Below are 72,089 nucleotides of genomic sequence, written 5' to 3' on the forward strand. Positions count from 1 at the left end.
CGGGACACCGTCGGGACGGGCATTTGTCAAACCCTCCGCTAAGTAAATGAGATACTACACCACCAGCTGACTACAAGTCAGCGCATCTCCTCGCGCTACAATATGTATATTTTGGTTTCTGTGCGCGAGACCCAATATAAACATATATATATATATATATATATATATATATATATATATATATATATCTGTATCTGTATATATATATATATATATATATATATAAACATTCTGACGTTTTCCCGCCACGTGCCGGTCCATATATCCACTCATTAAAAAACGGCTTGCTGACAGGACCAGCACAAGTATGTTACGTTGGTTAAAGGTTACGATGGAGCCTGGAGAGGGCACTTCAGCTGCCGCATCATTGTCTAATGTTACAAACCCCGACTCTGAGCTAAGGACACATTTCTTTAGTTTTTTTAATGTCATTCATTCAAGTTACGTTAGAGTAAGAAACTGATCATAACCTCGATAAGTAACACGAACTTAAGCCAGCCAGAGGCTGTGATTAAAGTTGTATTAGATCAAGCATAATGTTATTAAGTCCATTTCAATGTTACATTGTTGTGGTCTCTTTTAGTTATTCGTGTTATTTGGGGGTCTTAAACGTAAAATGTGACGAGATGTAAAATAAACGGGCACTTTGAACTATTTCTCAGCAGGGAGAAAAGAGCGCACGAGCTGCTCTTGTATTGCTGTAATAAGCAATCAGGCTGCCACTGAACAAAAAGAGAGAGGTTATACAGAATGTAGATTTTCAAGAGATTGAAGGAGAGGTATTTGTTTTGTTTTATTTGCTCAGTTGCACAGGACCTCTGTATGATGGGGCCGATCATACAGAGGTCCTGTGGTTTAGCCGCAGAGCAGCGCTATGACGCGTCCTCAAATGACTCTGTCCACGGAGCTCGCACAGATTCATGGCGCATAAAAAGTCAGTGACAGTTTTAGATTATCATTGTAAGGACATGTAGAAGAACAGACTACAAGGCTCAGAATGAAAACCCTTTTACTGAGTTGAGGTCTGTTAGTAAAAGAAGGTGACGCAGCAGCGCTGAAGGAAAAGTTCACATCTGTTGGTTTGGGCACATTTGATCATGTTCTAATGCCCGGCCCAAAAATACCTTCAGATGACTTTGAATCAAGAAACTCAAAGTGTTTATGACAACATGTGAGCAGGTCTCTCTCTCTCTCTCTCTCTCTCTCTCTCTCTCTCTACCTCCGTGCATGTCAATGATCAAATTGACCTGTATCCATATTATATCAGAAAATGTAAGGGTCTATTACAAAATAAAACTTCAAGCAGTTAAAATGGATTACTTTAAAATGAATCCTCATCTTTTAGTGTGAATTTGTATTTTCTAAGTTCATATATGTGAATAATAAAGATTGTTGTCAAATCTTTCCACGTATGCAACGTTTTGACCAAATATGTATTTTCCACTTCTCCTCAGAAACAAAGCAGCTCTGACTATGAAGCCAAACGAAAAAGAAAATTTCTCCCTGACTGGAAAAAGAGCGTTTCATTTATTGAATATGATGAAACTGCACAACTAATGTAGTGCAAAACATGCAGGAGCTGTCCAGCTCAGGCCATGGGGAACAGCCTGTTCCACGGGGTGACAGGAGAGAAGGTCAGAATCAGGAGCATCAAAGAGCATGCAGACACAACTTTACACAAGTCAGCTGAAGATGCCCTAAAAGTTCGACTAAACCCAGAAAGAGGAGCACTAGTGTCAGCTTTAGACAGAATGGATGTAGCAATAAAGAAAAGATGATAAAACTCTTCAACATTGCCTACTTTGTTGCCAAAGAAGAAGCCGCCTTCACCATGTTTCCGAAGCTGGTGAATCTGCATCAAACAAACGGTCTAGATCTCAGCACCACTTATAGCAATGACCAGGCATGCCGCATGTTTATCGAAGCCATTGGTTTGTGCTTCATCGAGGACCTTCAAGAAAAGTTGCGATCAGCCAAGTTCTTTTCAATCATGTCTGACTCTTCAGTTGACCGATCTGTGAAAGACCAGGAGCTAATCTATTGCACCGACCTCGAGAATGGCAAACCAGTGAACAAGCTCATCCAGTTAACTGCCCTGGACCACGCTCATAGCCAGGGCATTTTGGATGCCATTCTGGCAGGGCTGTTGAAGGTTGGGGTGAGTGAAGACACAGGGATCGAACCCCCAACCTCCCTGTAAAGAGACGACTGACTACCACTGAGCCACAGCCGCCCCTGTATGTACAGCTTATGTAAAAATGTCATTTGAAGTCGTCCCCATGAATCTGTGTTTTTATTTAATTTTTTATTGCTCTGTCTTTCTGCTCCATGTGTCTGTGAATTCCCCCCGAGGTCAATAAAGTTTTTTGATTTGAATTTGAATGAGATTGAAATGATTTGAAATGAATAAATGAGTGGATCCATGTTGTTCAGAATAAACCTGTGCTTGGCTTGGCTTCAATCAACTTCAGATGTGAGTCAAGGCAGGCGAGCCGATACTTTGTACTATTGATTGCATGTTATAAAGTTGATGTGACTTTAAATGGAGGTGTGCAGCTCATAAACTCACCTGTCATTCTATTTGATCTGTTTCTAAGGAAGCAGCTGTTCAGACTGACAATCATTAATCCACATCAGACAGTGACACACTTTATCTGCCTCCTTATCTCCTCCCTCCTCTCTCTGAATGAGCTGTGCTGGTTCCTGCTGGGTGAGGAGATGAACGTGTGCAGCACTCTCTGATCTCCATGTGACAGCATGCTGCAGAAACAGGCTTTAAAGGAAGCCAACAGATCCACTGAGACAGATTCATGTGAACAGGAAACCCTGAACAGAAGAGCAGACTGGCCTTTACTTTCATTATTACTCCCACTATTCACCCTGCACACACACACTTCCTCTTTGTCTCCTCCAACAACTCCACAGGGTCAGGAGTAGGCGGAGCTAAATGCTCCAGGAATGTTGAACTATGAACTCTGAGTCATCTAATTCTTGTTTAATATACTCCCTAAATAATGCTGGCTCATTTACATGACCCAGTTGCTGGGTCCTGAGCTGCTGGCTCATTTCACTGGGTTGATTTTGGCCACGGCGGGAATATTGACCCAATATTAGGTGATTGAGAGAGGCTGAAGTGATCCAACGGCTGAGCTGGCCTTGTCACAACCCCGCGCGGGGTCAGAAGCCCCGCCCACTTCTCTCCTCGCGACTGACAAACGGTCGGCTGTGTTTTAACGTTGGACTTCGCTAAGTACCTAAAATACATTTTTTAAACATCATTTTCACTCTAAACAATATCAATACACGAGTACTATTAATTATAACAAAACCATTATGGCAAAGTCATTACTTTTTACTTGTTGACTGGCGTAACATGACGTTTTTCAGCTAGTTAACTTACTTTGAGTTATAGCAAATATAACGGTAACCTAGCATCATTTAGTTTGTTAGTTCGTTGGTTAACATTAATTTAGACTTTCAGTCTTTTATTTTCTGTTTTCCAATATGACCAATCATAATGTTAGATGGCTGCTCATATCCTACTAACATTAATGTTGGTTAAGTGAATCACTTTTCAACGTTGACGTTACTCTACATCATCTTGTCACATAAGGCTGAATATCCTTTTAATGCACCTTAACATTGACTTTGGTTCATATCGCCCTAACGTTAAACGCTGTCATTCATCAGACGGGGGACTTTTTACTGACGTTAACATTAGTCCATGTCCCAAGGCCATCACACAAATATTAACGTTATAGTGATGGCGTGGATTTACATGTTCACTTTGAGCTTTGTTCTGGTTGCGAGCAGTTTAAATGGATAGTTGTTGTAAAGTGTCGAGTCATCCCAGGCTGCTGAAGACGCTAATGTTAGCCTGTAGCGATAACAGCAGGTGGCAGCTTTATGATTAAAAGAGATGTAAGTAAGTAAAGGCCGGTTCACACGGCAGGATTTTAAAATTGTCGGCCGATTTCCCAAACTGTAGAGAGCACACACATGGCGATAAATAATCGGAGGTTTTACAGTTTCGGTCGTACAGTGTGTGGTGTGCAGCCACACGGCAACATCAACACACCACACACGAACCGATTTCACTCGCGAACATCCCCCGATCAGACAGGAAATCTCGCAAAACCTCACGAGATTAAACGTGATTCCAGAGTAAACAAACATGACGGGCGAAGAGGATGCGGTTTTGATCGTTTGTGCTGTGTTTTTATGCGACAAAACACGTTTTAAAAAGAAAAGGCGTTGGTCAAAGGAGTGGAGACAACGGGAGCGTGGACTGTACGTGCTCCATGATGATATGGCGGTGAGTAGTTGTTTTTTTCTCATAGAAATGTCGTTACGTACAACCCTGATTGTTTACCATTGAAATAAACGTTCATAAACGTTTTTACATTCATAAGATACATAATACACTGGTGGACTGCAGCTGTGGATGTTTATGCCGATCATTTATATTTTCATATTTCACAGGTCTCTGACAGAGAAGGGGTCAGGGAGTTACTGCGAATGAATATGAAGGAGCTTGAGTTTGTCCTCAATAAAGTAGCCCCATTGATCACAAAGCAGGACACAAACATGAGGCTGTCCATTTCTGCGAAGGAGAGACTGGTGTTAACGCTAAGATTCTTGGCAACAGGTTTGTTTGCAAAAGTCTGCTTTGTTTATCGTGTTTACTTTTACTTAATCGGGTGAATGAAACTCATGTTGTTTCTTTATCTTGTAGGAGACTCCTTTTCATCATTAAACTTCCAGTTTAGAGTTGGAAAGTCAACCATTTCCAAGATTGTCACCGAAACATGTGAAGCCCTGTACCAAGCATTTGCTAAGGATTATCTCAAGGTAAGTCTAATTAAATGTTTTTTTGAAATACACACACAAATTAAACACATACTGCATGTGATCTCTTTTTATATATCAGTATGTATTTGATTTTAACAGTAAACATTTTTAAAATGTATTTCTTTAAAATATGTTCTCAGTATTATTTATATGTGAAATACAGAAAGCCAAGGAAAAAGATATATACACAATGGAAGTTGAACTATTTGAGGTCTTTTCCCATATGCATAATTCTGTCATTTCAGACACCAACTACAGAGGAGGAATGGCTGGAGATTGCGCAAGATTTTCATCAGAAGTGGCAGTTCCCCCATTGTCTTGGTGCCCTAGATGGCAAACATATCAGCATTTTGCCCCCTGCTCATAGTGGAAGTGTCTTCCGTAATTACAAGGGGCATTTCTCTGTATTAATGATGGCTCTTGTTGATGCAAAGTATCAGTTTCTTTATGTTAGTGTGGGGGCACAGGGAAGAGCGTCAGATGCAGGTGTGTTTAATGAATCGGATTTCAAGAAAGCGCTGGACCAGGGCCTTCTAAATATCCCTGCAGCAAAACCACTTCCACAGTCAGACATAGAAGCACCCTTTGTGATCCTGGGTGATGATGCTTATCCTTTGCGCACGGACCTCATGAAGCCGTACTCCTTTCGTCAAATGGACTATGAGCAGAGAGTCTTTAACTACAGGCTTTCTCGAGCACGCAGAGTGGTCGAAAATGGATTTGGAATACTTGCCAACAGGTGGAGAGTTTTCCGCACCACCATAATGCTCGACGCAGACAAGGTACAGAAGGTTGCCTTAGCATGTGTTTGTCTCCACAATTATTTATGTGGGATTAGGTCTGCCACATATGCACCTCCAGCCCTGATGGACTCAGACGACTGTTACCACAGAATTGTTGAGGGTACCTGGAGACAAAATGGTCTGGCACCCATGCTCCCTCTTCAACCAGGAAAACCCTGCAATAGCTCCATTGCTGCCAAACAAAACAGAGACAAGCTGAAGAGCTACTTTGTTTCCTCTGCAGGCAAGATTCCCTGGCAGGACAACTACATATAGGCTTTGGCATGTTAAAGCCTCTTAAAGCTGACGTAACGTTTTTTTTTATAGCATTTAATATGTTGTTTACACATTCAATACATTTCTGGAAATTAAAAAATAATTAGAAATTGAAATGTAATGGATAAACTTTTAATATTCCAAGATTTAGAATATTTTATATACACACCTTTTGTTTGTGCTTCTTTGTTTATTTTAGTGTTCAAATTTATATAGTATTTATATTTTGATATTTGATTTACCTGAAATTCCCTGTGCAAAAAATTAAACTTTCTCCATGTCCAAATGCTCTTGCATCTTCATATTTGAATGAAATACTTGTGTTGCTTTTTCTACTTGTATTATTTTTATGAAATTCCATATTTCAATCCTGAAGCCATCTATCCAGTTGGATAGAGGTCAACTTTGAAAACATGAAAAACAGTCTGTGGGATCAAATAAATAACTTTATTATTCACTTCAGGATACAAGCAATCTTTACTCCTATATATAACAAGAGTTCAATTAAAACGAAGACATCAAAAAAGAATGCAACTGAAGATGCACTTGAAAATAACCACAAAACAGGTAGTTGAGTCTGACAATCTCCCCCTGTATGTATTCACTCGTCTTCTAACATTCTCCTGTAGTTATGTATGTAGTGATATGGCTCTTGTTGAATTGTGTGTGTGAGTAGAGGGGTTGGTTGTGTGTTTGGCATATGTACAGAGGAGGGTACAGGGTAAATAGGTGGCACCTGTGCATCATTCTCCTGAGCCTCATATAAATCGTTCATGATTTTTCTCTTTATTCTTGTCTTTAGCACAGCGTTTTTAATTGACCTCAACTCCTCAGCTACTTGTTGTCCAAAGTGGCTGTCACTATCTTTGCTTCTTCCAGCGTTAAAAGCTGTTGACATCTGCTGTAAAATTTTCTGTTTTTCGATTTCAATTACATCATTAGATTGGCTTTTCTTAAGCTTTTTCGCAGGTGGTACATGAGCTACAGGAGGGGAAGGGTCGTCATCATTTTGTAGAAAAAATTTATCCTCAGCAGATGTTTCCTCAGAGGCCGGAGAGAGGTCATCATCTACATCACTCAGGAGGTCCCTCTCAGCAGCCAGAGCATCTTTAATTGTTTGAGGCAGCTATAAAAGTTATAAAAAATATTAATGGATATTTAGACAACACTTAAATATTGATAAGAAGTCTACAATCAGGATACATACACTGCTTTCAGTTGGACGTTGGGTGGCATGCTTCTTCAGAAACATCAATGTCTTCATGAGCCACCTTTGTTTGCTTGTTAGTGGCTTTTGCAAACTCCCACTGGGTTTACTTTTCAGAAGCTTGCTGTACTGGGTCCTCAAAGTTGTGGCCCGTGTCTTTACTTCTTCCACTGTCATTAACAATAACAAGACATTTACATGAATGACCGTTATCATCAAGTTAACGGTTGGTAGTGTAGAAGAAAAGTTACCGTTTATCTCAAGTGCAGCAGCAATTTCTGTCCAACTCCTCTCCTTGTCCTGTCGGTTATGATACTCTTTGCATGAAACATTGTATAAACATTCATGATGTTGCCATAGGTTGACGAGTTGGTCCTCCATCTCCGATGTCCACCGGACTTTCTGTTGCGCCATCATGACAGCTGTTTTTTTTTATGCTCCCGGAGTTTCCTCGCCTCTACGTCACCTCGCTTTCTGATTGGCTACACATCAACCGTCAACAGGCTCGTGCTCGTTTTCTCCTCGGGGGACACCACACATGATGAGAGATCGGGCCAAAACAATCCAACATGTTGAATATCCCCGATTTGAGATCGGAGCGGTCCCGACGTTCTTCCGACCAGACGAGAGCGGTCTGAACACACCACACACGGCAGGATGATCTTATAAGATTATTTTATGATGATCGGGCGTCCTTAAGATTATCGGAAGGAGAGAATCGGAGCCGAAATCGGCGTGATTATCCTGCCGTGTGAACCAGGCTTTAGTAAGTAAATTTTATTTATATAGCACTTTTCGCAGGCAGGGGCCACAAAGTGCTTCACAAACAGGGTTAAAACATCACAAGTAATATACAGACAGCACAAAGATCATGGCAGCCCTAAAAGAGGCTCATTAAAAGCCTGGACAAATAAAAACGTCTTCAGTTGACTCTTGAAAGTGACAACTGAATCAATTGAGCGCAAGGATGATGGAAGTTCATTCCAGAGGCTCGGAGCAATGACCTGGAACGACCGGTCACCTCTAGTGCGAAAATGAGCTCGAGGGACCTTCATCAGGTTCTGATCCATAGACCTCAGCGCTCGCATAGGGGCGTAAGGCTGGATCAGCTCACTAAGGTAAGAGGGAGCCGGACCATGTAGGGCTCTGAAGGCCAGAACCAGGATTTTAAACCTGAACCTAAAGGACACTGGCAGCCAGTGAAGGTCTTTCAGAACAGGGGATATGTGGGTCCTCCTATTTGTGCGGGTCAGAATTCTTGCTGCAGAATTTTGAACTAATTGCAGTCTAGAGAGCTCTTTCTTGTTAAGACAAGAAAACAAACCATTGCAATAGTCTAAACGTGAAGACACAAAGGCGTGGATAATGAGCTCCAAATCATTCTGTGAAACCATGTTTCTAAGTTTGGAGATCTTCCTTAGTTGAAAGAAGCAGTTCCTTGACAGCTGTTTACAGTGCTGGACTAAAGACATGTCTTTGTCGAAGATAACGCCCAGGTTTCTAAGACTAGGCTTCACAGACTGGCCTAGGTCCCCCAAGAACTGCTTAATCCCTGGAATTGAGTCATCAGGGGGGAGAATCAATGTTTCTGTTTTCTCTGCATTGAGCTGCAGAGAATTTTCGCTGAGCCATTGTTTGATTTCCATCAGACAAAGACGTAGGGAGCTCAGCTTCTGGATCTCGGACGGCTTAAAAGAGCAGTACAGCTGGATATCGTCAGCAAATAGGTGGAAAGAAACATCATCGAACCTTCGTATGATCTTTCCTAGAGGGATCAAATACAGCAAAAACAAGACAGGACCCAAGACAGAACCTTGAGGCACTCCACACAGCAGGTCCGCAGACTCCGACCTTATTTGGTTGGCTGCTACACTGAAGCTTCGTCCAGCTAGATAAGAAGAGAACCATTTTAGAACTGAACCCGACAGTCCAACTTGATCCCTCAGTCTTCTCAGCAGAATCTGATGGTCTACAGTGTCGAAGGCTGCGGACAGGTCCAAGAGAACCAGGACCGTGGACTTTCCAGAGTCAGCAGCCATCATAATGTCGCTGGACACTTTCAGTAAGGCCGTTTCCGTGGAGTGTTGCTTACGGAAACTGGACTGAAGCGGTTCATGGATGTTGCTTTGATCCAGGAGAAGGGTCAACTGATTACAGACCACCTTCTCAAGGATCTTTGATATGAAAGGGAGCTTAGAAATAGGCCTAAAGCTATTAAGATCTGTTTGGTCTAGGCCTGCTTTTTTTAGTAATGGCTCCACTATGGCATGTTTGAATGCAGTAGGAAACACACCAGTGGACAAAGACAGGTTAACCATTTTGGTCACACACGGGCCGATTTCCCCAAACACTTTTTTAAAAAGCCTACAGGGAAGGACGTCAGATGAGCAAGAGGAGGGCTTCATCTTAGACACCACTGCTGAAATATCAGCAACCGTCACGGTCCTAAACAAGGACCACAAGCTGGAGACAGGCTCAGAAACAGCAGGGGTAACACGAAGAGGGGGCGGGATGTTGTCCTTGATCATCTTTATCTTGTTTGTGAAGAATCTCAAAAAGGCATTGCTGTCAGCTTCACAAAACACGGGGGCAACTGGGGCAGCAGGACATACAAGTGAGTTTATCGTTTCAAACAACACTTTGGGGTTTTTCTTATTTAGTGCTACCAGTTGATGGATATACTCAGATCTGGCATTTTCGACCATCACATTGTATGAGGACACAAGGTCCCTGAGGTAGAGCCTGTGCACCTCAAGGTTAGTGGATTTCCACAGGCGTTCAGTCTTTCGACATAGTCTCTTTAGATTTAGGATGTCTTCATTAGTCCACGGGCGAGCTTTTTCCCTGGTAGAGGAGTTTGTTTTAACAGGAGCCACCTGGTTCAGAATTTCTACACAGTGATTGTTAAAACAGTGAGTGAGATCATCCACATCGAGACAGTTCATGACCAAGACAGGATCAAATAAATGAGAGAAACTATCTGCAGTATTAGCAGTGATAACACGCCTCTGAGACCTGACTGTTGAAGGCTTGGGCTCAGGACAAAAGTGCAGATCAAACAGAACAAGACTATGATCACTCAAATGAACATCATTTACAGACAGGTTTAAAATGTCTAGGCCAAGCGTAAAAACTAAGTCTAAAATATGGCCTTTTTGGTGAGTGGGCTCAGAAACATGCTGCTCAAAATTAAAAGTTTCAGTCAATGTTAGAAGTTCCATTGCAGGGGAAGATGAGCTGTCATCAACATGAAGGTTAAAATCCCCAAGGATTAAAACAGAGTCCAGCTTTATAATAGAGGACAAGAAGTCACTAAAATCCTTTAAGAAGACAGCGGCAGGGCCAGGAGGACGGTAGATCAACACACAGTAAAAAGGGGATGAGGAACCCATCTTAACCATCTGTGATTCAAACGAAGAGAAATCTTGGGACTGGATCAGTTTGCATTTTTGGACCTCCCTGTGCACAATGGCCAGGCCACCACCACGGCGACAGGGGCGGGGCTTCCCGACAGCAGAGCAGCCAGGTGGACAGAGATCATTTAAATGAATGAACTCTTCCTCTCTCTGCCATGTCTCTGAAAGACACATAATATCCAGATTTTCTCTTGTAAAAAGATCGTTTAGTGAATGAGACTTGTTCGCAATTGAACGAGCATTCAATAGGCCGACGTGGATTGACGTCTCGGAGGTAGTGTCCGTGTTGCGGAGCGGGATTGGACGAAGGCACATCCAGCGGTCACGTGAGCTCCAGCTGGTCCATGCTGGAAAAGCCGGCATAAACACGGAAGTAGGCGATGGCGATGAAAACCCCTGACCATGGCTCCAGCACTGCGAAGGGTCCAGGACAGTTGTTGAAGTGCGGGCAGGCGGCAGCGAGGACACGCTGACGCACACATCGAGGAGAGGAATCTGGCGCAGGAACCGAGCGTGGTCCCGGCAGCCGAAGACGACGGAGCCCCCGTGCGCCGCAGCACGTCTTCGCTTTACTTGGATACCGGACCGAGAGCCCCCTCCTCTGGATCTCCTGCGGGTCTTACCCGGCACCCGATACAGCATCAAGTAGTCCGGTGAGTCGGGATCGATTTCAAACGGAGGCGGAAATGCCTGTTTGTACCGGTCCCAGGTATGAAACATGTCCTCCAATGACTCTTTGATACGAAATAAAGAGTCCCGATCATAGGTTAGTAAAGCCAGGACACTTCCATTTGTCATCTGGGCTGCTAAAATCACATATAGTGAAACAATAATCATCAATAATCTACAAAACAGAGAGCGAGCCGTGGCACTGCCAGTCACAGGCGCCAGTACGGTTTGAACTTAAGAACGCTTCAGTGAGATTTTAAAACTCAGCATTAACTGTTGATACAACTAAGAGGATTATAAAGTTGAGCTGTTACAGAGTTGATTTATTTTCTGAGTAATGGCGTCTTTAACGATTTCAAAGATTTCACTTTTTTCACAAATTTTCAAAAAAATTTTCCCCATTGAAATGAATGGGATTTTTTTCCACTGTTTCACCTTCTTCTCAGCCTTATAACTTTTGCTGTGCTGAGACTTCATTTTTACTTTAAAACGTTCACACGTGTCTCCACTACTTTTACTACATTTACATTGTTTTGCTATCTTTTATACTTTTTAAACTATACCTCCAACTGTTTTGTGATGTTTTTTGCTGTCTTCCCCGTTTTTGAATGGGTGTCTATGTGGTGAGATGTTCAGAGCTAGAGTGAGTGACATCATCGCTAGAGTGTGGCTGAGTTGGGAGATGGGTTCAAAATCTCCCGAACAAATTGCTCTAGCGACCACAATTTTCACACCACATGACTAAATTTACCCTCAAAACGTAGGAAAACTTGTCCTCTCGCTCACATTAGGATTTCAGGACAAACGGAGCTACGGTTTGGACACTGTGACCTTCAAAGCGGCAGGTGGTCCAAAAAACTCTCCATCTGCGATAATGTTGAGATTCACCGATTCATTTGGAAACTGATCTCTCTTGACAAAGTTTTCACATCGCTGCGGTTCCCACATTTCTTGGATCCCAGACATAAAAATTACATCAACACGTTCAGCTACCTCTCCTCTTGCTCATAAAATCATCATTCAGCCACCAACTCTTCATTTTACCCCTTAAAATAAGCACTGAATAGGGAGATGTTTCCCCCGTTTTCTCAGTCTAAGCTGCCAGCTGACTGCAGTTACTCTTGATTGCACTTACACACACAAACACCCACCCCATCACGCACACACGCATTGAACTTCATACTGTAAATGCTTTGCTTTCTCATTTACTCTCTTGATTCTTCTGCTTTATCTAGATTTTCTGCTTCCACTTCTGCTTTTACAACATGTTCTCCTTCTATCACTATTTCTTGTTCTCCTACAGATACTTTTACTTTCTTCTACTTCTTGTTCTACTTTTACTACTGTTTTTTCTGCTATTTCCTCTTCTTCTACTTCTTGTTCTTCTGCTTTTACTTATTTTTTTCTGCTTACACCTCTTCTTTTACTACATTTTCTCTTTCTATCTTGTTCTTGTACAGATACTTTCACTTTCTTCTACTTCTTGTTCTCCTTTTACGACTGTTTTTCTTCTTCCACTTTTCTCCTGCTATTTTCTCTTCTACTTTACTACTGTTTGTCTACTTCTACTTTTCTTCTGCTATTTCCTCTTCTACTTCTGCTAGTTCTTCTTCATTCAGCAGTGTTTCTGCAAAATTTCAGCAGGAAGCATTCACACACATTTTCCGCAGGGAAATGCAAATTGTCTAGTTATATCCTCAAATTTTGGCGTGCTACTCCTCCCACAGCGTTTGTGCCACACACACAAAAAAGGTATCAAAACAAGCGGCTCGGTCATGACATGGGTGCTTTTACTTTGTGGAAACTTCCGGTACATGGTGTGGACACAAATCGAGTTTAAGCGACAAAAATCGCCCTCCTGAAGCCATTGTTGCTCGCATATACAAACAAAATATATCAAAATAAAGCTCTGAGTGTCCTCTCACTCGTGAAGCAAAAAGTAAAAAAATAAAATGTTCCAGTCTCCCAGGGGAGACATTTGTTTGACAGTCACGCACCACATACACACACATTGGGCTCTCACTCTAACTGACCTCCAGAATTTCACAGTTTTCACTCGTGTTTTAAAATCGCCACTGTGATCTCAGTCTGAATGCTAAATGAAAATAAAATACATCAGCACGTGCGCCTATTTGTGCTGTGGCTCACAGTCCAAACGGATCGGTGATATCATGTTTAGTTTTTAAGATATTTGAGGTTTTGCAAGCAGTGGTAAGCCCATTCAAATACATTGATGGAATGTTCTGGCAGTTTGGCAGATCAAAGCTGAATGTCAACCAATCAGTGAGCAGCAGGTGTTCAGAGTTAGAGTGATGACATTATCATTTGAGTGGGACCATAGACTGGTGTAGTTTTGAGTCCTAAAACCAGGAAGTGAGTTAGCATTTTAGCACCGTGGTTCTGACCTCTAAAAGTCTAAATGTGGATTTTGAATGTGTTTGTGTTTAGACGCCTGAAATAAGGTCTGTGGTTAACACAAGCTGAAGAGATGTTGATGTTTGTTAGACGAGATAAACTACGTGCGCTAAGACCCCACTTGTGAATTTTAAAGTTTTTACGCGAACTTTCAAGGGCGTAGCTAACTGAAACTACAGTGGTTGTTGCAGACATTAAACGTCATCACGCCGGGAACTCTCTCCCTAATCCTCCTTACAGCCTCTAGTCATGTTTTTCAGTGCTCTTGTAAATATTAGGTTAATAAACAACTTATTAAGCTAACGTTTAGCTAGCTTGTCAAATCCGCTGATTAGATCGATGAAGCATAACGGTCGTGGCGTCATTATAAATCGACCGCAGTGTCGTTCGCTAGCGCACAATGTTAGCTTTTTACTTCTCTCAGCTGCATTAACTCTTCAAACTTAATATACCGTAAATTCCGGACTACAAGCCGCTACTTTTTTGTCACGTTTTGAACACAGGTGCACTCAATAGTCCGGAATTTACGGTAAATGATGTTCATCTGTAAAGATTATCCCGCTGAACAAAACAGCAACGCATCAGAAACGTGTGTTTGACACACAGATTATTTTCTGCAATGATCCAAAATCCAATGCAAAAATCCCATAGGCGAATTTTCGTAGGAACCACTGGCGCCATTTTTTCGGGTTGGCCTACAAAAATGTGTCATTACTATAGCAGTAGGACAGCTATCTGTTAGCTGACTACAGTTAAACAGTCTTACTGCAGTATAACTCAGAAACGCATACACAGACACACACACAGCAACCACCCTCACAATTTCTGCTGGAATTGTCTAGTATTACATATTATTTTGTCTCTGGTTCCAGGTTGTTGCATAGATTTCCAAACTGTCCTCTGAGACCAGGGTGCAGCAATGTCTCGTTCTGAACTCCTTAATGTCCTGGAGAAGCTGGGGGAAAAGGAGTACAAAAAGTTCAAGTGGTTCCTGGAGGATTCTGATGAATTAGATGGCTTCCCTGCGATCCCGAAGAGTGAGCTGGAGAAGGCGGTGGAATGTTATGAAACAGTGGATCTGATGGTGCAGACTCATGGCCTCTCTGATGCTCTGAAAGCAACAGCAGAGCTCCTGAAGAAGATCCCCAGGCATGATTTAGTCGAGCGTTTATCCAACAGTGAGTCCTCCAGATATTCTTGAGCAGTTGTGAAATTATCTATAAGAATAGTTGACTCCTCTGATTGCGATTAAAGTTCATAAAATGAATCAAAAACAACAGTCACATGCTTTGATTTTGTAACTCCTTTTTAGGTTAATACATCTGTTAACTGATTTGATTTGTTATTAATAAAGCTGGGCTAGTATCGGAAAATCTAGGTACGACTATGGAGCCTGAAGTATTAAAATGTCAGCAGAGAACAGACAACACAAAACAGGTAAGTTTGGAAAAAATATATCATACAAAACAAAAGACAGTTATGTACATTCCCTGCCTACCTAAGCCGGCTTTCTGAGTGCACAGGCAAACGCAATAAAGAACCTCAAACCAAACAAAAAGGGTCCATGGAAATTCTTGGTGTGTGTGTGTGTTCTTTTCACTACCCGGGTAGGTTTATGAGTGTTCTTATCTGTATGAATGATACGAAGACGTAGGATGACGATGGTTCCAAAGATGCTTCACCAGGCTCTCGGTCCGTTCACTGACTTCTGTGTTTGGCTCGCCACTGACCGCCAGGGTCAGATTCAGATGATCTATCCCTCTCTATAAAAACAACCTATGCATACAGTACACGATGCATTAGTTACTATTGTCTCACTTCACTTCAAATCTTTTGAACTTGTCTTCATTCAAATGTCATATCAAATATACCCAATTGTTAAGGATATAAATACTATAATCATTATGTAAATTAATAGTTACACATCACACCACATAAGTCAGTTCCAATCATGTACTTCCATCTCACAGCATAAAATGAAATCAGGAGATCTCTGAAACCAGATGTTTTGACTTTTTAAATCTATTTATACATCTTAAAAACGTCTTAAACATAACATTTTAATATATTCAATCTTTTAAACAGTTCTCCTGTTACTCATAACCATATCAAACATGTATATGGACAATTAAATGAATTCAATCACCCTTATCTTACATGATAAGCAAGAGGATAAACACTCCCTGAATCCAATGACTTCTGAGTCAGTAACACATAATATAAAGGAACATTTAACGGTGTGAATATTATCAGAGAGCAGAGTGAATTTCAATCCTTTGGATGATATTCTCATACTGATGCTTCTTCTCCACCGAGTAAAGTGTTTTTTTTCCTATAAAGTTCCCGGGCTGTACGCGCCACTCTGGGTTTTTTTTTACATGTTTTTAACAGTTAGTTAGCACCGTGGCTCGGAGACAAAGATTATTTTTGATTTGCTGTGTGTCCAACACATGTTGAAAAATTGACAATAAAGATGACTTTGACTTTGACTGGACAGTTGATTTGGCTGCAAAGCTGTGATGGTCGTTTTTAAAGATGGTCACAATGACGCTGCACCCGTAGCTCTTGGGTTCAAATATTTCAATGTATATGAGCAGCGTTTTGGACGAGTTGAGTTTTTAGAGATTTACCACAGAGCTCTGATAAAAGAGAATTACAGTAATCCAACATGGAGGTAACAAATGCATGAAGTCGTTTTAATGCATGGTTCAAGACAGGAGATATCTGCTCAGGGCTTTATTCCTTTTCCACCTCATGGCTCTGTTGTTAAGTATACGACGAGGAGAAGCTGCTGATGTGACCAAAGTCAGGTCAGAAGAAAAAGCTTCAGGTTTCTTTAACAACTTGGTCATGTGACTTCAGATAAATCAGCATCAGACAAAACGCAATATAAGGAAGTCTACGTGTCTGAGGATTTCAAGAGACGTGATGCTTCTGCGTCTGACACCTGACCCCGTAGACATCATAGACCCCGAAGACCCCATAGACCCCGTAGACATCATAGACCCTGAAGACCCCATAGACCCAGAAGACCCCATAGACCCCGTAGACCCCTTAGACCCCATAATGTGTCACTTCCACAAATGCAATTACAGATACAAGCTAACGTGAATTATAATTGGAAAAGAAAAACACACTGATTGATTATAAGAATGGCCTACGGTAAAAAAAACTAACCCAAATGCTGGGTTAGTGCTGCTGGGTTATAGGTTGGGTTGATTTGACCCAATATTGAGTTAAAAAAAATTGACTCAACGCAATGGTTTGGAGATACCAGCCAAAAGTCTCTTCATTTTATGGCACTTCAAATCAATTCCTCCCTGTCAGAAAATATTTCTACCTATATGGCTATTTTGATAGAACATCTTTCAATTATAGTTATCAAAGTATATAGATAAACAATGTTAAGACTTTTATAATTACTGTCAGGTACACCTACCAAGCTCTTGATCGAAAATATTAGGGGGAAAAAATCCATCTTGTGCGGATGGATATGATAAACACCTGTGGAGTTATTTGTAAATCGCCTTCTGTTAGTTTGTGACTTAATGGCACTAAAATAACTCCATAAACACCTTGTCTCAACGGACCCTAAGCGCACAAACAGACAGAAGAGATGAGTAGGACTACGAGAGGCAGACAACCCATCAGCAGGTAAATGGAAACAGAATATGGTGACACAGTTTCAAATGATTCATTTTACTGTTAACTAAAAAAATAATGTTAGCTGGATTAATTATCAACATAAGTTGACTGTTAGTACCGTCAAGCTAGCACAAGCTAACTGATGCTAATGGTATAGCTCGCGCTATGTAACTCCGTTAGCTAGCTATCGCTAACAGTTGACTTGTTAGTAAGTAAGCTTCACACCGCAGGATCAATTTTAAAGCTAGGTCAGATATAAACCTACTGGTATCTAATGAAATTACATTATCTACTGCATCAATTGCTACCAAACATGACATGCTAAAGTTAAGATAGTTTTAGCGAGGGGAAAACTGACCATTTTCATAAGTGATACCTTACCTAAAGTTATCTGAATTCAGTGGGTAGCCTCCCTATTAGTCTCTCCATTAGAGACATGCCCACTTAATATCTGCATGAAGTAAGTTATAAATGTGTTATTCTGAAATGTTGTAATGTAGTACGAGTACAATTACTGCTTTGTTTTATACCCCATGTTGTTTTGTGTCAGTTATGTTAGTAATTTGGTTGTTATGGTAACTTGTGTTGCTACCGGAACTACGTAAGCACGTTTTCTGCGGAAGTAGAGAGTTCTGTTTTTGGTACATGTCGTATGTCGCTCGCTGGCTCTGGTGTGGACTTAAAAAGTCGTCTGCACCGGAGTTAGAGCGACCACAGAACTGTACACCTGCTGTTCTTAAGTAAAGAAGATAAATGTAATCTTCCTTGTCAGAGTCATCCTTCTCCTGCAAATAGCTACACATCCACATAGCCTCCTCTTTGCTAGCCGAAGCTAACAGTAATTTAGCCTAATCACATTTTTCTGCATACTGGGGGCGATAAACAGTCATTAATTGTTATAACCATTTCTACTAAGCTAGATATAGTGCCAGCATTATTCTATTCTTTATTTTCTGCACCTGGTTTGAGTAAGGTTCACCTGGAGGCTTTAAGACAGACACACACCTTTATGGTGTGAGCGACTTTTCAGAGAAAGAAAGAAGTAGACAACTAATCTTTATTAAAGAGTCAGTCAAACAATGAAAAGTTTAAAGAAAATTTATTGAAAAATCAAAAATCTGACAAAGTCTTTTCACATTCAATAATCAGCAAAGTAAAATGTAAAAATGTAAAAGTTTAAATCTGAGTGCGAGGACTCGGAGATCTAAGTTCCAAAAAGTGAATTTTTAACAATCAGAGCGACATGAAGTCTTTTAGTGAAATCAAAAAGCCCCAGGCTGATTATTGTTTCATTGTCTTTTTATAATCAAACTGAATGATTCAAATCCATCATCAGCAGAATCAAGAGCAGTGATAAAGACGTTATCACCAGGTCGTCTGTGACTTCACTCTCCTCGACCTCACAGATACAAAGGTGCTTGACGAGCTCAGGTATGATAACATGTGAAGGTCATGAACAGTTATGATCAGATGATAATAAAAGAAACAAATTGATCAATCGCTCGTCTCTTTCTGATGTTTCAACAAAAGACATGAGCTCTCACAATGACCCAACCTGTATTCATAGTCAGAACAGATCACATGACTCCAGCAGACGTGAAGACATGAGCTGTTCTTATGATAGACATCATCTGTCTGAGAGTTTGCATGAGGAGCAGGAGGAACAGGTGGAGAAAAGAGGAGACAGAGAGATTATGTGCAGGACAGGTTTAATAAAAGAGAGGAAGAGCAGAAGTGTTGGCTTTCTGATCCATCTGATTACAAAGACCTGCTGCGTCTGCGCTCAGCCGCCTTGATGAGCTCTCTCTGAAGAGTTTCTTTGTTTCTCTTCATGTTCTCCTTCGCTATCTCCATCAAAGACTTGATCATCTCCTCGCTGTATGGCCTTTGGAAGGTGGAGAACTTGTCCATCATTGCTTTGACTTCTTCTGCATCTGAAGCAGAATAAAACCACAGACTATCAGACTGATGTTAGAGAGTTTCACATTCTCCTGATTGTAGCCGGTGGCACCGGAAACGCTGCTGTTCCCTGCTAGGTATAAGGGGGGGGGGGGGGCAGGAACAATGAGAGAGCATTTTGGTTTCCAGCCGGGAGGAGAGGGAAGGTGCACACCCTCGACCACGCCAGCTGTTTTGTTTGTCCTGAGTTTGGGAGGACGGGTAAGAAGACATGCTTTGGTTTTATATCGATCTATTAAGAGGTTTAAAACGCGTCACTATCAGTGCTGGTTTTTGTTTTCAGTTGTTTGACTGAATTGTTCCAGGAAGGCTGTAGAAGCAGAGCGGAGGCTCGTGAGTGAGGTGTGTGACGGAGGTTGTCATCGGTGAGATGCGGTTTTAACTACGTTTTATTTAGACCTGAAGTTGATGAAGTTACATTGTTATGCTGTGTTCTTCATCCTTTCAGCAACAGTTGGGCCAGGTGTTGTGTCTGGTGGGGGATGCTGGGAGGGTTTGGGCCCAGCGTACCAGGTACGAATAATTTATGTACATCCGTCTAATAAAGCTTAAGCCAATTTTTAATAAATATTGCATATGGGATTTTGGTTGGGAACTAATGATTTTATTTCTGTTTTAGGGAGCCGGGCAGATTTCCCTCTGCTGCTCTTACTGTGTGGGTTTAGTTTCGGTGTTGATATTGTTTTGGGGTTAAAGTTTGTTTTGTTTCTAGTCCTTTTTTTGTCTGTGTTGTTTGTTTGTCGGTCTTGCCACTTCCCTAGTGTAGCTCCAGGGCGGATCTTCGGGGAGGGTAATGGTACTTTAACGGTTGCGAGCTGATGGAGGAACAGATTCGGGTGAAACTCTAGTTTGTAAAAATGCCACAAGTTTGTTTGCACGGTGAGTGTGTATCTTCCAGGGTGACCCTAGTGTGATTTGCAGTGATTTGAGTCTTTTACTCCCCTAGTGTGCAGCGATTATTAAAATTCCTCCTTGGCTAGTGCCAACATAGACCAATTGCCCCGACCGTGGTCCCTGCAATAGTTGAGTCAGGTATTGTATGGTGACACAGGGATTTTATGTCATTTATTGTCAATAAACGTTTGGCACTTTTTCTATCTAATTTTGTGTCCATTTCCTTTTTGTTTGGTCATTGATTTGACCCCTGCCGGGGATCACTGTAGTAACTTGATTGCACCTGAAGAGGGGGGTGTTACATGATAAAAGTGTTTTTTATTTTGACAGACCTTTGCAGTTCTTTCTGTTGAAGAGCGGCATGAAGACGATGGTGGGCTCCTTCCCCTTCCCCTCGATCACATAGCAGTCCTTGGGCCAGTCTTTCTCCTCCAGGATCGTCTCGTCTATCTTTGGGAAAGGCTTCTTCAGCTTGGCTGCATAATCTCTGGCCTTAGTCAGAGTCTGTGAGGAGAGACATGAGCCAATCAGAGCTATTTGGTTTTTTGAAGCAGGCTGTAAACATGTTCATGTTTGCTGTAAAAACAGGCTTTTTGAATGGGTGTGTATGTGACTTCCTGTGCTGCTGCAGCCAGCCTCTAGTGGACACTCCAGGTACTGCAGCCAGCCTCTAGTGGACACTCCAGGAACTACAGGATCATTTTTCAACACCAGAGGATGCTGCTTGATACAAACAAACACACACACACACACACACACACACACACACACACACACACACACACAGACAGTACCTCGAAGATGTTCCCTGCGCTGAACTCAGCAACGATGATGAGGTCGATGTCTCTCTTGTCTCCCAGAATGGACGGGTAGCCGACGTTCAAATGCAAGCCGGCGTCAATCAGGTGGAAACATTCTTTTTTCTGGAGGTAAGCTGGGACGCTGGAGTCTGCCCGGCAACAAGAACATCAAATATTTAAATCAACCAAGTTTCAGGCAGACTTTGATTGTTGTGTTCTTGTGTTGTTCTATGTTGAATTTCATTGTGCAGCTGCTGTGGATCAACAGAAGGCTTCTTCTTCTTCTTCTTCTACACTTTTATTCAAACATATAATACACAAATTATACCTTTCTGAAAGTGAGTCCTATAGACTCCTTTGAACTCTGTTTTTGGTCTCCACCAGCAGCAGAATGTTTGACGTGTCAGCTGCTACACTTCACTGTTCGACAGGTTTCTTCGTGTTTGTAGACGCATAAGAGCTGATGGGACCGTGCCTGATATTTATCTGTTAGTTCTTTAAGACAATGAGCAACATTCAGAGACCGTCTGCTGTGCTGGATCCTGGTGATACGTGCACGCCTGCTCTCAAAGCCTACGTGCTCCGCACCCTCTGAGGTTCATCACTCAGATTCAATCTGTTTGTTGGATGGTCGTCTTTGTCCACACACAGATACTGAGTGTTCTTATTTACCAGTCTGTCTCTGATCTGCTTAGACCTTCAGACCTCCATCAGACAGAAGAGTACAGGGACATTTTATCTTCTTCCTGTTTGTGCCAAAGGTCAGGACTGAGCTGGGGAAAAGGGGGGTTAAATTTACTGCTTCCTTTATTCTGAACAATTACAAAAAAGACCTGAAATAAGCTGCTCTCAATGGAGAACTTTAAGAGGATGTTAAAGGTCACATGATCTCCATCTCCTCCTCTTCAGGTGAAATCACTGTCAGAGCTCCTCTTCAACATGTGTGTGAAGTGTGTTGTTGTAAATCCACTCTGATCCTGTATTTGATCATGTCTATAAACCCCTCTATTTCAGCCCTGCTCAGAACAGGCTGTTTCTGTGTCTGTAGCTTTAAATATGTAAATGAGCTGTGTCTGACCACGCCCCCTCTCTGGAAGGGCTCGGGTGTACTCGCTGCTTTCTGGCTCCATGTCCTATTGTTTACGGGGAGAAGGCAGACTCAGAGGGCAGAACAAACACCTAGCTGTGGGAGTGTCACCCACCTGGGGGAGGGGCTACTGCCCTTTGTGATGTCATGAAGGGAAAAATCTCTAAAGATTGAAAAAATTCCCAAACACGTATCATTTGACCCATTTAAACTGTGGACAGCTGCAGACACACAGTATAATACATAGTAAATATCAAAGGTTTCTCTAAACATGGAGCAAATACTTTCACAGTGAGTGTTGCTGATGTGTGGTCTGACCTTGGTATTGGTAGAGGAAGTTGTTGGTTGTTCCCCACTCCCAATCTCCGAGCAGACGAAGGATCTTCCATAAAGTTCCCCATTTCAGGAAATCTGAAATAAACCGACATGTTTACACCTCATTTAAATCCCTATCATGTTTCCTCCCGCCTCATGGACACATGTGGCGCCTGATCTGGAAGAGATTCCATCAGATACATTTTAAATCTCACATTTGCTTCTTTATACTGCAAAACAAAGTGTTCTATAAAGAAGAAAACTGGTGAAGTGAGGGTGTTATAATCTGAGTCAGAAGCTGATATCATGAGCATACTTAAACCAACATATTTAAATAAGAGGAGGTTAGGTTCATACTGGATGTCTGACGAGCATCATGAGGGTTGTCTTTCAGTAGCTGCTGCAGCTTGTCGAGGTCAGCCAGGACTTCGGGATCCTCGGTGGTGTTTCTGGCTTTAGCTATGAGTTGGCTGAAGTCCTGGTAAAGACTCTCCTGTGCTTTATGTGCAGGGTCGACTGGCTCTGTTAGAAAACACATCAAGTTATTAAAACAACAAGATGATCACTCAGCTTCAGTGTTTATCTGTGGTAGGTAAAACTTTACAATAAGGTACATATATTTGTTTATAGATAGTATGAAACTAACCACCAGGTGACTATTAAGGTCATCACCAAGTAACCACTAAGTAACATCGAAGGAACCAATCAGTAAATTAAAATTTAAATAGCTCTCCAATCACACGAGGCAGTCACCCACACTCTATCATGAAGACAAAACAAGACCAGTTATTCTCAGCAAACAGGAAGTGGGAAACCATCACCCAGGACAGCAGCACCACTAAAGGACGGGGAAGAGGAAATACTGAGGTTGCAATTAGCAAAAGAACAAAACGAAACACAGTAAAGGAAAAGAATTCACTAAATGTGAAAGGGTTACAAATGAACAGACTAGATAAAATAAATGCTGCCAAAACAACCAGAAACAAATAATAGAAAAGACACATCATTTATCCAAATGATGTTATAATGTTCTCGCCTTGTCAAAAGAAATAACAAAATGCTGACTAACTAGTGTAAGTGACATCAATGTGTGTAAAGGAATAAATCAGTGTAAACACGTTCTAGTTCTTTCTCTTAACTTTTTGTCACCTTCTATGATGCACAGTAAATTCAACTCCTCTTCTCCCTCTCTCTCTCTCCCTCTCTCTCTCTCTCTCTCTCCCTCTCTCTCTCTCGCTTTCTCTCTCTCCCTCTCTCTCTCTCTCCCTCCCTCTCTCTCTCCCCCTCTCTCTCTCTCTCTGTGCTGAGTGGACTGATGCTGGACTCTGAGCTGAGTGGAATGATACTGGACTCTGAGCTGGACTGATACTGGACTCTGAGCTGAGTGGAATGATACTGGACTCTAAGCTGGACTGATACTGGACTCTGAGCTGAGTGGACTGATACTGGACTCCGAGCTGAGTGGACTGATACTGGACTCTGAGCTGAGTGGACTGATACTGGACTCTGAGCTGAGTGGACTGATACTGGACTCTGAGCTGAGTGGACTGATACTGGACTCTGAGCTGAGTGGACTGATACTGGACTCTGAGCTGAGTGGACTGATACTGGACTCTGAGCTGTGTTTCTATGTCAGTAGTGTCTGCTGTTCTGATGTCACAGTGATTTCATTCATTGTATATCTCCCCTGTGAGTTTACTACATTCATTCTGGTTGGTGTTTACATCCCTCTGCAGTCCAACGTGCAGGAGGCACAGTGCGCTCGCTCGCAGACTAGATAACTGTGTGTTATCTAGAGCGGACAAACCCCCATAAAACACAGACTCTGATCAGCCCCACAATTAGAACTGTTTCTTTATGTGTTCCATTAACGCTCACTGGACTTTACGTTTATTTTCTCTCATGCAACCTTTGTACATTTCATGTTTTTTATTATTCTTTATATTTGACATTTTTAAATTCTATTGTATATATTGGTTGCTTATAATATTTCATTTTATTTAAGTATTTATTTACTTGTTATTTTAGCCTTTTTTTCCTTTTACACCAAAATACCAAGACACATTCATCGTATATGTACATGACAATAAAACCAATTTTGATTCTGATATGTGTTAAATATCCGATTTTCACTCTGAAACAAACTAATGAACTAAATGAATCAACAAAAACAGAATATCAGTCACTGAAACTACAACTAGTGTGCAGCACTAATAGATCGATCAAAGGAAACAAAATGATAATACAGGATGAACAACAAACCGTAAGCAAAATAAACTAAGTAGTAAACCCACATACATGTAGTACCCCTTAAATTAAACAATAAAAGCTGTCAGTTACGTCAGCACATTTAAGGATTAAGAGTTTGCTTTGCGACACCTATACAGTAGAATTAGTCCCTCAGCCGTCGATGTGCACAACAAACCTTCAACAGCAGCAAGCCAAGCAGAAATGAAGCCTGGTGAGGCAAAGCAGCAGCGACTCCTGAATGAATCCAGCACAGCCACAGCACACCAGAGGAGCAGTTACAAGCCCAGCAAGCAGTCCCTGCCTCACATAAATACACGATTAATATAGAAAAATAAGAGTATGGACTAACAAGACTTGCCGTTATGTGTATATATCGATGTGGCCTTGTTTGGTCTTACCTAAGGTGAACATCATGTCCTTTCCACACTTGTACAGCACTCTGAGGGTATTGTCTGACTTGAATGGAAGACATCCTAAAAACAGAGAAGAATGTATGATGAAACAATGAATAGGATAAAATGTTAGTTTAGTATATACAAGGGAGAGGAAATGGAAAGGTTTCCATTTATAGAGGAAATCCATGAGGTAGGCCCCCACTGAAAGAAAAGTAAAGGCCTCATTAAGTAACCACTAAGTTACCAGTATGTAATCACTATGTAACCAGTATGTAACCACTAAATTACCATTAAGTATGTAATCTCAAGGAATCACTAAGTTACCAGTATGTAACCAGTATGTAACCACTAAGTTACCAGTATGTAATCACTATGTAACCAGTATGTAACCACTAAGTTACCAGTATGTAATCACATGTAATCAGTATGTAACCAGTATGTAACCACTAAGTTACCAGTATGTAACCACTAAATTACCAGTATGTAACCAATAAGTTACCAGTAAGTAACCACTAAGTTACCAGTATGTAACCACTAAGTTACCAGTATGTAACCACTAAGTTACCAGTATGCAACCACTAAGTTACCAGTATGGAGCCACTAAGTTTCCAGCATGTAACCACTAAGTTACCAGTATGTAACCACTAAGTTACCAGTATGTAACCACTAAGTTTCCAGTATGTAACCACTAGGTTACCAGTATGTAACCACTAAGTTACCAGTATGTAACCACTAAGTTACCAGTATGTAACCACTAAGTTACCAGTATGTAACCACTAAGTTACCAGTATGCAACCACTAAGTTACCAGTATGTAGCCACTAAATTTCCAGTATGTAACCACTAAGTTACCAGTTTGCAACCACTAAGTTACCAGTATGCAACCACTAAGTTACCAGTATGTAACCACTAAGTTACCAGTATGTAACCACTAAGTTACCAGTATGCAACCACTAAGTTACCAGTATGTAACCAATAAGTTACCAGTATGTAACCACTAAGTTACCAGTATGTAACCACTAAGTTACCAGTATGTAACCACTAAGTTACCAGTATGTAACCACTAAGTTACCAGTATGTAACCACTAAGTTACCAGTATGCAACCACTAAGTTACCAGTATGTAACCAATAAGTTACCAGTATGTAACCACTAAGTTACCAGTATGTAACCACTAAGTTACCAGTATGTAACCACTAAGTTACCAGTATGTAACCACTAAGTTACCAGTATGTAACCAATAAGTTACCAGTATGTAACCACTAAGTTACCAGTATGCAACCACTAAGTTACCAGTATGTAACCACTAAGTTACCAGTATGTAACCACTAAGTTACCAGTATGTAACCACTAAGTTACCAGTATGTAACCACTAAGTTACCAGTATGCAACCACTAAGTTACCAGTATGTAACCAATAAGTTACCAGTATGTAACCACTAAGTTACCAGTATGTAACCACTAAGTTACCAGTATGCAACCACTAAGTTACCAGTATGTAACCAATAAGTTACCAGTATGTAACCACTAAGTTACCAGTATGTAACCACTAAGTTACCAGTATGTAACCAATAAGTTACCAGTATGTAACCACTAAGTTACCAGTATGCAACCACTAAGTTACCAGTATGTAACCACTAAGTTACCAGTATGCAACCACTAAGTTACCAGTATGTAACCAATAAGTTACCAGTATGTAACCACTAAGTTACCAGTATGTAACCACTAAGTTACCAGTATGTAACCACTAAGTTACCAGTATGTAACCACTAAGTTACCAGTATGTAACCACTAAGTTACCAGTATGTAACCACTAAGTTACCAGTATGTAACCAATAAGTTACCAGTATGTAACCACTAAGTTACCAGTATGCAACCACTAAGTTACCAGTATGTAACCACTAAGTTACCAGTATGTAACCACTAAGGTACCAGTATGTAACCACTAAGTTACCAGTATGTAACCACTAAGTTACCAGTATGTAACCACTAAGTTACCAGTATGCAACCACTAAGTTACCAGTATGCAACCAATAAGTTACCAGTATGTAACCACTAAGTTACCAGTATGTAACCACTAAGTTACCAGTATGCAACCACTAAGTTACCAGTATGTAACCAATAAGTTACCAGTATGTAACCACTAAGTTACCAGTATGTAACCACTAAGTTACCAGTATGTAACCAATAAGTTACCAGTATGTAACCACTAAGTTACCAGTATGCAACCACTAAGTTACCAGTATGTAACCACTAAGTTACCAGTATGCAACCACTAAGTTACCAGTATGTAACCAATAAGTTACCAGTATGTAACCACTAAGTTACCAGTATGTAACCACTAAGTTACCAGTATGTAACCACTAAGTTACCAGTATGTAACCACTAAGTTACCAGTATGCAACCACTAAGTTACCAGTATGTAACCAATAAGTTACCAGTATGTAACCACTAAGTTACCAGTATGTAACCACTAAGTTACCAGTATGTAACCACTAAGTTACCAGTATGTAACCACTAAGTTACCAGTATGTAACCAATAAGTTACCAGTATGTAACCACTAAGTTACCAGTATGCAACCACTAAGTTACCAGTATGTAACCACTAAGTTACCAGTATGTAACCACTAAGTTACCAGTATGTAACCACTAAGTTACCAGTATGTAACCACTAAGTTACCAGTATGTAACCACTAAGTTACCAGTATGCAACCACTAAGTTACCAGTATGTAACCAATAAGTTACCAGTATGTAACCACTAAGTTACCAGTATGTAACCACTAAGTTACCAGTATGCAACCACTAAGTTACCAGTATGTAACCACTAAGTTACCAGTATGTAACCACTAAGTTACCAGTATGTAACCACTAAGTTACCAGTATGTAACCACTAAGTTACCAGTATGCAACCACTAAGTTACCAGTATGTAACCAATAAGTTACCAGTATGTAACCACTAAGTTACCAGTATGTAACCACTAAGTTACCAGTATGTAACCAATAAGTTACCAGTATGTAACCACTAAGTTACCAGTATGCAACCACTAAGTTACCAGTATGTAACCACTAAGTTACCAGTATGCAACCACTAAGTTACCAGTATGTAACCACTAAGTTACCAGTATGTAACCACTAAGTTACCAGTATGTAACCACTAAGTTACCAGTATGTAACCACTAAGTTACCAGTATGTAACCACTAAGTTACCAGTATGTAACCACTAAGTTACCAGTATGTAACCACTAAGTTACCAGTATGTAACCAATAAGTTACCAGTATGTAACCACTAAGTTACCAGTATGCAACCACTAAGTTACCAGTATGTAACCACTAAGTTACCAGTATGTAACCACTAAGTTACCAGTATGTAACCACTAAGTTACCAGTATGCAACCACTAAGTTACCAGTATGTAACCACTAAGTTACCAGTATGTAACCACTAAGTTACCAGTATGTAACCACTAAGTTACCAGTATGTAACCACTAAGTTACCAGTATGTAACCACTAAGTTACCAGTATGCAACCACTAAGTTACCAGTATGTAACCAATAAGTTACCAGTATGTAACCACTAAGTTACCAGTATGTAACCACTAAGTTACCAGTATGCAACCACTAAGTTACCAGTATGTAACCAATAAGTTACCAGTATGTAACCACTAAGTTACCAGTATGTAACCACTAAGTTACCAGTATGTAACCAATAAGTTACCAGTATGTAACCACTAAGTTACCAGTATGCAACCACTAAGTTACCAGTATGTAACCACTAAGTTACCAGTATGCAACCACTAAGTTACCAGTATGTAACCAATAAGTTACCAGTATGTAACCACTAAGTTACCAGTATGTAACCACTAAGTTACCAGTATGTAACCACTAAGTTACCAGTATGTAACCACTAAGTTACCAGTATGTAACCACTAAGTTACCAGTATGCAACCACTAAGTTACCAGTATGTAACCAATAAGTTACCAGTATGTAACCACTAAGTTACCAGTATGTAACCACTAAGTTACCAGTATGTAACCACTAAGTTACCAGTATGTAACCAATAAGTTACCAGTATGTAACCACTAAGTTACCAGTATGCAACCACTAAGTTACCAGTATGTAACCACTAAGTTACCAGTATGTAACCACTAAGTTACCAGTATGTAACCACTAAGTTACCAGTATGTAACCACTAAGTTACCAGTATGTAACCACTAAGTTACCAGTATGCAACCACTAAGTTACCAGTATGTAACCAATAAGTTACCAGTATGTAACCACTAAGTTACCAGTATGTAACCACTAAGTTACCAGTATGCAACCACTAAGTTACCAGTATGTAACCAATAAGTTACCAGTATGTAACCACTAAGTTACCAGTATGTAACCACTAAGTTACCAGTATGTAACCAATAAGTTACCAGTATGTAACCACTAAGTTACCAGTATGCAACCACTAAGTTACCAGTATGTAACCACTAAGTTACCAGTATGTAACCACTAAGTTACCAGTATGTAACCACTAAGTTACCAGTATGTAACCACTAAGTTACCAGTATGTAGCCACTAAGTTACCAGTATGTAACCACTAAGTTACCAGTAAGTAACCACTAAGTTACCAGTATGTAACCAATAAGTTACCAGTATGTAACCACTAAGTTACCAGTATGTAACCACTAAGTTACCAGTATGTAACCACTAAGTTACCAGTATGTAACCACTAAGTTACCAGTATGTAACCACTAAGTTACCAGTATGTAACCACTAAGTTACCAGTATGTAGCCACTAAGTTACCAGTATGTAACCACTAAGTTACCAGTATGTAACCACTAAGTTACCAGTAAGTAACCACTAAGTTACCAGTATGTAACCAATAAGTTACCAGTATGTAACCACTAAGTTACCAGTATGTAACCACTAAGTTACCAGTATGTAACCACTAAGTTACCAGTAAGTAATGGGTAGAAAGTGAGTACTTCATCACATAGCTATTAATCAGTTAGTGGGAAATGAATGGGACACTAAACACTCGTTAGTGGTGACCTGGTGTTGAGTGTTTCCTGTGTTATAATAAACATGTGTTGTTGTGATACTCGGCATCATGTGTGCTTCTCCTCCTGCTTCAACCTGAAGACTTTCCCGTCCTGATCATCGAGTATGAAATGATGTGATTTACCAAACAGCCAGTCAAGGATGTGATCTTTGATCGTCTTCCTGTCAGCCAACGCACTGCCACAAATACCTGTACAGGTTACAGAGGAGGAGTCATCTTTAGTCAGTATCAACACATGCAGAGATCAGTTTTGTTCCTGTATCCTGATGTTCCCTCAGCATCATGGCAGGCGAGGGAGGTGAAGAGGGAGAGGTCTGTTTACAGCTGCAGCTATCTCTCCATGTGAACACACACCTTGTACTTTGACCATGTCCATCTCATCTTTCTTCTCCTGCAGCTCCTTGTTCTTGAACTTGCTGCCGAGAAGAGACGTCTCGATGAAGAGGCCGAGGTCTGGGAACCCGGCTTCATGAGGACTCAACTCAAACCATCTCCCTGAGAGACACACGGGATGATTAATACTATAACAGTCAGTAACCCTCACAGCACCTAACATGACGTGTCTTTACCTTCCTCAGGACCCTCAGAGAAGAAGTGCTTCTCTACGGCGCAGTAGATGGGGTAAGGGTTGGTGGCTTTACTGATGGCCTCGTCAGAAACATGCTGCTTGTCCATCTGATGAAACAGGAGATCAGACCTGAAGACTTTGTATGAAATCTAAATGTGATGCATATAAAATGGACACTTTAACACATGGAGTCAAAAAGTTATTCTAATTATTCAACTGGAACCTTTTTCATGATTGTATATGCGATGAGCGCCGCCCAGACATCAGAGAGAGAGAAGTTCTTCTCCTCCGCTCGCTTTTCCAGCCATGACCAAACCTGCTTCCACTCCACCCCTGGACCAATCAGATGATCCACAGCCCGGTCCATGTTCACGCTCCACTCTGGGTCACTGTACAGAGAGGACATGGCCCTGACGGAGGAGAGGACAAGAAGAGGAGAGACTGACATGAAGAGCTTATTCCTCACAGAGGAAGTTTTCACTTCTGTCTCTTTCCTTTAAACCAGAGATGCTGTGAATCAGACTCATTGACAGCTGAATAAGACTGATCTGGTTCACACACAGTCTGACACTGAAGTGTGTGAGTGTCGTTACCATGCCGACCCAGAGACTCCTCCCAGGTAGAGCACAGAGTCCAGCAGACCGTCCTTCTCCATCTGATAGAGAGTTCCCACCAGAGCCACTTCAGCCCTCTGACCTCCACCTGAACCCAGAAGAGCGATGTGAGGGACCGAGTCCTGCAGGGACACATCATCCAGAGTTTTAAAATTCAGCTACAAGGAAATGTCTACAATATGACCCGCCTAACTATTTCCTCATTCCTTTACAGCTTTAAACAAAATCACCCCAGAGGGAAACTTCAGGAGGGTTCTTGTCAGGTTTGACCTTCACCTTCAGACATACAGTTAACAACTCAACAGAATAACTGAAAAAGAACAGACACGGACAAGGAGCGTCTTTGTTCGCCTCTGCAGGAAAAGCAGCCTCAGAGATCCCAACCTTCTGCTTTTCTTCCCCTTTGCTGAGCTCTTTATTGAGAATAAATGGGCGTTTACATTAGTAGGCCACAAACAGTTAGACAGGGCAATCGTATAGAAAAGTCCATTACTGAGTGATTGGAAAACAGATAATATGTGTTGTGTAATCAACTGCTCTAAACTGCTTTATCATGTGGATTGACTAATTTTGTGACAAAGCTAAAAGCAAATTTATGAAACTGACAAACTTCCCCTCGTGGAAGTTTCCATCACTGTTTTAATAGAATCTTAAAGAACACGCGGCGAAATCTCCCTTAAAATAATATGTCAGCAAAAAGCATTGAACTATTAATAATATGATTCTTGATTTTCTAACAGTTCTCTGTCAGACTTTGATTGCAGACTTGTTCAGCTGTCTATCAAATAGAATCAAATGTAATATCTGTGTTTAAAATCACCTGGTTGATCCTAAAATAAAACATCTTCAGCAGCACAGTAAATGATGACAGTCTGACTTTGACCAGTGCACCACCTGATCAGCAGATGGTCAACATGAAAAAGAGTGTTTCATGAAAGAAACTCAGAAAGGAAGAAAGAAGCAGAGGACAGACGTTTCTTCTTCTCTTACTTCAGAACAGTCGATTCCCAGTCTGTTGAGACACTGCAGGATGACTTCCTGTTTCCTCTTGTGAACGTACTCCTGTTCACCTGCACACACCTGCTGAGACTGACGCACAGAGTTTAACAGTTTACACACACACACAGCTTGGTCATCATGTTTTTGAGCACAGGAGGAAACAAGACATCACAGGACTTTATTCTTTCATTATGACCAGAATCATATGAAAGTCTAAACATCTTAAATTGTGAGCCCTCAGTGTGCAGCAGGTGAAAGAAGGACGATCATGCACATCATGGTTAGTCAAGCAGCTCTCACCTGAGATCTGTTCTTCTCCATGTTGCTCTCTGTTGATGCCACTGCTCCAAAGATCACAAAGCACCTGTATGAGGAGGAAGGGACAGCTTATATGTGAAGTCAGCATGAGGGGGCGGGGCTTCTGCTCATCAGAGACGCCCACGAGACAATCAGACAAGATCCAAAAAAGACAAACACACCAACTGTATAAAATACCTCTCTCACACACACGCACACACACACGCACACACACACACTCAGCCAAGAGATGTCGTCTCTCCGGCGTGTCCTGGGTCAAATACCGAAGACGACAACATCTCATAAACAAAAATGTTGAGCCATGTCTGAATTCAGGTGAAATTTCTTTGAAGAAGATGGGGGTGGTGTACACACCTGGGGAGGATATTGCTCCATGATGTGGTTATAGATGAAGTGAATCTAATCCTCCCCTTGAACTGCTCCCTTATTGTGGTGTGTGAGTTTGAGTACCTGAATGATCCTAGGAGATGTTGCCGGTGGCTTTCTGCCCTCAGTAGGGTCTCCCAAGGCGAACAGGTCCTAAGTGACGGGTAGATAGATAGATAGATAGATAGATAGATAGATACTTTATTGATCCCGAGGGAAATTCAAGGCATCCAGTAGCAGTATACAGACAGGCAGGACACAAGACATTAGTTACTTTTGATCTCTGTGAGAGACCTTTAAGAACAGAGTGTGACTTCTATCTGACTCCACCTGTATCCACTCATTATTTCTGTAGCTGTGACACAGAGCAGCTATCTGCTCACTTCTCCATCCATCCATTATGTCTCCAGCTGAAACCATTCCTCCAATAACTCCATCCATCCATTATGTCTTCACCTGGTTACAGAGGAGAAACAGCCTGAACGCCAGCCAATCACAGAGAGGCACATTCATACACAGACCAGAAGCTGTTTGGACTGGTAGCAGCGCTGCTGAAGTGGATCAGTCATTCAAATAATTCTTTATTTATTGGATCAATAATCAACAACAAGCCCAGAGTCCTGAGCCGAGTGTGAAACCGTGTCCCCTCACACTCAGTGTGTGAAGGTGTGTCTGCAGCTTTATTAGTCTGGACCATGTTTAGATCACATCCAGCTACAGAGAGTTCAATAGAGTTCATCTATAAACCACATTTAACTGTAATCCATTGTTTCTCTTCTTTATTGTCATTTTGTCTTTTTTTAACCTGCAGGAAACGCCACGCCCCAGACCACACGCCGAACTGACTCGCCAACGGAGGAGGAAAAAAAAAATCTGAGTCAGGAGGAGGTTTAAAGCTTCCTGTGTGATGATGAGGTGTCCCCCCCCCCCCCCCCCCCCACCCCAGGCTGGACCGTACGACAGTAAAAAAAAGAACCGAGGCTGAGAGTCCTTCAGAGAAATTCATTTCAATGATTTAGCTTTCCTCTCCCAGCAGAGCGCGTTAGCATGTTTAGCTAAGTGGATGTTGCCTTACTACATCTCAAATGTTTTTCATTCATACGTCGCTGACGAAGCAGTGGGAGCAACTTGTGCTTACGTGTTTTAGCCAAAGACAAATCAAACGTGCGGCTGCAGGAGCTGGGGATCGAACCCCCAACCTCCCTGTAAAGAGACGACTGACTACCACTGAGCCACAGCCGCCCCTGTATGTACAGCTTATGTAAAAATGTCATTTGAAGTCGTCCCCATGAATCTGTGTTTTAATTTTTTATTGCTCTGTCTTTCTGCTCCATGTGTCTGTGAATTCCCCCCGAGGTCAATAAAGTTTTTTGATTTGAATTTGAATGAGATTGAAATGATTTGAAATGAATCAATGAGTGGATCCATGTTGTTCAGAATAAACCTGTGAATGTTGTAAGAAGGAGGCCGTGCTGTCCGGCTGCACGTCGTCCACAGACGAGTCAGATCTGAAGAGAGAAACCAGCAACCAGCTCAACAAGTCTTAAAGAAGCCACTCGGCACTTTGAAGGCCACGTTGTGTCATAGAGAGGCCACCTGATCACAGCATCTACATCTCATTTATTGATGCATCTGTCAATCATACACTTGAACATATATGATGTCATCATGTTGTGATGCTTCATGTCAGAAAGCCTCGGTCACTCTGAGCTACAGTCAGACACGACACACATCTCTGTGTCCTTCTTTCAAACTCTGAATAAGACTGATCCTGTGTTCAGGGGCGGGTCCAGACTCATTTGACCGGGGGGGGGGGGGGGGGCAACTGGTGCTGGTGGCACAGTGGCAGTGTGTGTGTGTGTCCATGCATCGAGGCTATAGTCCTCACACAGGCAGGTTCCCTCTCTCTCTCCCTGGTTTCTGACTGTATCCACTGTCCAATCCAATAAAGGCTAAAAATCCCTAAAAATAAATCTTTAAAAAAGAACCACCACCTTGGCTTCATTCTCACTGTTGCACCAACATCCTGTTGTGAAACGACTTCCAGGCATCATGAAGAGTCTGGTTTCCTGAGAATCAGCAGAAGTGGGCCAACACATTCCTGACTGATACACAGTAAATGTCAAAGGTGGCTGTTGGAGGGTTGAGCCTTTTAGTTCTATGAAGAGTGTTGTGGAATCTTTTCCATTACCAAAGAGTGAAAATAAAGAGTGAGAAGATCTATTCAAAAAGGAACCCCAAGATCGATCTGGTCTCAATGAACATTTATTCGAAGGCAAGATAAGCGTTCGAAGACCCCTCTCTCACACGGTGAGGAGAGAAAGAGGCCCCGAGTAAAGGCAAACATGAAAACTTATACATTTCCATCACATTACACAGATCACTCCCCCATCACGCCACATAGAGACACTGCCCACCTGGCAGGGCACCATCTATCCCCAAGTGTGAGAAAAGACACTACATGACTATTTACCATCTCCCGAGGCTGAGAAGGAGATGGAGTCCAGTGAGAAAGAGCCTGGGCGACTCTTCCCAAATGAACAGAGTGTGAGAAACAGAATAAAGGGAACAAAATGATGGGAAACAAAACACCCAATATGCTGTGCATGTAGTATTCTAAGACATTTCAGATACATTCTATATGACAGATTCTGTGAGACCTTCGTAACACACAGTGGGAGTAAAATTTTCCATAACAAGAGAAGTCCCTGAACCTATTAGTTGTTAGAAGAGAAGTCCCTGAACCTTTTAGTTGTTAGAAGAGAAGTCCCTGAACCTTTTAGTTGTTAGAAGAGAAGTCCCTGAACCTTTTAGTTCATGAAGAGAAGTCCCTGAACCTTTTAGTTCTGAAGAGAAGTCCCTGAACCTTTTAGTTCATGAAGAGAAGTCCCTGAACCTTTTAGTTCATGAAGAGAAGTCCCTGAACCTTTTAGTTGTTAGAAGAGAAGTCCCTGAACCTTTTAGTTCTATGAAGAGAAGTCCCTGAACCTTTTAGTTCATGAAGAGAAGTCCCTGAACCTTTTAGTTCTATGAAGAGAAGTCCCTGAACCTTTTAGTTCTATGAAGAGAAGTCCCTGAACCTTTTAGTTCATGAAGAGAAGTCCCTGAACCTTTTAGTTCTATGAAGAGAAGTCCCTGAACCTTTTAGTTCATGAAGAGAAGTCCCTGAACCTTTTAGTTCTATAAAGAGAAGTCCCTGAACCTTTTAGTTCTATGAAGAGAAGTCCCTGAACCTTTTAGTTCTATGAAGAGAAGTCCCTGAACCTTTTAGTTCTATGAAGAGAAGTCCCTGAACCTTTTAGTTTATGAAGAGAAGTCCCTGAACCTTTTAGTTCTATGAAGTTAAGTCCCTGAACCTTTTAGTTCTGAGAAGAGAAGTCCCTGAACCTTTTAGTTCATGAAGAGAAGTCCCTGAACCTTTTAGTTCTGAAGAGAAGTCCCTGAACCTTTTAGTTCTGAGAAGAGAAGTCCCTGAACCTTTTAGTTCTGAAGAGAAGTCCCTGAACATTTTAGTTCATGAAGAGAAGTCCCTGAACCTTTTAGTTCATGAAGAGAAGTCCCTGAACCTTTTAGTTCATGAAGAGAAGTCCCTGAACCTTTTAGTTCTATGAAGAGAAGTCCCTGAACCTTTTAGTTCTGAAGAGAAGTCCCTGAACCTTTTAGTTCATGAAGAGAAGTCCCTGAACTGTTTAGTTGTTAGAAGAGAAGTCCCTGAACCTTTTAGTTCTATGAAGTTAAGTCCCTGAACCTTTTAGTTCTGAAGAGAAGTCCCTGAACCTTTTAGTTCTGAAGAGAAGTCCCTGAACCTTTTAGTTCATGAAGAGAAGTCCCTGAACCGTTTAGTTCATGAAGAGAAGTCCCTGAACCTTTTAGTTCATGAAGAGAAGTCCCTGAACCGTTTAGTTGTTAGAAGAGAAGTCCCTGAACCTTTTAGTTCTGAAGAGAAGTCCCTGAACCTTTTAGTTCTGAAGAGAAGTCCCTGAACCTTTTAGTTCTATGAAGAGAAGTCCCTGAACCTTTTAGTTCATGAAGAGAAGTCCCTGAACCTTTTAGTTCTATAAAGAGAAGTCCCTGAACCTTTTAGTTGTTAGAAGAGAAGTCCCTGAACCTTTTAGTTCTATGAAGAGAAGTCCCTGAACCTTTTAGTTCTGAAGAGAAGTCCCTGAACCTTTTAGTTCTGAAGAGAAGTCCCTGAACCTTTTAGTTCTATGAAGAGAAGTCCCTGAACCTTTTAGTTGTTAGAAGAGAAGTCCCTGAACCTTTTAGTTCATGAAGAGAAGTCCCTGAACCTTTTAGTTCCTGAAGAGAAGTCCCTGAACCTTTTAGTTCATGAAGAGAAGTCCCTGAACCTTTTAGTTCATGAAGAGAAGTCCCTGAACCTTTTAGTTCATGAAGAGAAGTCCCTGAACCTTTTAGTTCCTGAAGAGAAGTCCCTGAACCTTTTAGTTGTTAGAAGAGAAGTCCCTGAACCTTTTAGTTCTATGAAGAGAAGTCCCTGAACCTTTTAGTTCTATGAAGAGAAGTCCCTGAACCGTTTAGCCCTCCGCTGAGTGTTGGCTCAGCGGAGTGTTCAGGCTGGACCGTACGACAGTAAAAAAAGAACCAAGGCTGAGAGTCCTTCAGAGAAATTCATTTCAATGATTTAGCTTTCCTCTCCCTGCAGAGCGCGTTAGCATGTTTAGCTAAGTGGATGTTGCCTTACTACATCTCAAATGTTTTTCATTCATACGTCGCTGACGAAGCAGTGGGAGCAACTTGTGGTTACGTGTTTTAGCCAAAGACAAATCAAACGTGCGGCTGCAGGAGCTGGGGATCGAACCCCCAACCTCCCTGTAAAGAGACGACTGACTACCACTGAGCCACAGCCGCCCCTGTATGTACAGCTTATGTACAAATGTCATTTGAAATCGTCCCCATGAATCTGTGTTTTTATTTTTTATTGCTCTGTCTTTCTGCTCCATGTGTCTGTGAATTCCCCCCGAGGTCAATAAAGTTTTTTAATTTGAATGAGATTGAAATGATTTGAAATGAATAAATGAGTGGATCCATGTTGTTCAGAATAAACCTGTGAATGTTGTAAGAAGGAGGCCGTGCTGTCCGGCTGCACGTCGTCCACAGACGAGTCAGATCTGAAGAGAGAAACCAGCAACCAGCTCAACAAGTCTTAAAGAAGCCACTCGGCACTTTGAAGGCCACGTTGTGTCATAGAGAGGCCACCTGATCACAGCATCTACATCTCATTTATTGATGCATCTGTCAATCATACACTTGAACATATATGATGTCATAATGTTGTGATGCTTCATGTCAGAAAGCCTCGGTCACTCTGAGCTACAGTCAGACACGACACACATCTCTGTGTCCTTCTTTCAAACTCTGAATAAGACTGATCCTGTGTTCAGGGGCGGGTCCAGACTCCTTTGACCGGGGGGGGGGGCAACTGGTGCTGGTGGCACAGTGGCAGTGTGTGTGTGTCCATGCATCGAGGCTATAGTCCTCACACAGGCAGGTTCCCTCTCTCTCTCCCTGGTTTCTGACTGTATCCACTGTCCAATCCAATAAAGGCTCAAAATCCCTAAAAATAAATCTTAAAAAGAAGAACCAGCAGCTTGGCTTCATTCTCACTGTTGCACCAACATCCTGTTGTGAAACGACTTCCAGGTATCAACATGAAGAGTCTGGTTTCCTGAGAATCAGCAGAAGTGGGCCAACACATTCCTGACTGATACAAGGCAAGTTTATTTATATAGCTTTTGTGACGGGGCGGGCGTGGGCATTTTTGGGATTTTCTGTAAAACAATAAAATAAGCCACCTGGGGACTTGCACCCAGGAGATACACAAATATTGGAACCAAAACAGGAAAATTAAAGACACATAAGTTCGAAAAAAACTGAAGAGGCAGAGTCGTTTTATCAAAATATAAAAAAAGGTTTTTATTATAGTAAATCAAAAGGAAACAAAATGTAGGTTGAACCGAAGCTGTAGGGAGGGAAAACTAAACACAAGGACCAAATACTAAGTGAATTAAAATAGTTTATTTTAATACAAACGAAAATAGTCAAAATCAAATTTACTAAATATATTAAAACACTAATCAAAAAAAAGGAATAGAATAAAAGTGAAAATACTGGATAAAGGAACAACTGTTAAAACTATTAAAAAAGGAAGAATGTGTTGCAGTAAGGCAGACAGTATATTTCTAATGTTCAGCCTGAGTGAATAATAAAGTTTTAAGGCTGATTTAAAGGAGCTGAGTGTGCCGGCAGTCCTCAGGTGTTCAGGGAGTTTGTTCCACAGGTGAGGAGCGTAGTGACTAAACGCTGCTTCACCTTGTTTGGTTCTGACTCTGGGAACACTGAGTAAACTTCTTCCTGAGGACCTGAGCGGTCTGGATGTTTTATATTCTACAAGTAGATCTGACATGTACTTGGGCCAAGACCATTTAATGCTTTATAGACCAGTAGTCAGATTTTAAAGTGGATCCTCTGACACACAGGCAGCCAGTGCAGTGATTGAAGCACAGGTGTAATGTGCTCCACCCTCTTTGTGTTGGTGAGGACTCTGGCTGCTGCGTTCTGGATCAGCTGCAGCTGTCGGACTGATTTTTTACTAAGGCCTGTAAACACACCGTTACAATAATCCAGCCTGCTGAAAATAAAAGCATGAACAAGTTTCTCTGAATCTTGTTTGGTCAGAAAACTTTTGATTCTTGCAATATTTTTCAGATGGTAATAAGATGATTTTGTTACCATCTTAATGTGGTTGTTGAATTTGAGGTCTTGTGTTCAGTTGTTTGGAACATGTCAGGAGACATTGAACACAACTTTTAAACCATGTTTTGCTTCATGATAATCCAGATGTGGATTTATTCTGTGCTTCAATGTAAAGCAGACAAAACAACAAATCTATAAATGCAGTTACACAATTAATTCAAGTTTGTAAATAAATATAATCCGCTGAATGGAGAATGAGCAGCTGTTGTCCTGCGTCGCTCATTTCCTTGTAATATTCCCAATATTTCCAGGACTCCTTTCCCAGGATTATCTATATATCTGCCAGCAGAGACCCAGCCGGGACCCGCTACATAAACAGCTGTTGACCTGATAACTGCTCTCATATCTGACAAACCCAGGGGCGTCCAAAACGGCCTTCAAAGCCCCGCCTACCTTCTCTGGTCCAATCAGATCCAGAGCATTCAGGAGCAGAATCTAAAGTATTCTCTGATCATCTGAATCACAGGGTCGCTGGTTCAGATCCCAGACTCTCCTGTCCACCATGTTAAAGTGCCCTTGAGCAACACTCTGAACCCTGCATGAAGAAGTGCTTTCTAACTGCTGGAATCCAAAACAAAGTGCTTGAAGCTGTGAAAGGTTCAGACTAACCAACATGAATAAAAGCTGTTGACTGAAGAGAAGTGAGTGAATGTTTTGCAGCTGAAGTCAAATCTAATGTTTTCTTTAGTCTTCCTGATATTGATCATGATGTGTCTCCTTTTGATGATGTCATCAGTTTATCCGTCACAGCGAGCTCAAACAAATCCAACAGTGATGCTCCCGAGTGTTCACCTTCATCTGTGTGTTTAATGTGAAGAGAGGACGGCTGATAGAGGGAGACGAGCCACACATTCAAACCTGCAGCACTGACATGTTGTTTTGTTTGTCCTCATGTTTTAGTTGTTGACGAGCCACAGACAGTTTTCCACATGCTGAGAAATCAAAGTGTCCTCTGTTTGAGGACTGTTGATTCAGACTGCTTCACTTTGATCCAGGTGTAAACTGGACTCTGTTTCCTGTTGTTGACTTCATCAGCGTTCATGTCTGTTGACGCTGTACACTGATGCTGATGATCTTCACTCACAGCTTCTTCATTTCTCTACAAACGTTTGAATCAAAGATGAAACGTGTCAAAGTGTGTCTTCTGACTGTCCAACACTGAAGGACACAAAGCAGCTTCACTTCTGTCCTCTGACTTGATCTGATAACAAGAGGAAACTTTACACACTGAATCATGTGACCAGTGTGAAGAAATAGGACACGCTGAAGGCTTTCATGTAAATGTTAGGAAGGCTTCTTATTTATTGGCTGTCTATCACCATGGGCCTCAGGTCAGCATGTATGAACTTCACTTCTGCTTTATTTCTTCACATTCAAGTCAAAGGCTCATAAAGGAGGAAACAGAGCTAAACACACATGGGAGAGTTCAAAGTTCAGTGTGAAGGTGAAGAGGAGCGAGTGCACTCTTTAAATGAGCACACTTTATTAACTCACTTTAATCATATTATTTATTTATATTCATAATTAATGTTCATTTTCTTTTTAAAGCCGAGGAAGAGGAGTGACTCCTGTTCCAGAGAGGGAGTCTGTAAACCTAACCTGGCTCTCATTTAGAATTGTTTCATACACACAAAACAGAACCTGAAACTGGTGGACTCTTTATATTTCCCACGCAAACTTTATGTTCAACTGTTCAGCAAACTCTGACCCAGGCGTACGCACATTTAGGGGCAAAGAGGGCAAAAAAACCCGACCAATCAGAGGGGAAGGAGAAACCAGGAAGTGACCTGAGGCAGATGAAGGGGAGAAGTGAGATATAAATGGGGAATAGCGCCATCTGCTGGTGCACAAACAACAATACGGGTTGTTCCCTCCACCTCCCTTTAGCAACAGTGCAATGCTGCCATCTGGTGGTGAAAAGGTGGAATGACATTAAGAGGGTTTCTCTGGATTTTTCACATATTTGGAGTTCAAGATCAAGCAATAAAAAAAATACAATTATTGATCTTTTCATGAACAGATGACTTTGTTCATGTGTTGTTGTTTTATTTCCCTTTATTTATCGACAGTATGATCTGAAAACGTTTTTCAAATGACTGAAGCAGTTTTTTTAAAGCCTGATCAGGAGGACTCCCAGAGGATCCAAAAACCCTCCACAACAACTCCACCGTCACGCTCCATACACTTCTTCTAAACTGCACGAGGCTTTAACATGTTTGTTTTTAATGTGTGATTTAACAGTGAGGTCTTTTACTGTGTGAAGCTGTCGGATAAAGCTGGATCTGTAAAGTGTGATCTGATGTTATTTCATTCAAACCATCTTTTGTGTGTCAGTGATTGTCCTGACTGTCGACCTAATCTGTGCTAAGACTTGTGTATATAGGACTCTAATAAAGAGATGAACACAACACATGCAGAAAGTGATCAATACAGAAAAGGATGAGGAATTTGTTTGTAGAGAAAGTTCAGTCAGGAAGACGATATTTTGCATGTTTTATTGTTTGTTCTCATTCTTTCCTTTATGACAGCAGCTGTTGAAGCCATGACTTTGATTTATGTTCCTTCAATGATTTCAGTCTATAACCATCAGGACTGACTCTGGAACCTCTGAGGAGAATCTAGAGTTCATTTCCTGACACATGAAGCACATGGTCTGTGTTGGATCAGCAGCAGCTGAAGATCAGAGAAGATGTGATGAAGCCTGGATTACATTCATGAAGTCATCCTGCATTAAAGCTGCAGAGAGGATACGTCACAGCTCCAAGGATGTGGAATGAACATGCTCCTCAGCTCGCTCCAAAGTCCAGGCGCTTTCTGTTTTTTTCTCTGTGTGTGTCTTTAATCTAAAATCCAACAGCATTACCTTCAAATGCAATGGCTTCCTTGAGGTGAACCTCTGAAGTCTGGCTGCTTTGAACTTGTCTTTGGGACAGAGGGAGCAGTGGACCTGACTGCAGCATGTCGTGCAGCGTTCCACTGCAGGCTTTCCACCTCACTGAATGATCCAATGATGCATCTAAAGAGGATATAAAATGCTTTCTGTTACATGAACTTCAATTCAAATGAATGTATACAGCCTGCAGACGTAGATTGTCTTTCCTTACAGGTCAAATGGACACTTGCAGCAGGTAGTGTACATGAGGCCTTACGTATGGAGAAGAAGAAATAATGACTATGACACTACGGGTTCAAGTCCGGCATTCAAAAACATAGTGAAGTGAAAGTGGCTGAAAGAAGACACTTGAGTCATTTAGTATGTTATGTTAGAAAGAGCATTGACTAGTATCAACAATAAAAGTAGTGATGGTGCAGAAGCCTGCTGTTTCTCTGTCATTTCACTTCCTATTCCTTTTGTTCATATGCTTTAGTACACAACAGAGGTGGACAAATACACATTTCAATTGTGCCATAAAGTCCTGACACCTTGTGATCCCACTTGTGCACTTCAACAGGTGATCTCATGAATGAGCTGGTCGACCTCTGGGAAAACATCATGGTGTGCTGCTGCATCGTGTCGGTAGCTTGGCTGTCTCACATATCACGTTTGTGAGTTCAGAAAGAAACGTTTGCAACAACAGAGTTTACAACAATGTTTTATAACGCTGCAAACACATACATGCCATCAGTGACTTTACCTTATGCACTCAAAAGTTACTAATCACTGACAACTTCAAGTGTTGATACGAACCGCTTTGGTGAAAGTGAACGTTGATTTAAAAGGACTACCCAAACCGACATCATGTCACATCCGGTAATCTGCATCATTAATGACTCCTGTATTGATGAAGAACACAAGAAAGCATGGATTTACTTTCTGTTCAGAAGCAACATCAGTAACTCACCGCTGCATATGTCGACTCGCTGCTCTTCGTCCAATCAAAAAGCAGGTGAAAACGTCCTTTCAAGTTGTCCCTTCCTCGTGGTATTTTGCGCTTCATATCAGTTAACACAGCTGTGAGGGAGAAACTGTGCAAACATGTGGCTCTTTGTTACATAACACAATCCAGCTGTGTTTCAGAGCAGGCTGTGTGCGGCCAGGAGAAATACAGACCAATAAACAATCAGCTGTTTAAACACAGCCGGGATTTTTAATGCTGCTGTCTTACAGGACCAATCAACAGACTGCAGTGTTTAGCTCCACCTTTAACCCCGGCTGTAGTGTCGATGGACACGCCCCTCTCTCTCTCTCTCTCTCTCTCTCTCTCTCTCTCTCTCTACTGTACCCTTTATAACAAGTTTAATTCTTTAAAAAAAAAAAAAGATTTGATTGAATCTTTCTTGAACCAATCAAGGAATCGATGTGGAGTGATGGATCGTTAAACTCCGAGGTCTCCTCATTACAGAAAAGGCGGCACTTTTCATCTGATTTAAAGCAAGATACTGCTTCCTGACAGTGACTCCACCCACTGAGACATCTCCTGCACACCCTCTGTAAAGTAGTGCTCTCAGTGGTTCAATTCAGCTTTGTATAACTTTATGTCTTTCAAGCAGCAGGAACTGAGCCATCGACTGGAGGAGTTTGATATCAGCATGTTAAACATTCAAACTTCTCCCTGTGAAGACGGAAGAAGAAGAAGAAGAGAAACCTCAGTCCTCACAGCTCATGAAAACCAAACTGAAGAGAGCAGATACACACATCATATAAAAACAGAAGCTGATGGAGAGGACTGTGGAGGAGCAGAACCAGACAGAGACTTTCATCCAGACAGTCATTTACAGCCACAAACTTTTCACTTGCCAATAATTCAGCTGTTCAGTGTGTAAAATAAGTTGTTCTTCTCGAGCAGCTGTTGTGGTACACGTGAGGACCCACACGAGAGAAACCCTTCAACTGTTCAATTTATGGTAAAACAACTGTATCGAAATAGAGATCTGAAGTCCCACATGGCAGTTCACACAGGAGAGAAACCATTTAGATGTCAAGTGTGTAGTAAAAGATTTGCACAACATGGCGATCTGAAGTCCCACACGACAGTTCACATGGGAGAGAAACCATTTAGTTGTTCAGTTTGTGGTAAAACATCTGCACTAAAAGGACAGCTTAGGGGACACTTGGTTGTTCACACAGGAGAGAAACCATTTAGTTGTTCAGTTTTTGGTAAAACATTTGCAGTAAAAGGACAGCTGAGGGGACACTTGGTAGTTCACACAGGAGAGAAACTGTTTTGTTGTTCAGTTTGTGGTAAAAGATTTGCATGTAATGGAACTCTGAGGCTCAGGCCCGCCCCTCCCTAAACGCAGAACACGCGCTGTTCTTAGGGCCCCGCTATCCATGGGGGGCCCCATTTTGCGCAAGTGAATTGAATTTCCCTCAGGATCAATAAAGGATGATCATTCTCTGCAAATGTGCAAAGGGTGCGCGTGAATTTTGCTGAGAGGCGCACGTAGAGCACCGCCACCAAGTAAGCCCGAGCCAAGAGAGAGAGAGAAAAAAAGAGAAGCAATGATTGAAAGCCCATCTGACCAATCAGCGGTCAGATGGGCCGGCAGGCAGTTTTTTGCAGGCAGAGAGTAGAGAGAGAGAGAGATGGCTTCCAAATGTCAATGTGATTCGGGAGCTAGCAAAAGAAGTTAGTTTCCCTGGAATGGAACTCTGAGGCTCCACTTGGTAGTTCACACGGGAGAAAAAAAACTTTTCTTTGTTCAGTTTGTAGTAAAAGATTTGCATGACATGAAGATCCGAAGTCCCACATGGCAGTTCACACAGGAGCAAAACCATTTAGTTGTTCAGTTTATGGTAAAACATCTGCGCTAAAAGGACAGCTGAGGGGACACTTGGCGGTTCACACAGGAGAGAAACCATTTAGTTGTCCGGTTTGTAGTAAAATATTTGCACAAAATGGAGATCTGAAATCCAACATGGCAGTTCACACAGGAGAGAAACCATTTAGTTGTCAAGTGTGTAGTAAAATATTTGCATGAAATGAAGATTCAAAGTCCTACATGGCAGTTCACACAGGAGAGAAACCATTTAGTTGTTCAGTTTGTGGTAAAACATCTGCGCTAAAAGGACAGCTGAGGGGACACTTGGCGGTTCACACAGGAGAGAAACCATTTAGTTGTTCAGTATGTGGTATAACATCTGCGCTAAAAGGACAGCTGAGGGGACACTTGGTGGTTCACAGGAGAGAAACCATTTAGTTGTCCAGTTGGTAGTAAAATATTTGCACAAAATGGAGATCTGAAGTCCAACATGGCAGTTCACACAGGAGAGAAACCATTTAGTTGTCAAGTGTGTAGTAAAAGATTTGCATGAAATGAAGATTCAAAGACCTGCCTGGCAGTTCACATAGGAGGGAAACCATTTAGTTGTTCAGTTTGTGGTAAAAGATTTGCCTGGAATGGAACTCCGAGGCTCCACTTGGTAGTTCACACGGGAGACATGAAGATCCGAATGACATGACATGAAGATCCGAAGTCCCACATGGCAGTTCACACAAGAGCGAAACCATTTAGTTGTTCAGTTTGTGGTAAAACATCTGCACTAAAAGGACAGCTGAGGGGACACTTGGCAGTTCAGTTTTCAAGTTGTTTTCAAACTGTTTGTTTTGCTTTCTTCATAAAAAACACTGTTCTAACATACAAGAAACATTCTTGATTGCAATATTTTTTTGATTGTATTTTGTAAATTGGCAAGTTGTTCATGATATTTACTGACCCGCTTACAGAGTGCTTTATGAAACATTTCAACTGTTAGAGAAATCCAACGAGAGGAGAGGTTATGATATCCACAAGCATCCAATAAGGATTGAAGTGTTCTCTGTGAAGTACAGGATTTGCAAAATCAATTGGCTGTACAGAGAAGAGAGAGACCAGTTAGATGTTCAGTTTATGGCCAAAGATTTGCACGAGCTGAGACTGACACACTGAGCTTCTGTCTCTCTCTCTCTGTACGTCATTTTCTGCACGTCTCTGAATTTACATCCTCATCATACCATGTATCTTTCAAAGTTCAAAGGTCGAGCATGTCATGTTGGCACATTATAAACAATCCAAACAAGCACTAGAGATGCTACTCTGCATTAGAAGTTAGGCTACACATGTTTCACATCATCAACACGTCCTCTCTTCTCCTGTCACTCAAACATCTCTGCTTCCTGTGACATCACTGCGCTCCTTATAGGTGTGTGTGTGTGTGTGTGTGTTTCTCACAGAGACAGATCTGGTGCTTGTGTTTTTTCTTTAGACTCTGGCCGTTGTCGTCTTTTAAAGGGATACTTCACCCACATGCATTAAGCCTTGTATCATTAGAAACATGGTAGTATTTTGTAGTAGTTTTTAATGGTTGTGCATCCAGCCTCATTTTGCACTGAGACGGGAAAGCTTCTTATCTCTTTGTCTTAAAAGGAGCCTCTAATGACACAAAAAAATCCTCATTTTGCATCATTGGAGGCTGATTTGGTTAGCAGCTGTGAAAAGGCATTGCTAGTTCCTTTAGCAATTTATATCTTTTCATCCAGTTTACTTTGAACAAGCAAAGTGGAACACATTTAAAGGCCCGTCACATAACGACTTACCAGAGCCGGCCCAAACCCACTTGGTGCCCGAGGTGAGATTTGAGCTGCTGCCCCTTGAAGCCTGTTGCTACCAACTCCACCTCCAATCACAATATTCATGCACTTCTAAAAGACTGGCACACAGCTTGACCTTCTACAGCTCAGCTTTATTTCAAGCTGATATTCAATGGTACGGTCAGTGTCACTGTCACACTCGTCTGACTCCTCCCCCACAAAGAGCGGGTAGCGAGCAGCGGTGTTGTGATGCGTCAGCTCGAGCAGGGAGCATGAAAATAAAATCTGTTTTCTTTGCTTCTATTACTGAACGAAAGCGTGAAAATGAGGTTCAATCAAACAACAGGAAGTAAGAGCCCAACTAGCAGGGAACATTCCCACAAGAACATCTGGAATATGTTTAAAGGACATGTTGAAGATGGTCATCATTCAACATCATGTCCCTATAATGTGAACTGTTAAAGGAAGATTAGGTCACATTTGACACAGCAGAAATCCAGGATATGCTCTGAACATATCTGGGAGTCATGACTGTCTACAAGGAGTGACAGGCGAGTTGTCTGTGACGCTGCCTGAGTCGTATCTACGTCATGTTCACGTGGACGCGCTGGCTCCTCCCCTTCCTGTTTAAGTGAGGGAGGAGAGAAAAGAAGAAGAACAGACTGTACTCACTGATTATCTGAAGCTCATAGAAGCCTTTTGAGATCATTTCCTGCTAGCACAACAATGCAGCCCAGAATACTAAACATGAGAGTGACCTTATTATTTGATATCAATGAAAGTCATTAGTATCACTACATTCTTATCAGTAGTAACAAGAGCTCCATGTTAAGGAAGGAAATCAAGTCTCTGTCCATGTTGCTATGAGGAGCTCTACCTGAAATAAAGAGTGAAGGATCCAAGATTAGCTTGATGTCCACAATGGGACTTCTTTCTTTTTGTACGTGTGTCGTTTATGTGACGGTGGATTTTAATGGCGTGGCTCTGCCGTGGTGAAAATGGACTACTAAGAAACGTTCCCCGGTGCCTTCTTAGCGGTGAAATAATCCGGTCCTACCAAGAGGTTGGAATTGAAATAAAAGGAAAAGAGGCTAGCAGGCTAGGAGTAACAACAGTGAATGGTTGTCACATTGAGAACGGTTGCTCTGGCTCACCTTCCTGTCCACTCCAACATCAACATGAATCCACAATAAGTATGATAGTACGACCAATGATGACTTGTTCCTGTTCAGATTCTTCATGTCTAGCCTCGATCCCTGAGCTGAAGGAGCAGCAGAAACAGCTGTGCTGCAGGTGACACAGGTGAATCCACTCCCTCCTATCAGGCCTCTCAGAAGAGGAGGAGAGCTCATTGTTCACTTTGCTCTCCAAATCACACCTGTTTCCTCTTTCTTTGCCCAGCGCGTCCACAAGTGACTCACTGTTGAAGTTCATGAGTTCAGTGATTCACTTTGTTTGTGACGCTCAGGCAGACTTGATTTATTGTTGATGAAAACATCAGCCTGTGTTTAAGGATACATGTGTGCCTGTTTGGATGATTGAACTTTATTTACAAGGATCTTGTGAAGCAGGCAGATAATGAATTGTTCCACTTTATTTCTCCTGAACAGGAACACCACTTGAATAATGAAGGCTGTGGAATCATCATCTCTCTGCCTTCATTCACATGCATCACCTCACCTTTGGATGTCTATGAGCTTCAGCCATCATCATTTAGGTTCAAACACTTCCATGGATGTAGATATCCATCATGTTTGAGGCATACCCATGTACGACTGCACAAAGCATTCTGAGGTCAATGAAACGTGTTGAACAAAACATCATCTGCGTCCCTTTTCACTCATCCTTACTTCTTCAACGGTCAGATGGAAACGGACTCGCTGGAAACGTTGCGGCAGCAAGGCATTGTGGGCCGGCATTATGTCGTCTTCTTTGTTAAAAGATGGTCGAATGTTTCCTGTGCTAAGAGGAGCTTATAAAAGAAGCATTGATCCACCTTTTCTGAGCTGTTAGAGAATTCAAACGGCTCTAATCATGGCCGCCACTGAAACGCTCCGGCTCATTTCACTCAGTTAGGAACCGTCCTGAAAAGACAATTTAAACGCACCCTGAGCAACATCCATCGACTTTCATTCTTGACTTCAGGTTATTGTAAATGATTTTTACCCAATCTATAAATGTTGTGTTCAAGCCAAAGTGTAAAAAACTCCAGTTGGCCCGGTCGAATGCTTCTTGGATGTCTAGACTGAGTAACATGGTGTTGTGTCTGTTGGTCTTAGTAGCAGATGTTATCAGATTGAATGTTGGCCTGACATTGTGAGCACCTTGTCTAGCAGGAATAAACCCTGTTTGGTCCACTTGAATTCTTTTCTTTATATTCTTCTTCATCCTCTGTGCTCACATGTTTGTTCCTATCTTTAAATCATTACAGAGGAAGCTAACAGGCCGTGAGTTGGCTCCTTCCCCTCCTTATATGTCAGACTGAAATGATGGCTTCTGCCCGTGTTGTTGGAGGCTAACCTGATGATAGAGCCAAATGAAAGACTTTCAACAATACTGCTGTGACTTCAGTCATCAGACATTTATTCAGTTCCTCCAGGAACCCGTCTGTGCCGGGGGATTTATTATTTAGAGCGTCTGATGTTTCTTGACATGAAATTGGCCGTGTCATGTCAGTGGCTTCTTCCTTTGATAAAGTTGGTAGTTGTAGTTTTTGAAGGGAAATATGTGATTTGCCTTGTTATCAGTCTGATTCATGGTAGAGATTCTCATCGTGCTGAGAATGCTTCTGCTGTATCAGACGGTTTGAACACAAGTTGCCCGGAGGTGGGGTGAATTATTTTGGAAACTCTTCTGTTTGATTGGGTTGAAATGCAAACAGGCGACTGGCTCTATGAGCCATCCCATAATATCTTTTGGCCCCTTCAGCTTTATATGTCAGTAAATCTTCAAGGTCATGTCTAGTTTGTTTCAGTTGAAGTAGTTTAGAGTTGTCTAATCTTCTCTCATGGTTCAACTCTAGTTCTCTTATTTTACAGTCCAACCACATTTGCTTTTCCAGTCTGGCTTTGTTTAGTCCAGATGTTAGTTCTGTTACTTTCCCCCCCTCCCATCAAACTGAAGGCCATCCTTGGCCAGTCTCATTTATCTTGGAGTGTTCTTTTAGATGTTGTTTGACTTCTTTTGACAGCTTCTCATCAGATACAAGAGACGTGTTCAATCTGCAGTATTTCAAAGGTTCACAGTTATTGTAATGGTGACATTTTTAATGTTAAATGATTATTAACACACCTCGTAAGAAAAACAAGGCACCACCAGGCTGACCAGGAACAACTGTATTAATTATGGGAATTAATAAAGTTATTAATTATGAATTTTTTTTTTTTTATTTTTTTTTTGAAAGATTTGTTTTGGGCCTTTTTATGCCTTTATTATAGAGGGACGAAAGTGGATAGAGTCGGAAAGGGGGAGAGAGAGTGGGGAGAGACATGCGGGAAATGGGCCACAGGCTGGACGCGAACCCGGGCCGCCCGCGCGAGGACTATAGCCTCAAAACATGGGATCGCGCGCCCTGCCACTGCGCCACCGACGATCCCATGAATTTTGAAAGTTATTAATAATGAATTAAATCAACCTCATATCTGAATTATGAATTCTGGATCAATCGACTACCTGAAATCACACGAACATGCTTCTGAGTTTTATGTGCAGAATTTAATGAAAGAAAAGGTGAACAATAACAGAATAATAACATGAATAAAATGTGTTATGAATGTGGAACCAAAATACAGTGACTGATATATTTGATGAAGGTGAACACCAGAAATGATAAATGTTATTATGACGACTTGAGTTTGGTATTGTGGTTTAACGTTTGTCTGATAAACATGTTAATTTAGTTGGGGACAAAAAGTGGAGTGAACGGAGGAAAAACTTAGATTAAAGGATAAACTGAACTGTGGGAAGTAAAAAGGACACGATGTGACACGACCCTCTGCAGGTTTGACCAGCTGTTGAATGTGTCTTACTTTGTTGTAGAATCAACAAATCCGCCTTAGAGAGACCGAAGAATTCTGCGGTCCAGAACTGCTTTGACAATTCAGGTCGGAGTCGGTTCTGCTGTGCAATTGGGTCGCGTCCTGAGTGTCCAACGGCCTCCAGGAGAGCTCTGAGATTTATCCAAAAGTATTTCTGTTGATGAACGATCGTTAACTTCCTGCTAACTGAAATGGCCAATTCAGTTAGTTCAGATAACGAGATCGTTTAAGAGTCAATGGTGGGAAAAGGAATAATTCCAAAAATGTCCAAAAATGATGAAAAACGATCGGATCAACTTTCTACTGATGAATAAAAGAATAATCTTTTTTAAAACGTATCGCACTACACCATACTCAAAATGTAATCAAACTCTTATACTGAAGTAACAATGCATTGTGATAACCTTTTAATAAAAACCAAACATGAATCATTATTGAATTCCAGCTTCATGTGGAACGCCAGCTTTACTCTGATAGCTTCAGTCAAAAACGACACATGACATCAAACACAGATGGATTTTTAGAAAATGGAAAAAGAAAAAGTAATATCTAGATATATAATTTCAGATGATAATCTAATTATTGAGAATAACTAAACATGTGAGGTACTTAAAGTACCTTCTACGTTTCAACCTCTGGGGGGCAGTAGTGCTCCATGCAAGTTTTAAACAAGAGCAGGGACCATTTGATGACAGTTTGATTTTTTTACATCTTCGCGGTACATTGTCGTATCTGAATCCTGGTTGGATGAAAATGTTAGTCTCAATGTCCTAAAACGGTTTCTGATTAGAAGATGCGTATTGAAATTCTTGGAAGGTGTTTTTCCTGCGTCTTCGACCCCCTTGGAGATCAGTTTGGCGTCAGAGTCATTAACATTGGAATGTCTGTAGGGGGTGTAGAGTCAGAGGGAGAGGGGGAGAGAGAGGCCCTCTGATCAATCTGATTAGATAGATATATTCTACAACACCAACAAACATTTCCAAACACTGAAAAGACTCTTTGCTTCAAGATTTCTTCAAATACGCCACCATTTAAACAGTTTGATGACAGAGACTGAAAAAGTCTTTGACAATAATCTCATACAAGTTTTCATAGCTGCCTATAGAGGGGACTCTGGGATTCAAATCATTTGCAGGTTGTATAGAGGGCTACAAGAGGAACACAGAGAACATAACACCTACATCAAACACAAACGGGAAAAGGAAACTGACTTCCACATCTGGGAAGAAGCTTTTGGGAAAATACTGGGAGTCTGAGTGGAAGATCACAAGCTCCATCTCATGGAGAACATTGGGTTGGAAGAGTCTGATTAGATACTTTATTAAAGCTGTTCAGAAATCTCATGACACAGACTCTATCTCACTTCTCTTCAGTGCTATCTCCTGGCTCCTGGGCCCAACCCCACGTAGTTCTAGACCGGCCGTGTTAAGGATGGTCCCAAAGCTCTTATACTGAAAGAAGGAGAGAGGAGGGAGATCTGAGGAGAGAGCTGACTTTACCCAAGTCTTTTTACTGACAGACAATATCTCTGTGCATCTCTGCTGGGAGGGACTAAGACACAAGTGGAGGACACTTGGATGCAATGAAGGGAACTGAGATGCACCCATAGACTCTTCTAGCTGCTGGAGGAATTGTGGCTCACAGGAAGCAAATCACTACCACCTGTTCTGTCCTAAAAAACACAGCTTCTGCTTTGAGATCCACAGAGAACCAACAGATGTCTTTAAAGTCAGATGTTACCCAGGAATGGGAACAAGTCTTCCTTGCTAACCTGCATTCATCCACTAAACCAAATACTCATTTGGAAGCCTGAACATTGCTGGCAGAAAGGCCATAACAAAGAAATGTTCCTCCACCAGTGGAAGACTGCTACCATGTAGTTCATGGAATCTATTCAATGACACAGATCACTTGTTCTCTGAAGCTTCACAAAAACTCATTTGAGGATCTGTGGATAAAATGAAAATCCTATATCTCCCCTAAACTCCCATCTTTTCTTTCAACGGCTTTTCCTTTAGTTATGAACCCCTGTATACTTTGTTTTGTTGTTTTTCTTTTCAGTGGGAGATCACCTCATCTCTTACATCGGATTTATTTTGTTCTGTGTTAAAGCACAAAAACATAAAAGGAGGAATCACTCTATTGTTTAAGCACAAATGACTGTACTGTACAAATGTCTCTGAATATGTGTGATTACAAATACAATTGAAAAAAGAAATATGATTGAAAGGAAGTGTGAGCTGATTCCTCTGTCAGACCCTGATGGATGAAGCTCTCCTCAGCTTGCAGAGCTTCTCCACACACAAGATGGTGGAGGTTCCTCCTCTGTGGATCATCAGCTGCTCCTCTCTGCTCCACCAGAGTCCTGATCACTCACATTATCACGGAGACAATCCCCAGCTAATGAGAGAAGAAGAGAGATGACAGAAATCATTTTCATCAGCTGTGAGTCATCAGATTCCCCCACAGCGCTGTAACTAAGCTCCGCCCCCACTCCACCTTTGGACTTTAACACTGAACGGTTTCATGTTGGTGTATGAGTGTGAGTTTACACTGAGTTATGAGAGCTTCACGTCCACACACACTCAGACACACAGCGTTGTTCTGTCCTACCAGCTCTGACAGCCGACTGTTCTCCTCTCCACTTTAAAGAGTCAGAGCAACACATTCAGTTCAGAGAAGAAACAGGACTTATTATAGTCAGGTCAAAGGTCAACTAACCATGGGAGGAAAATAGAAGAAGGCGTAGTTTGGACATGAATCCTCTCTGATGTTTCTTTGTTTCTGTCAGTTGTCCTTCCTGCATTTGTTCCAGCAGCTGTGTAACTTTAGTCTTTGAGCCTGTTTGTCTTCAACTTCTTCATATCGTTTGTTCACAGTCTGTGAGATATGGTGATAGGTTATATAAAGATAGCTCCGCCCCTTTTATGAAACTCTGGGTTTACTTCTCAGGTTGATAAGCAGCTTCATGTGACTGTTCAGCACCATCTCTTCTGTCAGGGTTAGTGAAGCCAGATCACAGAAAACAAACCCTGAGTATGTTGAACTCTCTTTGTAGTAGAGAACCAAGAAAAGGATTTCTCCAACAACAAACAACAAGAATGTAAATATATGTATGAGCTGATATGTGGAGGCTTTACTAAAGAACACTGAGAGACTGACCTCAGAGTCTCCAGTCCATAGTTTGGATTCTTCTGAAGATCACTCAGCAGATTCACGTGTGAGTCCTGCAGGTTGTTGTAGATCAGGTCCAGCTCTCTGAGATGGGAGGGGTTGGACTTCAGAGCTGAGGCCAGAGAAGAACAGCTGATCTCTGTCAAACTGCAGCCATCCAATCTGAAAAAAGAATAAAATAAGAATAAAAATAATGTGTAATCCAGTCACATGTGTTCAGGTTGTGATGAGTATCTCAACATCACTTTGTCCTGATGAATCAAGTTTTCTCTAAATGATTAGAGGATCATTTCTGATTGTGTATTCACTAAATCTAAATCCTTCAAATGTCAGCTCAACATTCATCCAGCTGTTCATGTGCACAGATGAAGAACAGGCTGCTGATCTCAGTCAGCTCTGTGATGTTACTACATTTATCAAATCACACATTATTCAATCACAGGTCTTCATGATTTCACTTCTTAACAGAACCAGAGGAAACCAGAGGCTTCATGTGCACCTTGTTCAACTTTACTTCACAGAGTCACAAAAACATTTTCACATCAAATCTCTAAATTATTCAGAAACTTCAAGAACAAGAAATCTCCTAAATCATTAAATATCCAGAGATTTAAATTCAGACAAATACTGAAAATATATAAATCCTGAAATGTGCAACAATGGAGGATGTGGATTGAAATGATTCAAATGAATGACACAGTCAGTGATCTGACCTCAGAGTGTCCAGTCTGCAGTTTGGACTCTGCAGATAATCACACAGCAGCTTCACTCCTGAATCCTGCAGCTTGTTGGTACTCAGCTCCAGCTCTCTGAGATGGGAGGGGTTGGACTTCAGAGCTGAGGCCAGAGAAGAACAGCTGATCTCTGACAAACTGCAGGCCCTCAATCTGAATAAAGAATAAAAGAAGTAAATGTAGATGACAGTGAGCTTTATACATGAATGTGTGATGTTGTCCACATGAACACACTGATGTGATCATCATCTGTTCATTCACACATTGAAGGACTTCATAGTGATTCATTCATGTTTTTGTACTTCCTGATCATTCTTAGATTGAAATGTACAATATGTTGAATTTTATTAGAATCTTTACATTTAAATATCTGAATTCATTTCAAATGGACTAAACCCATGTTATATATCCAGTGTTTCATGGTTTACAGCTTTGAGGAGGGAGGACTTAAGTTTGAATTTTGACAATAACAGTCAACAATGAAGTCTTGAAGCATTGTGATGCTAAAGTGTTTGTTCAGCATGCTGGTAACTGTAAGAGTGGACTGAATCTATTTGATATTAATATGAGGCTGTGATAGAGCTGTCACCTTTCTCTCCTTCTTTCTTCTCTGAGGGAGAAACTCTTCATCCTTACATTTGGACTTTAGGAGCTCTCTTAAGGACTGACATGCTTTGTGAATAACCTTGATCTTTACCAGGATCTAGTCTTTAATCTAAGTAGAAATGTAGCTGCAGCGTGTTCCAGCTCCAGCTGTCTGCCACTGTGGCTGAAACTTCTCTTCTCCCTTCTGTTGTCCTCGTGCCCTGCTGTCACTCTCCACTCTTCTCAGGACTTTTTTCACTTCAACCTTGATTTGAACCCGTCTGTTGTCGGGATCTGATGCTTTTAAACCCTTGAACCAAAAGTCTTTTTCATGACAGAAAGCCTGGGCTAAAATCTGTGTGCCAGTGCACAATTCAAGTGTAGCGAGCGCTCACAGGAGTGACAGCAGTGAAGCTGTCGGGTACGTTGACAACACGTCCAACTTATTAAAGCAGTCAAAAAGATAGCACGCCAACGTGAACATCACTGCAAGCAGGAACAAAGAGAGTGTGGAGCAAAGCCAAGTCTCCTTTGCATTTAAACAGCCTCTTGATAATAATTCTGAACGGGCCAAAGACATAACAAACACCACTGCTGTTTTTATTACAGTGGATTACATGCAGAATGGGACTTTGTGTTTTTACAGCTTCTTATATTGACAGAAGGAAATATGAATAGTTGTGAGATGAAACTGTCCCAGCTTTATTTTGTGCTCTAAAAAGTGCTGACTTCATAAACAGAAAGGTGTCAGTGTTTGTCTCTGCCATTTTAAACACATCTTTTTATATATACTATAGGCTATATGGATGATTTTATTTCATTCATTTATTTTATTGATTGGAGACTCTTTTGGTTATAAGTATATTTGATTTGATGTTATTTTTGAATGTTTCATTTAAAATGTCATGAAAAAGAAACCTGAGCAGGTGAAGTCTGAACTGTCCATGCTGAACTTAAGACAATGTGTAAAAGGGAAGTTGTAAATGTTCCTGATAAAGAAAAAGAAAGTGTTGCATCAGGTCCCTTACTGGACCCAAAATGTACCCAACCCAATCTTCAGAACTGAGAACCGTACCCAACCCAAATGTTTGTGTGGCGTTACAGCCCGAGTAGAGACACAGCTGATAGTAAAATCATTTCATCAAGTTCTCAACAAATCAAAATGTGAACCATGTTTGAACAGCATCCCCCCCTTTTTAAAAGCAGGAATAAGACGGGGGTCCTTCATGTTGTAGCTCACCTCTTTTTATGTCTGATTATTTGATGTTTCTGTAAAAGTCTGAGAGAGTTGACTCAAATCTGGGACAAAACTTTAACAGGTCCAAATGTTCCTAAAAACAACATTTTAAAGTGTTGATGACTATAATAGTATTTTAGACATTTAGTATCTGAAGGTTTTATAGTTTGAAGAGTTTGACTCTTTTTTAAATAGTTAAAAGTTTTTAATTGTTTTCTGCCATCGGGCAGGTTTAGACATGAAACAAAGAAATCAGAACCAACATTTGGGATTTCAAATTGGTTTCATCATAAAAATCTTTCTATTATATTCATATCTATATTACAGTCAGTGATCTGACCTCAGAGTCTCCAGTCTGCAGTTTGGACTCTGCAGATAATCACACAGCAGCTTCACTCCTGAATCCTGCAGCTTGTTGTAGCTCAGCTCCAGCTCTCTGAGATGGGAGGGGTTGGACTTCAGAGCTGAGGCCAGAGAAGAACAGCTGATCTCTGACAAACTGCAGCCCCTCAATCTGAGTAAAGAATAAAAGAAGAATAACAATAATGTGTAATCCAGTCACATGTGTTCAGCTAGTGATGAGTATCTCAACATCACTTTGTCCTGATGAATCAAGTTTTCTCTAAATGATTAGAGGATCATTTCTGTTCGTGTATTCACTAAATCTAAATCCTCCAAATGTCAGCTCAACATTCATCCAGCTGTTCATGTGCACAGATGAAGAACAGGCTGCTGATCTCAGTCAGCTCTGTGATGTTACTACATTTATCAAATCACACATTATTCAATCATAAGTCTTCATGATTTCACTTCTTAACAGAACCAGAGGAAACCAGAGGCTTCATGTGCACCTTGTTCAACTTTACTTCACAGAGTCACAAAAACATTTTCACATCAAATCTCTAAATTATTCAGAAACTTCAAGAATAAGAAATCTCCTAAATCATTAAATATCCAGAGATTTAAATTCAGACAAATACTGAAAACATATAAATCCTGAAATGTGCAACAATGGAGGATTGAAATGATTCAAATGAATGACACAGTCAGTGATCTGACCTCAGAGTCTCCAGTCTGCAGTTTGGACTCTGCAGATAATCACACAGCAGCTTCACTCCTGAATCCTGCAGTTCATTGTTACTCAGCTCCAGCTCTCTGAGATGGGAGGGGTTGTACTTCAGAGCTGAGGCCAGAGAAGAACAGCTGATCTCTGACATCCTGCAGCCCCTCAATCTGAATAAAGAATAAAAGAAGTAAATGTAGATGACAGTGAGCTTTATACATGAATGTGTGATGTTGTCCACATGAACACACTAATGTGATCATCATCTGTTCAATCCAACATTGAAGGACTTCATAGTGATTCATTCATGTTTTTGTACTTCCTGATCATTCTTAGATTGAAACGTACAATATGTTGAATTTTATTAGAATCTTTACATTTAAATATCTGAATTCATTTCAAATGGACTAAACCCATGTTATATATCCAGTGTTTCATGGTTTACAGCTTTGAGGAGGGAGGACTTAAGTTTGAATTTTGACAATAACAGTCAACAATGAAGTCTTGAAGCATTGTGATGCTAAAGTGTTTATTCAACATGCTGGTAACTGTAAGAGTGGACTGAACAAAGAGAGTGTGGAGCAAAACCAAGTCTCCTTTGCATTTAAACAGCCTCTTGATAATAATTCTGAACAGGCCAAAGACATAACGTAGGTTACAAGGTGTAACCATGGTTCTCTGAGTGAAGAGACTATCTCTCCACTACATATTTCATATGTATGGGGCTGACCCACAGGGTCAGGTGACGTTGTGGACAATTAACTTTAAGACACTCCACCTGTGAGGTGGCTAATGACAGTATAAGAGCACCTGTGCACCACACTGTCACTGATTAAATTTTTGATGGAACATATCCCCGTGTGGCCTCGAGTTGGAGAGATAGTCTCTTCACTCAGAGAACCATGGTTACACCTTGTAACCTACGTTCTTCGTATCGAGACTATCTCTCCACTACATATTTCATCTGTATGGGGCTCTGTAAGACACACCACAAAGGGATAGAGCAGCACCCGCCCAAAACATGAACTGTGCGTCCATTGAACGAGACGTAGCCGCTACCAGTGCTCCAAGCAAAAGAACCACCACGTGGATGTCAATGATCTATATAAAAATATTCAAATATACACACCCCCCAGGCCAGCAAGCAACGCTTACTGCCAGTCATTGCCTGATGCCAAGGTGCCTAATGCCACCAAGGCTAGCCTGCCCTGCAAGATGCTGAGGCTCGACTAGGGAGGTGAAGTCGGCACTCCGAACAGCCATGCCAGGCTAACGGAGAAGGGGAAGTAAAACATGACGCTATCGCTGGGCTTGACCAGCATCTGTCTGCTGAATGACTGCTTGCAGCCTCATTAATCTGGTAGAACCAAGCAAATGTAGACGGACCGGACCAAGTAGCAGTTGTGCTGATCTCACTCAGAGATGCACCCTGCCACAATGCTCAGGAAGCAGCCATGCCACTGGTGAAGTGTGCCGGCACCCACAGGGATCCCCTGTGCCCACATATGTCTGCTGGATAGCCTCTACAATCCAGTGGGAAGACCGGCATTCGACAAGGGTTTACCGGATACTCCGCCGTAAAACCGACAAATTAGCTGCCCATCGGTTCATCGGTGCCCTGTGCACAACACCTGTAGTGCCAGCACAGTACACACCAGTGAGTTTCTGTGCTCCTCTTTTCCTCTCTGCCCCCTTTTGGAGTAGAGAGCCGGAGCTCAAACCATTGACTCGACAGAGAGTCAGAAAGAACCTTGGGAAGAAATGCTGGATACTGCCTGCACCATCTGGACCTGCCGAGGTCCGCAAGAAGGGAGAGAGCCTGAAGCTCCTCACTTCGCCCGTCGGTGGCCAGCGCCATGACAGGGCAGTCTGAAGGGCTAGCCACCTCAGTTGACTGAATCAAGGGCCTCGAACGGAGTCCGTACCAGAGCCTTTACAACCAGCTCTAACCCCAGCCGGGAGAGCCGGGCTACAATAACAGCCCATATGACTTCCGGCCCCCATGAGGAATTGGGACAAAGCCACCAGCTTCCTCCAATTGGCATCAACCTATACGGGCTGTCTTGATAGCTGCCACCATTCCTCGCTAGGGTGGAGGGCGACTTCCCTGCCTCCAGGAACTCCTGCAAACTGCAGACTCACCGGTGCAGAGCATGCCTGGGGATCCACCTGCACCCTGCCCTAAGGACCCCTCTGTTACGATAGAGTGTCCTAGATGATGGCGCACGAGCACCCTGCAGACTTTGGACCATCGACTGTGACAGCCACATGGCAAACAGCTTGGTCCTCTCAGGGGCCATGCCCAGAGTTCCAGACCCCCGGGGGGGGGGGGGGGGGGGGGGGGGGTGTCTCCTAGCACCAGGAGACACCGCTGCACTGGGCACCTAGGAAAAAGGGCCAATGGCACAGCTTGACCGACGATGTCATAAACCCCAGGAGGCGGAGACACCCACATGACCCCGGCTCCCGGTCTGAAAAGTGAGAGACATTCCCCCGAGGGTCACCTCTCTCTCCTGAGTCAATGTTAGTTATGCAGTCAGGGGAACCACCATTAGGCCCAGAACTGCATTATTTGAGATGGCTTCAGTCCGCTTTAATTCTCCAGTTAAGATGCAGACCTGGGTGCTGTATGTGATCCCGGAGTGAGGACAAAGGAGCCTGATATTGCTCCACTGAATATGCACCCCCGAGCCTGTCATCCAAATAATTTACTTTACTTCCATGCACCAGGTAAGGTGTGGGGAGCCAGTGGGAGCCCAAATGGACGGACCTGAAATTCGTATGTCCTGCTTCCCAATGCAATCTGAGGAACCGCCAATGCCCTTTCTAGATCGGAATCTGAAATTAGGCATACGTCAGATCAATGGCGATAATAATAATAATAATAATAATACATTTTATTTAATGGCGCCTTTCAAGCCACCCAAGGTCGCCTTACAGTGGATAAAAACGATACATTAGGTTAAAACCAAACATAAAAACAAATTAAAACCGCAAGCGGTGATGAAGGGACCGAAGCACCCCGCGCATGTCGGCGCGTGTCGCGACCGCGAGAGTGCGAGGGCGGGAGTGCAGCCGCGACAAGTGGCCAAGCAGCAGGCCTTACAGTCATCGAAGGTTAAAAAATTGGAGTGCGCCGAGACATCAAAGTTTGATGGTACGCCGTGGCCACGCCCTTTGACGAAATAACGTGCGGAGCACAACAAGAGATCTTCAATATGTCTAGAACACACTAAGATTGTGTTCGCGATGATCGGATAAACGCTTTTGGAGGAGTTCGTTCAGATAGCTAACCTGTGAAACGGGAATTTCAGCCATTCAAAATAAATATGGCGGACTTCCTGTTCGGTTTTGACAATTGGTGTAAGAGGATTTTATGTAGCTCCTGACATGCCCAATGAGCATAAAACATTTCATGTATGTAGGACAAAGAAAGCTTTATGGGGAGGCCATTTTTAAGAATTCATGGGGGCGCCACTGAGTCATGTAGCCACGCCCACTTATTAAAACAGCATGACAAGTTTATTTTTTCTGCTGGGATCATGTGTGTTATGTTTGATGACTCTACGTCTATATTAAGTACTATAACAAACTACTTCCTGTTTATGAGGAACAACGCTTACGTACGACCACGCCCTTTAACGAAATATTGTGCAGAGCACAACGAGAGATCTTCAACATGTCAAGATCACACAGACACTGACTTTTTGTCAATCGGATAAACGCTTTTATAGGAGTTCGTTCAAATATGTAACCTTCAAAATGAGAATTTTCGCCATTAAAAAAAATATGGCGGACTTCCTGTTTAGTTTTGACTATGTGTGCAAGAGGATTTATTGTAGTTCCTGACACTATTAACATACAAAAATATTGTCATGCATGTCAGAGAAAAAAACTTCTATGGGGAGGCCTTTCAGAAAGGAAAAATAGGGGTGAGCTGAGACATCAATGTTTGATGGTACGCCATGGCCACGCCCTTGAATGAAATAACGTGCGGAGCACAACGAGAGATCTTCAACATGTCTAGAATACACTGACACTGAGTTTACGATGATCGGATAAACGCTGTTGGAGGAGTTCGTTCAAATAGCTAACCTGTGAAACGTGAATTTCGGCCATTTTTGTTGCATTCATAAAAATATGGCGGACTTCCTGTTTGGTTATGACGATAGGTGTAAGAGGATTTTATGTAGCTCCTGACATGCCCAATGACCATAAAGAAATTTGTGTATGTAGGACAAAAAAACCTAAATGGGGAGGCCTTTTTGAAATTTTCAAGGGGGCGCCACTGAGTCATTTAGCCATGCCCACTTTTTATGCCAGCATATCTAGCTTTACTTTTCCACTGGGATCATGTGTGTGATGTTTGATGAATGTATGACTATATTAAGGCCCATAACAAACTACTTCCTGTTTGTGACGAACAACACGTCCGTATGACCACGCCCTTTGAGGAAATAACGTGCAGAGTACAACGAGAGATCTTCAACATGTCGAGAACACACTGACATTCTCATTGTGTCAATCGGATAATTGCTTTTGGAGGAGTTCGTTCAAATAGCTAACCTGTGAAACACGAATTTTCGCCATTGAAAAAAAATATGGCGGACTTCCTGTTTGGTTTTGACTATGGGCGTGAGAGGATTTTATGTGAGATCTCGCATGCTGAATGTACCTAAAAATTTTCGTGCACGTACGATGAAAAAACCTCAATGGGGAGGCCCTTTTGAAAATTTGAAGGGGGCGCCACTGAGTCATTTTGCGAATTTTCTTTACGAAATGACGAGAATATCAAATTTTTCGCCAGACCCGATGACATTGGAGATTTTGATGAGTTTTCATTCACGTTCAAGCCGTCAAAAATGGCTCCAAAGAGGCGGAACAAAAAAAAAAAAAAAAATTAAAACCGCAAGCGGTGATGAAGGGACCGAAGCACCCCACGCATGTCGGCGCGTGTCTCAACCGCGACAGTGCTACCTCGGGCGTGAAGCCGCGACACGTGGCCAAGCAGCAGGCCTTACAGTCATCGAAGGTAAAAAAAATGGGGTGAGCCGAGACATCAAAGTTTGATGGTACGCCGTGGCCACGCCCTTTAACGGAATAACGTGCAGAGCACAACGAGAGATCTTCAGCATGTCTAGAACACACGAAGATTGAGTTTGCGATGATCGGATTAACGCTTTTGGAGGAGTTCGTTCAGATAGCTAACCTGTACACCGCGAATTTCAGCCATTCAAAAAAAATATGGCGGACTTCCTGTTGGGTTTTGACCATGGGTGTAAGAGGATTTTATGTAGCTCCTGACATGCCCAATGAGCATAAAAAAATCTCATGTATGTAGGACAAAGAAACCTCTATAGGGAGGCCATTTTTAAGATTTCATGGGGGCGCCACTGAGTCATTTAGCCACGCCCACTTATCATAACAACATGACAAGTTTAATTTTTCTACAGGGATCGTGTGTCTGATGTTTGGTGACTCTACGCCTATATTAAGGCCCAAAACAAACTACTTCCTGTTTGTGACGAACAACGCATCCGTATGACCACGACCTTTGAGGAAATAACGTGCAGAGCACAACGAGAGATCTTCAACATGTCTAGAACACACAGACCATGACGTTTTGTCAATCGGATAAACACTTTTATAGGAGTTCGTTCAAATAGGTAACCTGTGAAACGCGAATTTTCGCCATTAAAAAAAATATGGCGGACTTCCGGTTTAGTTTTGACTATGTGTGCAAGAGGATTTATTGTAGTTCCTTACAATATTAACATACAAAAAAATTGTCATGCATGTCAGAGAAGAAAACCTCTATGGGGAGGTCTTTCAGAAAGGTAAAATAGGGGTGAGCCGAGACATCAATGTTTGATGGTACGCCATGGCCACGCCCTTAAACGAAATAACGTGCGGAGCACAACGAGAGATCTTCAACATGTCTAGAATACACTGACACTGAGTTTACGATGATCGGATAAACGCTGTTGTAGGAGTTCGTTCAAATAGCTAACCTGTGAAACGTGAATTTCGGCCATTTTTGTTGCATTCAAAAAAATATGGCGGACTTCCTGATTGGTTATGACTATGGGTGTAAGAGAATTTTATGTAGGTCCTGACATGCCAAATGAGTATAAAAAAGTTCATGCATGTACACCAAAAAAACCTCAATGGGGAGGGCTTTTTGAAAATTTCAAGGGGGCGCCACTGAGTCATTTAGCCACGCCCACTTATTATACCAACTGTCTAAGTTTTATTTTTCCACTAGGATCATTTGTGTGATGTTTGGTGAATGTATGACTATATTAAGGCCCGAAACAAACTACTTCCTGTTTGTGACGAACAACGCGTCCGTATGACCACGCCTTTTGAGGAAATAACGTGCAGAGCACAACGAGAGATCTTCAACATGTCGAGAACACACTGACATTCTCATTGTGTCAATCGGATAATTGCTTTTGGAGGAGTTCGTTCAAATAGCTAACCTGTGAAACGCGAATTTTCGCCATTGAAAAAAAATATGGCGGACTTCCTGTTTGGTTTTGACAATGGGTGTAAGAGGCTTTTATGTGAGATCTCGCATGCTTAATGTGCATAAAAAATTTTGTGCACGTACGATGAAAAAACCTCAATGGGGAGGCCCTTTTGAAAATTTGAAGGGGGCGCCACTGAGTCATCTTGCGAAAAATGTTTATGAAATGACGAGAATATCAAATTTTTCGCCAGACCCGATGATGTTGGAGATTTTGATGAGTTTTCATTCACGTTCAGGCAGTGAAAAAGGGCGTCAAAGAGACGGACCGGAGAAAAAAAAAAAAATAATAATAATAATCATTTGAAGAACAATAGGGTCCTTCGCACTGGTCAGTGCTTCGGTCCCTAACAAAAGACAGGTGTAGTGTGGAGTGAACAGTTACAGTGAGTATGCCAGTTTAAACAGGTGGGTTTTGAGTTGGGATTTAAAGGTGGAGATGGACTCTGACTGTCGTATGTGGGGGGGGGGGAGTTCCAAAGTCTGGGTGCCGAGCAGCTGAAGGCTCGGGCACCCATGGTACTGAGGCGTGGTGTGGGGATGACTAGCAGTCCAGCAGAGGTTGAGCGGAGGGTGCGTGAGGGGCTGTAGTGATGGAGGAGGTCGCAGAGGTAAGTGGGGGCTAGCTGGTGAAGAACTTTGTAAGTGAGGAGGAGGTTTTTGTAGTTGATGCGAAATTGTACAGGGAGCCAGTGAAATTGAATGAGAATGGGGGTGATGTGATCAGATGATGTGGTGCGAGTAATGATCCGGGCGGCAGAGTTCTGGATGAGTTGCAGTCTGTTGATGAGTTTGGCGGGGAGTCCAGTGAGGAGGGCATTGCAATAGTCGATGCGGGAAGTTACAAATGAGTGAACTAGGATTTCGGTGCTGGACTGGGACAGTGATGGGCGGAGTCTAGAAATGTTACGGAGGTGGAAGAGGGCAGTCCGGGTGATGTTTCTAATGTGGGGAGCAAATGAGAGGGTGCTGTCCAGAATGACGCCGAGGCTTTTGACTTGGGGGGAGAAGGGTACAGGGAAACCGTCGATGATGATGGGTGGTACTGGGGTGTGTTGTGAGTTGGTGAGGGTGGGTTTGGAACCGATGAGCAGGGCCTCGGTTTTGTTGCCGTTGAGTTTTAGGAAGTTCCTGCTCATCCAGGTCCGAATGTCTTCCATGCAGGTGATGAGGGAGGTGGGAGGGGTGGTGGCAGTGGGTTTGGAGGAGATGTAGACCTGTGTGTCGTCGGCGTAACAGTGAAAGTGGATCCCATGATGGCGGAGGATTGTGCCCAGAGGGAGGAGGTAGATGATGAAGAGTAGTGGACCCAAGACTGACCCCTGGGGAACACCCAGTGAAACACCCGAACACCCAGACTTGTGGTCCCTTATTTGCACAAATTGTTGGCGGTCAGTGAGGTATGATGTGAACCAGCAGAGTGCAGCACCAGTGATCCCAATGCCAGCCAGGCGGTCCAGGAGTAATGTGTGGGAAATAGTGTCGAATGCTGCGCTGAGGTCGAGGAGGATGAGTATGGTCAGAAGTCCGGAGTCAGCTGCACAGAGGAGGTCATTGGTGATTTGGTGATTGGCGATGAACCAATACCCTCTGCAGATGAACAGTTTCACCCTTGGGATGGTCAACCTCTTGCACGGTAAATGTCTGAGACATTTGCTTAACCTTCTCAGATCGAGAACGGGACGGAGAGTCCCATCCTTCTTGGAAATGAGAAGTACCGGGAATAAACCCCAGTTTGCTTGTTGCCTGGTGTAACAACTTGGATTGACTCTGTCCTTATCAGAGTGGAAATTCCATCCTGTAGCACAATCTTCAATATTGGCTTCACCCCTGTAAGGACAGCTGGATCCCCAGAGATCGGAGGACGGCGGGCAACTGGATATGCCGAGATCACCCCGGGGCCTGCCCAGTGTCCTCCAAGCCTGTAAGACATGCACTAGCCATGCAGCGGCCGGCCAGACTCGGACAGACGTCCGGAGTGAGGCAAGGCTAAGCTGTCATTTGACCCGGGCCCTCGTCCACTGCCACGGCGGGCATCCAAGGTAGTCCTGATGTCTCCAGAGTCCCAGTTCCATTCCTGTATTGTGGCAGGGGGAGCTGTTGGACTGTCTCACTTGCACCAGAAGTTTATGTGGGCACAGCGACACGCTTCTTGGGCTGCTTTTAAAATAACCTTAGCACCTGGTCCCACCAGGGCTGAGGAGGCCGCTTTAGATCCTTGGGCTGCAAGGCAGACCATGACCACCAAAAGTTGGCACCTCGCCCAGTGAGGCGCTATACCTGTCCCGGCCCCTTTCATCAACTGTGCCTTCGTGACAGATGAAACAAGCTGTAGTTCGGATAAAATGCGCATATCATATCCGATGATACAGTACCAATGTGGACCCTGTATTAGCCAGCTGCACCCGAACTGTGTACCTCAACTAGAGAGGCAGTCTACCCTCGTCGGTTGGGCAGCTCTATTTCCATGGCACAGAGCCTGAAGGGTCTGCTGGTGGAGCCAGGAAGCTGACAAGCCTGACTGTTGAAGACAGGAAGCTCTGAGTTTAATACGCAGCTCTGGACTAAGGTGTAGGTTACAAGGTGTAACCATGGTTCTCCACATGAGGACTGCCATAGCTGAACCAATGGTGGCATTGCCAGACAGCCCACCTTCTTCTCGACCCTGCACAGCAGACAATCGGCTACTCGGGGTTGAGAAATACAATGGTTCAACCCAGCCCTCAACGACTCCTCCACGTCTCGGAGGAGAGGCACCAGAGATAGCACCGGCTATGTTTTTGTACCCTCATAAACTGTGTGACAGCGCAGGGGCCCGGCCCAATGCCTGGGCCGCCCCATCCGCTCTCTAAATAGGCAGAGCTCACTACCCCGGTCAACCTCTCAGGTGCCGGGGCAGCCTCCTCTTGCCATGGAGGAAGGTCGTCGACATAGTGCCTAGTACATCAGCCTCAACCTCTTCGTCACCCCATGAGTGGGGGAAGGGAAGGGGGTTCCCGGAGACACAGCCAGCCTCCGCCCCTCTGAGGCTCTTAGGCTGCCAAACCCGGTGGGCGGAGCCACCTGCCTAATCCTCCAACTTGCCTGTAGAGGACCTACAAGGACCGTACTTTTCCCTTCACTCTTTGTTCGTTTGAAATATCTTTGAAATTCATGCACAAGGGAGTGTTCAGTCTCTCAATGTGAAGGGGTCCCTCTGGTGCCATGGAGGAAGGTCATCAACCAAGTGCCCTAGCACATCTATTTCGACCTCTTCCTCGTCCTCATCCCCCTCCGCCTCGCTCCTCCTGAGAGGGGGGACAGGAAGGGGATTCCTGGAGCCACAGCCAGGCTCCGCCCCTCTGAGACGTTTAGCCTGTCGGGACCCAGTGGGCAGAGAAGCCTGCTCAGCCCCTCCAAACACCCTGTAACGGGCCTCCAACAACCGTACTGCTCGCTTGAAAATAAAGCAATTCATGCATGAGGAAGGGTCCTCTCTCGCCATTGTGGCGTGGTTAACTCCAAGACACAACACACACCTCTCATGTCCATCCTCAATGGACATCCGCGCCCCACAACCCTCACAGTTATGGCCGCGGCTCGCCATCTCGCAAAACCTCGCGAAATCTCGCCGCGGTTGTGGATGAGGAAGTGCTAACCGGCTAGCGCTGTCACGCTGACACGCCACCCCCTCACCGCGGCTTGGACAGACAGTTTATTCCTATGGCGCGTGAGCCCCTTGTCGGAGCAATACGCCAGGAATGAACTGTGAGAACATGCTGAAACAGCGGTTCTTTTTACAAAAAATATGTGGAGTAAACAGCAACCTCGAGAGCGAACTCTCTCTTACACTTGTTAAGTGGCAAAGACTGTCTCATCCTAACACATAAAGTTTCTGTTCTTTGTAATTCGCACAAACGCCAACCTGCTCTCGTGGAATCAAAATGATCAGTGACAGTGTGGTGCACAGGTGCTCTTATACTGTCATTAGCCACCTCACAGGTGGAGTGTCTTAAAGTTAATTGTCCACAACGTCACCTGACCCTGTGGGTCAGCCCCATACATATGAAATATGTAGTGGAGAGATAGTCTCGATACGATAGAGAACAAACACCACTGCTGTTTTTATTACAGTGGATTACATGCAGAATGGGACTTTGTGTTTTTACAGCTTCTTATATTGACAGAGGGAAATATGAATAGTTGTGAGATGAAACTGTCCCAGCTTTATTTTGTGCTCTAAAAAGTGCTGACTTCATAAACAGAAAGGTGTCAGTGTTTGTCTCTGTCATTTAAAACATGTCTTTTTATATATACTATAGGCTATATGGATGATTTGATTTCATTCATTTCTTTTATTGATTGGAGACTCTTTTGGTTATAAGTATATTTGATTTGATGTTATTTTTGAATGTTTCATTTAAAATGTCATGAAAAAGAAACCTGAGCAGGTGAAGTCTGAACTGTCCATGCTGAACTTAAGACAATGTGTAAAAGGGAAGTTGTAAATGTTCCTGATAAAGAAAAAGAAAGTGTTGCATCAGGTCCCTTACTGGACCCAAAATGTACCCAACCCAATCTTCAGAACTGAGAACCGTACCCAACCCAAATGTTTGTGTAGCGTTACAGCCCGAGTAGAGACACAGCTGATAGTAAAATCATTTCATCAAGTTCTCAACAAATCAAAATGTGAACCATGTTTGAACAGCATCCCCCCCTTTTTAAAAGCAGGAATAAGACGGGGGTCCTTCATGTTGTAGCTCACCTCTTTTTATGTCTGATTATTTGATGTTTCTGTAAAAGTCTGACAGAGTTGACTCAAATCTGGGACACAACTTTAACAGGTCCAAATGTTCCTAAAAACAACATTTTAAAGTGTTGATGACTATAATAGTATTTTACACCTTTGGTATCAGAAGGTTTCATAGTTTGAAGAGTTTGACTCTTTTTTAAATAGTTAAAAGATTTTAATTGTTTTCTGCCATCAGGCAGGTTTAGACATGAAACAAAGAAATCAGAACCAACATTTGGGATTTCAAATTAGTTTCATCATAAAAATCTTTTAAAGGGATTTTCATTAAAAAGGAATAAGTTCATTTGTAAGTGGTATTTTTAAGTTTGTTTGTCTGGGACATGATGTTTCCCAATTCTCAAGAATGTGTGAAATTCAAACAAAGTCAACACAGTTTCTATTATATTCATATCTATATTACAGTCAGTGATCTGACCTCAGAGTCTCCAGTCTGCAGTTTGGACTCTGCAGATAATCACACAGCAGCTTCACTCCTGAATCCTGCAGGTTCTGGTTCTCTCTCAGCTCCAGCTCTCTGAGATGGGAGGGGTTGGACTTCAGAGCTGAGGCCAGAGAAGAACAGCTGATCTCTGACAAACTGCAGCTCCTCAATCTGAATAAAGAATAAAAGAAGTAAATGTAGATGACAGTGAGCTTTATACATGAATGTGTGATGTTGTCCACATGAACACACTGATGTGATCATCAGCTGTTCATTCCAACATTGAAGGACTTCATAGTGATTCATTCATGTTTTTGTACTTCCTGATCATTCTTAGATTGAAACTTACAATATGTTGAATTTTATTAGAATCTTTACATTTAAATATCTGAATTCATTTCAAATGGACTAAACCCATGTTATATATCTTTTTATTGTTGAGTACTTACAATACATCAAATATTTCCAACAGTGATCAGAGTCAGAGAAATATTAGAGATGTAACTGGACGTGTCTTGTCTTGGCGGAAGATTAAAGAGCATATTGCAGGTTAAAGACAAAACTTAACTAATCATAGGAAAATACGTTAACAATACTGTTTTTAAAGAAATTCTGAAATTAATAACCCACAGGGTCTCCTGGAGACGTTTTAGTCTTTGCTTTTTACTTCCACATTCGGCTGTGACGTAACATAAGGGAGTCCCGCTGAATCCCCGTCTGTTTAACATAGAAAATCATGGATCTGAGTGTCACTCCCGTCAATAAAGAGGAAGAAAATATGTATTCCTTTACATATAATGGTCCACTGGCTTATTATTCTGAACCTGTTAGATGTGATAGAGAGCAGAAACAGGCAGGATTAGAGGAACAACAGCCTCAGGAGAGAAGCTGTGATGTGAGGAGAGACCCGGAGCAGGCGTCCTGCTGAGTGACAGGTGTCAGCTCGCCATATATGGGCGAGTGCTGTGTTCACATCAGCATATGTAAAGTTTGTAATCACATTCAATCAATTAAAAAACAATTTGTAGAAGGTGCAAGTGCCGATCATTCACCTTTACATTGTATGGGAGTTGCTCGTAAAAACGGCAAATCTGTACAACGTATTACGATGCCGCGCTGTGCGCGCGCGCGAGAGAGAGAGACATAGAACCTGATTACACGGCCTGTGCAAATGCAGCACTATGTCTTTATTGTTTATTCCTCATGCAGCCCAGTGCTCACGTTGTTATAGAAAATACAGTGTACGGTGCAGGATGCTCCTGACGTGAGTTCACAGCGCACGTAATCCACACAAACATGCACAACAGCGCACACACTCCACAGTTTAATTAATGCGTGCACATATATTAGGCTACTACAAAAAGTTGAAAGTTTTAATGGGACAGAGGACTGACAGACGTAAAGCTTGTGTTTCTGTTTGTTTCCAAACCGCGCGTTCCGTCTTTCCCCACTGCGCACACACACACACACACACACACACACACACACACACACGCACGCACGCACACGCGCGCACACACACACACACACACACACGCTCTCTTGCAACAGAGTTGGATTTCTAATAAATCGTATGACTACATATATTAATACAGACTGTCCGGTGTCTATTACGCTCACACTAGAGAATATAACAGAGGATTCCAGCAGATCAAATCATTAAACGCCTTCTGTCTGCGTATATAATATTTGATGTTAAACACCCAGAGATTGAAATTAATAAGGAAACGCTTTTGTGTCTGATGCCGAAATATTTAACGTGTCTGTTCGATCGTTTTCTGAGGTTGTGGGAATAATTCACCAAAAAACACTTTGAATAATCAAGCCACTTACACTGTGCACCTGAATGTGCGCCGCGCAAGTTACAAACTATTGCAGGGAGGCATCCTGTCTGTTCTCACTCACTACCACGTATCATTACACCTCTTTAATCATGTTTTAGCCTGTTTTTTTGTGCTTTAATTCTTTTGTGCTGCCTTCTAAATGTTTGTTTGTAAAGTGTTTTATGCTCTCGGTGCAAGACAAGTTCCCCCAGGGGTAATAAAGGCTTCATTCATTCATTCATACATGGACGCATAAAGCCGATCAAAGCAGAGTCAGAGAACGGGACTCCCTTACGTTACGTCATATGACGCGTTGTTGAAAAAAAAGCGTGTTCTAAACGGTTACGCTAAAAACAACCACTTTCTCCTCTAAATTAGAGCACTTATGTGTTGTAGAACATATTAAAAAAATAACCTACTTATTTTACAGCCATTAACAGACTATATAAAATATTAATTAAATTTTTAACCTGCAATATGCTCTTTAAGCCTGGGAGATATATCCAGTATTTAAGATAGATGGTTATATATTCAA

At 42.2% G+C, this 72,089-nt stretch overlaps 3 protein-coding genes and 2 long non-coding RNA genes across 6 annotated transcripts in view; 1 reads left to right on the forward strand and 4 right to left on the reverse strand.

Annotated features, from left to right (window-relative positions):
* Window positions 1-3,938: 3,938 nt before the first annotated feature.
* Window positions 3,939-6,195, forward strand: LOC306822714 (uncharacterized protein). Its single transcript, XM_079341890.1, has 4 exons — window positions 3,939-4,315; window positions 4,483-4,648; window positions 4,736-4,851; window positions 5,097-6,195. Exons 1-4 carry the CDS (start codon window positions 4,175-4,177, stop codon window positions 5,907-5,909), a joined length of 1,236 nt encoding a protein of 411 aa, XP_079198016.1. The 5' UTR covers window positions 3,939-4,174; the 3' UTR covers window positions 5,910-6,195.
* A 232-nt stretch (window positions 6,196-6,427) lies between these two features.
* On the reverse strand, window positions 6,428-7,872 carry LOC306822747. Its single transcript, XR_013778940.1, has 3 exons — window positions 7,368-7,872; window positions 7,117-7,286; window positions 6,428-7,035 (listed from the first exon to the last, which is right to left on the reverse strand). It is a non-coding gene; the product is annotated as an uncharacterized lncRNA (long non-coding RNA).
* Window positions 7,873-18,542: 10,670 nt separating this feature from the next.
* LOC306823071 (cytosolic phospholipase A2 gamma-like) lies at window positions 18,543-32,511 on the reverse strand (the record flags this gene model as incomplete). The annotated part of the gene is made up of 13 exons (XM_079342438.1): window positions 18,543-19,195; window positions 20,447-20,618; window positions 20,909-21,063; window positions 22,320-22,412; window positions 22,674-22,838; window positions 24,965-25,039; window positions 30,133-30,198; window positions 30,364-30,504; window positions 30,579-30,684; window positions 30,801-30,987; window positions 31,171-31,313; window positions 32,182-32,280; window positions 32,491-32,511. 13 exons carry the CDS (start codon window positions 32,509-32,511, stop codon window positions 19,020-19,022), a joined length of 1,599 nt encoding a protein of 532 aa, XP_079198564.1. The 3' UTR covers window positions 18,543-19,019.
* A 9,629-nt stretch (window positions 32,512-42,140) lies between these two features.
* Window positions 42,141-43,592, reverse strand: LOC306822754. Its single transcript, XR_013778947.1, has 2 exons — window positions 43,491-43,592; window positions 42,141-42,664 (listed from the first exon to the last, which is right to left on the reverse strand). It is a non-coding gene; the product is annotated as an uncharacterized lncRNA (long non-coding RNA).
* Window positions 43,593-53,153: 9,561 nt separating this feature from the next.
* LOC306822702 (NACHT, LRR and PYD domains-containing protein 12-like) overlaps window positions 53,154-72,089 on the reverse strand; it is a 27,798-nt gene continuing 8,862 nt past the window's right edge. The window contains exons 6-11 of one of the 2 annotated variants that reach the window (XM_079341877.1): window positions 69,726-69,902; window positions 57,986-58,159; window positions 57,267-57,440; window positions 55,084-55,257; window positions 54,359-54,532; window positions 53,154-53,596 (exon numbers count right to left, since the gene is read on the reverse strand). In XM_079341877.1, the coding sequence (XP_079198003.1) occupies window positions 53,578-53,596; window positions 54,359-54,532; window positions 55,084-55,257; window positions 57,267-57,440; window positions 57,986-58,159; window positions 69,726-69,902 (892 nt within the window). In that variant the 3' untranslated portion in view covers window positions 53,154-53,577. Of the gene's footprint in view, window positions 53,597-53,797; window positions 54,533-55,083; window positions 55,258-57,266; window positions 57,441-57,985; window positions 58,160-69,725; window positions 69,903-72,089 lie in introns of those variants that run through there. The other variant, XM_079341876.1, reaches the window with a different exon arrangement.

The sequence above is a fragment of the Symphodus melops genome (assembly GCF_947650265.1).
Source record: "Symphodus melops genome assembly, chromosome: 4".
NCBI classification, from domain to species: Eukaryota; Metazoa; Chordata; class Actinopteri; order Labriformes; family Labridae; genus Symphodus; species Symphodus melops.

Coding starts and splice junctions, on each gene's coding strand:
- LOC306822714 (XM_079341890.1), top strand. CDS start 4,175: ATGACGGGCGAAGAGGATGCGGTTTTGATCGTTTGTGCTGTGTTTTTA. Junction 4,316..4,482: donor TGCTCCATGATGATATGGCG/GTGAGTAGTTGT, acceptor CATATTTCACAG/GTCTCTGACAGAGAAGGGGT. Junction 4,649..4,735: donor GCTAAGATTCTTGGCAACAG/GTTTGTTTGCAA, acceptor TTTATCTTGTAG/GAGACTCCTTTTCATCATTA.